Source organism: Scyliorhinus canicula, chromosome 4 (assembly GCF_902713615.1).
Source record: "Scyliorhinus canicula chromosome 4, sScyCan1.1, whole genome shotgun sequence".
Lineage (NCBI taxonomy): Eukaryota > Metazoa > Chordata > Chondrichthyes > Carcharhiniformes > Scyliorhinidae > Scyliorhinus > Scyliorhinus canicula.
The window spans coordinates 144,220,474-144,292,562 of NC_052149.1; the positions used below are offsets into that span (position 1 = coordinate 144,220,474).

Here is a 72,089-nt window from a genome sequence, read left to right on the forward strand (position 1 = left end):
CGGAGAATCGCTGTGGGGGCCACTGCCAACGGCCCCCGACCAGCGCAACATGATTCCCACCGAAAAACCCACCCCCGCCGAAAAACCGGCGCCAGAGAATCCGGCAGCTGGCGGCGGGGCGCGATTCACGCCGCCCCCCTGGCGATTCTCCAGCCCGGCGGGGACTCGGAGAATCCCGCCCTTTGTGTGCAGGTAAATGACCAGTGAGAGGTTTTGATGCAATTGCTTTGGGGAAAAATGTTGGTTAGCTGCTGTGAAGAATTTTAAGCAAATTAGTGAATAAAGTTGGAGGAACTCATTGTTTTATCTGTTTTTAAAAAGTTCCAATTGTTTTATTCTGTACGACTCATTAGTTTTTCTGTTGTTTTGGTGCTACTCATTTTCACTTGTGCTTTTTTTTAAGATGTGACTGACCCCTCTTTTGCCAACCAGTTTGTAATTTGTCAACCTGCCAGAACTGGATTGAATAACAGCTTATTTGCTTGCTAAAGAACAGACGCGTTTCTTTTTTTTTAGGTAAAAAGAACACCATGTTCGTGACAGTCTTGATCTTGTGCAGAAGGTAAGGGATTCCTGTTTCATCACCCAAAGGATGACAGCTTTGCCTTAAGCTGGCAACATTACTCCTTCTCTCAAGGAAGACAAGTGATCAGCAATCCCACATTACTCATCTGTCAAATAGCCCTCACAAGATAGCCACTGAGGCAGGAAGCACCTCTCATGTTTCACTGCACAGAGCAAGACAATGGGAACAAGCATATTAAAGGGTCCTTGCTCTACCTCTGACAGGTTAATAGGGTAACGTGAAGCTGTGACATCACTAAACTGATCTTGACAGGACGAGGAGAAGGGCACCCCTGAGCAGCTAGACATGGTCAAAACTAGCCAAGATTTTGTGCCTGGTTCCTTTCTTGTCCTGTACACTGGGCTATCAGGAAGTTAATGCTCCCTCACAGAGAACCCAGTGTTGGATTTCAGGCTGTTTCTTTTGCTTTTATGTTCCATGCAAAAAGCCCTAATTTAGATGATTGTCTTGCGTTGTTTGTTCCCAATGACTGAATAGGAGCCATCATATTAGAACTAAAAGATGTGACATTCTGAAAACTCCCTCCCAAAGGCATAGACACACACACACTCACACACACACACTCTCACTGTCTCACGCGCACAGACTCAAATGCACCCTCACACAGTTATATAGGCACAGACACACACGTACTCTCACACAGTCTCACACACACACCTACACACACACAGACTCACACACACTCTCACAGTCTCACACACGCACAGACAGATTCAGAGTCTCACACACACACAGACTCATGCACTCTCACGGTCTCACACACTCTCACAGTCTCACACGCACACCGACTCACACACGGACAGACACACACTCACACAGACTCACACGTATGCAGTCTCCCATATATACACTCTCACGTTCATACCCACATACAAGTGTGCGCACAAATGCACACAAAAGTGCAAATTCATATATGTGCACAAATAAATGCTCATGCATACTAACAGGAGCAAACATACATGGGCAAACTCATACATGCAAATACACACGTAAGTGCACAAATATGTGCAACTATAAAAACTGCATAAACAAACACGCATATGTGTATCCACATGCTCAGACATATACATGCATGCATACTCACAAACAGGAAAGAGGGCAGCTACCTCTGAGCAGTAAGTGGGAGAGCAGTTAAGGGAGTAAAACATGCTTGCATTTATGCACAGGGAGGTACATGTAGAGAAAGGTAATATAACAGGAAATCACACAGAACAATCAGAATTGTTCAGTACATCCACTGACCTTCCATATGATGCAATTTCTACCAGAACCGAGAACCAGCTAAGCTTGGCTTTGAAGATGCACAGAGAGTCAACACCTACCACACCTGCTGACAAAGTATTCCAAAAGCTCTCTGGGAAAACAGGAATTGTCTTACACACAATCTATTCCTACTTTTGTGCAATTTAAATTCACGTTTCCTTGTCCTCAATCTGTCAAATGGGAATATTCTGTCAATAGGTGCAATATTTTTATTATTTGAAAGACATGGATCACTTCTAAGTTCATGTTACTATACCATAAATAGACCTAGATGTTGAAGTTATTATTTTGTGTTTTCTTGTTTTTCTTCTGTAGCAGCTTCTGAGGTGTGCAAAACTAGGTAGGTTGTAGAATCTCAAACAAACTTTATAAATATTGAAGAAATGAGAGAAGTCTGTATAAAATACACATGTAAATAGTCACATTCAGATCATAGAACCCCAACAGTGCAGAAGGAGGCCATTCAGTCCGTACCGACTCTCTGAAAGGCCACCCTAGGGCCAGGCCCCCACCTTATCCCCATAACCTAGTAACCCCACCTAACCTTTTGGACATTAAGGGGCAATTTAGCGTGGCCAATCCACCTAACCTGCACATCTTTGGACTGTGGGAGGAAACTGGAGCACCTGGAGGAAACCCGCACGGACACAGGGAGAACACTCAAACCCCACGCAGATAGTCACGCGAGGTCAGAATTGGACCTGGGTCCCTGCTGCTGTGAGGCAACAGTGTTAATCACTGGGGGCCTCACGGTAGCATGGTGGTTAGCATCAATGCTTCACAGCTCCAGGGTTCCAGGTTCGATTCCCGCCTGGGTCACTGTCTGTGTGGAGTCTGCACGTCCTCCCCGTGTGTGCGTGGGTTTCCTCCGGGTGCTCCGGTTTCCTCCCACAGTCCAAAGATGTGCGGGTTAGGTGGATTGGCCATGCTAAATTGCCCGTAGTGTAAGGTTAATGGGGGGGATTGTTGGGTTACGGGTATACGGGTTACGTGGGTTTAAGTAGGGTGATCATTGCTCAGCACAACATCGAGGGCCGAAGGGCCTGTTCTGTGCTGTACTGTTCTATGTTCTATACTGTGTCACTGTGCCACTCTTATGTGCTGTTTAATACAATGTTTTGGAAATGGTGATTCTTAGGCTGGTAGCATAATTAATTGATGAAAATGAAACCCTCGCGTGTTCTTTTGTGAAATGTCTCGAGACATTTTAATATGTTAAAGATGCTATACAAATACAAGTTATTGTTGTTTTAGGGATTAGGAGTGGAGTTTCTAAAGTGAACTGAGCTGCAGAGTGTTGGAACCAACAATTCTACGGACACGTGCTTGTAGGATTAGAATAGCGGTTTTAATATACTCACAACAGAGCCAGCCGGTTAGCCATTGAACTTTCGGTGAACTGGCCGGCTGACCATGTGGCACTGATCTTTATACAGCAGCTCCAGGGGGAGGAGTCCTGGGCAGAACCAAGGGAGAAGCCCAGTACAATTCCCGAACATTCCCAGAGCTACTCCCCCTGGTGGTCAGGTAGTGCAACTGCACTTACAATATAGGCACATGTATATACAGATTATAATCCGGTGTGAATCACATTCACCATACAGAGCATCCATGATCTACTGGAGGGTAACTCATTGGTGGAATATGCTCGCGTGGCTTGAGTGAGGATGGGTGGTGGGGTGGGGTGGGGGGGGGGGAGTGGGAGTGGGGTGGTGGTGTGGTAATCCATCCCTGTATAATCTAACCACTTGCGTTTTTTCAAACATTGTACCTGTGTCTATAGCTTTGTGGTAGCATGCTCATCTCTTAATCGGATGTTTCTGGGTTCATAGCCTCACTCCAGCACAGACCTAAGCACTAATCTAGGCTGAAACTGCTGTGCAGTACTGAAGAAGTGCTGCGTTCCCAGTCGTGCTGAGGTTGACCTAGGAAACCGTAGTCCTGAATGCACCGTTGGACAGATGCAAAAGGACCCCAGGCCACTATTTTGAAGAAGAGGGAGAGCTATTCCCTGACATCCTGGATAATATTCACCCTGTAACTGACCTCAATAAAACACAAAACGTCCAATGAGATCAAACAGCCTGTCTGGTCATTATCATGTTACTGTCTGTCAAATCTTGCTGTGTATGAATTTGGTTGTTTGTCGCGTTCCCTATGTTACATTCGTGACTATGCTTCAAAACGGACTTCATTTATTCTTTTACACAAAACTTGAATATTCATTTACAGAACAAAAATCTACCCATGATTACTCAATAGGTGTCCCTTTTTGGAGCTCTGACCTTCATTTCTTCCTTGCACATATTGGCATGATACCCACAAGAGCCGCTGGAAAGCTATCAGGAATGGGGTGATGCAGGCTGTTTTACCCTGGAGCAAGAAAGGGAGGCGAGCGGAAAAGGTGGAAGAGAAAACATGATTTAGCTATTGACACGAGCCTTGAAATGAAAATCGCTTATTGTCACGAGTAGGCTTCAATGAAGTTACTGTGAAAAACCCCTAGTCGCCACATTCCGGCGCCTGTTCGGGGAGGCTGGTACGGAAATTGAACCGTGCTGCTGGCCTGCCTTGGTCTGCTTTAAAAGCCAGCGATTTAGCCCAGTGCGAGGGGCTTTGAACTCAGTAATCTGTAGAGTTTTCCATGGTCAGTTGTATATTGAGGGATGCTTTGAGACAAGCTGACCTACAGTATGCAGGCAGTGTCAAAGCTCTTTCAAAATGCAATCATAACAAGTGGTTGGCTCGCAAGAAATAAATGGAAGGAGAAGATTCAACTCCACCCAAATCCAAGCACTTACTCTGTGTGATAACTGCGTGTGACCATTTAATCCAGTTACAGTGGAGGTGCTTCAAATAATGCACTGCATATGTGACTAGCAGTGGCTCAGTTGATAGCCTTCTTGTTTCTCAGTAGGAGGACTGTGAGTTCAAGGTGCAGAGCAGAGGCTTGAACATATTAATTTATGCTGACACTGCGCTATATTGGTCAGTAACTTCCGGGCTCCCCAATGTCAGATTTGGGGGGTACCCCAAAGAGGTTCTGGGGGGTCCCTCTTGGAACTTCCCAGGTAAATATTTGCATGGCAATTGTCCAGAAGTGCTTTCTTCCCAGCACAGCACTACCTGAAAAAGTGATTTAAATTGCAAACTTTGGGTTATTCCACTGGAGTACTGGGTGGCACGGGAGCACAGTGGCTAGCACTGTTGCTTCACAGCTCCAGGGTCCCAGGTTCTATTTCCGGCTTGGGTCACTGTCTTTGCAGAGTTTCCACGTTCTCCCCATGTCTGCGTGGGTGTGGTAGTCACCACTGTTGTATTGTGATACTGCATACGAGGGTATTACGGTAAGGTCCCTGTACTACAGGTACGGGGGGTAGATCCCTGCCTGCTGGCTCCGCCCAGTAGGCGGAGTATAAATGTGTGGGCTCTCCGAACTGCAGCCATTTCAGCAGCAGCTGCGGGAGGCTCCACATCTCTGCATAATAAAGCTTTGATTACTCTCTACTCTCGTCTCGTCGTAATTGATAGTGCATCAGTGAGTTTCCTCCGGATGCTCCGATTTCCTCCTACAATCCAAAGATGTGCAGGTTAGGTGAATTGGCCTTAGTGTCCAAAAAGGTTAGGTGGGGTTACTGGATTACGGGGATAGTGTGGAAGTGTGGGATTAGGTAGGGTGTTCTTTCCAAGGGCTGTGCAGACTCAATGGGCCGAATGGCCTCCTTCTGCACTGCAAATTCTATGATCTATGAACCGGCTCCCGGGATCTACCAGCCTTACCAAGGAGACCCCAGCTGGGCACTGTTTAGAACTGATCCCCACAAACGGGGACCATGTGGGATGGCATTTGGTGGGTTTCTGAGGTGACCGGAGGCCTCGGTTGGCTGACACTCTGGCACTACAGGTGCCACCTGGGCACCTTGATGCTTCCAGCCTGGCACCCTGGCAGTGCTACCTGGGTGCCACACTGGCAGTGCTAGGATGCCCGCGGAACATTGCCAGGCTGGCAAGGACATTGCCAGAGTGCCAAGATGGCAGTGCCATGGTGCCAGGTGGCATTTTACATGCACTAGGCATCGGCTTCGGCAGTGCTTTGCCCATGTGAGGTGGGGTGCGGGTGCCTCGAGGTCCCCCCAACAGGTGAATAGGGGCATTGGGGGTGGGTACTGGGATCACATCGGGGGATCCAGAGGTCGGAATGGTGCTCTAATCTCTGCCAGCACTGAGGAGCTTCGCTCTCAGAGCTTCTCCATGCAGGAAATGCAGCTTTCAGTACTAATTCCACATATTATTACCTTTTTTGGCAAACTCCTTCCAAACTATGTCAGCGGAATTTTCCGTCGGTGATATCTTCTGTCCGCGGGTTTCCTGATGGCGTGGGGTGGCCATAATGGTAAACCCCATTGGCCGGCTGTGGCAAGGGAGAATCCTACTGGCAGCAGGGCGCGCAGTACGGGAAAACGCAGCTGGCAGACTAGAGAACCCCGCCCCAAATCTCCTTAACTCTCACCATTAAAGATTGACTTGCTCCTGTATCCTTTAATATCTAAACCTCCTTACCTACTCCACCTTGTGCAGCCGAGTAACCCTCACCCTCACTTCTGAAAACGTCTCTCCAAGGACTTTGTGAATAAATCTGTGAGCCACTGAGTGTGAACTTTTTTTAATATAAATTTAGTGTACCCAATCATTTTTCCAATTAAGGGGCAATTTAGCGTGGCCAATCCACCTAGCTTGCACGTTTTTGCAATTGTGGGGGCGAAACCCACGCAGACACGGGGAGAATGTGCAAACTCCACACGGACAGTGACCCAGAGCCGGGATCGAACCTGGGACCTCAGCGCCGTGAGGCGGTTGTGCTAACCACTAGGCCACCGTGCTGCCCTACTGAGTGTGAACTTAATTAATAAAAAGCATTTGACCTGTGTCTGGATTTTGCTTAATTGCAATTATAGAAGTGATGCACCATCAATTGGACCTGAGACGAAGATGTGATCCAAACAAAGGCTTTAATGCACAAGATGTGTGCCCGGCAGCAGACATACAGAAGAATGGCCGACTGCCGGGGGAAAACGGGTTCTTATATCCCACCTTGTAGGCGGAGCTACCTACATGACTTACCCGGGCCAATGGGCAGCGAGTCCTCTGCACCAATGGCAGCTCACTTCTAAGGTACCGTAATACCCCTAGTCACACTACCACAAGAAGTTAACGGGAAAGTAAGCTCAAAAACCTTTTTTATTTTTTAAAGAACTGTTTAACTGTTAACAAAGTTTGTATTCATACAGAAAATCCCTATATGTCAGTCAAATCACTCCTGGGGGTAAAATATCCCTTCCTCACAGTTTACAAATTGTTGCGGTTTCTTGTCTAGTTTCCTCATATAAATTGGGGGTCTGGTCCAGTAATGTAACAAAATTGGGAGCTCTTGCTGGGATTAATCAATATAATTCCTAGTTTGATTTAGGATTATTGAATTTAAAGACAGTGGCCGGGTTTCTCCGAAATCTCGGCCAGTGTTGACACCGATGTCAAAACAGGTGCAAACGGCGCCGGCATCAATGGGCCTCCAGGCCCAGTCATTCTCCCCTTCCTCGGGGCTAGCACGGTGCCGGAGTGCTGTGCTGGCCCCCGGGCAACACAGGCTCCCCCCGGAATGAGCGCGTCCGCCGATCGATTGCCCCTGATACGTTGAGGCTCCCCCCGGAGTCGGCTCCCCCCGTCCCCCCCACCAGGACAACCCCCACAGCCAGAACGCCAAGGTCCCGCCGGGTAGGACCACATGTGAACCATGCTGGCGGGACCCAGCGGAACTCGACGGGTCGGGGCTGCTTTCAATGGCCCCCGACCGGCGCCGTGGCAACCGCACCAGCGTGATTGCCGCCGATTCTCCTGTCACCGGAGAATCGGTGGCCCGGCGTTGGAGCGGCGCGGCGGGATTCACGTGCCCTCCCCTGGTGATTCTCTGACCCGGCGCGGGCTCGGAAATTCCTACCCAGTGAGTGTGAGGAACTGGTGCTTTCTGTCACGTGTTGCTTTCAGGCAGTTAAAATAGGGTGTGACTGAAATGGCTCTTTCAGTGGCTAAGAGTTTCCTGGGTGTGGGAGAGATCACTCTGGTTGATTTACAAAGGGTGGTTAAAACAAAGCTTTTGATTTGGCAGACAAGCTGCAGTTGACATGACCTGAAAAGGTGAGGAATATAAAGATAATTCACGCCATAGCTTAGCATTTAAATTTGCCAGAGGCACCGTCTGAATCATTAGAATTGGCTAGGATCCGGTTACAAATGAAACAGTTGCAAAATAATTTCAAAAATAGAGACAACCTGAATTGGAATTAAAAGAAAAAGAAAGACAAAGGGTGGAAAAGGAAAATGAGAGAGTGGCATTGCCAGATGCAAAAGAAAGAGAGAGATAGGAAATGATCAGAGAAATGAATAAGGAGAGAAACTTTGTTCTAACAAAATAGAAATGAAGGAGAGGGAACTGGAAAGGTAAAGGGAAATTGGGAGACTCCCATTTAAGAGGGCAGTGAAGTGTTTCAGATACCTGGGGGTGCAGGTGGCCAGGAGTTGGGGGACTCTTCATAAGCTTAATTTTACCAGGCTGGTGGAGCAGATGGAGGAGGAATTTAAAAAGCGGGACATGGCACCGCTATCGTTGGCGGGTAGAGTGCAGTCCGTCAAAATGACCGTTCTCCCGAGGTTCTTGTTCCTTTTTCAGTGTTTGCCCATCTTTATCCCTAGGGCCTTTTTTAGAAGGGTGACTAGTAGCATCATGAGCTTTGTTTGGGCGCATGGGACCCCGAGGGTGAAGAGGGTCTTCTTGGAGCGGGGTAGAGATGGGGGGGGGGGGCTGGCGTTACCCAATCTCTCGGGGTATTATTGGGCGGCCAATGTGTCGATGGTGCGCAAGTGGATAATGGAGGGGGAGGGGGCAGCATGGAAACGGATGGAGAGGGCGTCCTGTGGAGATACAACCCTCGGGGCCCTGGTAACGGCGCCGTGGCCGCTCCCTCCTACGAGGTATACCACGAGTCCGGTGGTGGCGGCTACCCTCAAGATTTGGGGGCAGTGGAGGCGACATAAGGGAGAAGTGGGGGGCTCGATGGAGGCTCCGTTAAGGGGGAACCATAGGTTCGTCCCGGGGAACATTGATGGAGGATTTCAGGGTTGGCACAGAGCGGGCATCAGACAGCTGAGGGACCTGTTTATTGATGGGAGGTTTGCGAGCCTGGGGGAGTTGGAGGAGAAATTTGGGCTCCCCCGGGGAACATGTTCAGGTATCTGCAGGTAAAGGCATTTGCTAGGCGGCAGGTGGAGGGATTCCCTTCGCTTCCCGCGAGGGGGGTGAGCGACAGGGTGCTTTCGGGGGTTTGGGTCGGAGAGGGGAAGATATCTGATATCTACAAGGTTATGCAGGAGGCGGAGGAGGCGTCAGTAGAGGAGCTGAAAGCTAAGTGGGAGGGGGAACAGATCGAAGACGGGACATGGGCTGATGCCCTGGAGAGGGTTAATTCTTCCTCCTCATGTGCGCGGCTTAGCCTCATCCAATTCAAGGTGCTGCACTGGGCCCACATGACTGGGACGAGGATGAGTAGGTTCTTTGGGGGTGAAGACAGGTGTGTCAGGTGCTCGGGGAGTCCAGCGAACCATGCCCATATGTTCTGGGCATGCCCGGCACTGGAGGAGTTCTGGAAGGGGGTGGCGAGGACGGTGTCGAGGGTGGTGGGATCCAGGGTCAAGCCAGGATGGGGACTCGCGATTTTTGGGGTTGGGGTGGAGCCGGGAGTGCAGGAGGCGAAAGAGGCCGGTGTGCTGGCCTTTGCGTCCCTAGTAGCCCGGCGAAGGATCTTGCTACAATGGAAGGATGCGAGGCCCCCAAGCGTGGAGACCTGGATCAATGACATGGCGGGTTTCATTAAACTAGAGAAGGTCAAATTCGCCCTGAGAGGGTCGGTACAAGGGTTCTTTAGGCGGTGGCAACCTTTTCTCGACTTTCTGGCTCAACGATAGGGTACAGGGACAGTAGCAGCAGCAACCCGGGGGGGAGGGGGGGAAGGGGGAGGGACAAGGGGGGGGGGCGGACAATGACTATGTTTGTTTATTTAATTTTAATTTATTTTTAAGTTCTTTTGTTGTTCATTGGGGTTGGGGGGGGGGTGGGGGGATGTGATACATACGGTATGGGGGTGTTACAGTTATTATGGGTTATTTTGTTGCATTTCATTGTTTGTTGTTATGTTTTATGTTTTCTGTTAAAAAATTCCAATAAAAATTATATTTAAAAAAAAAAGGAAAGGTAAAGGGAAAAACAACGTAAAATGTTGGTGTTAAAAGCAGACAGTAAGGAAAGTCGAGAGGAAGGAGTAACCATTCCTAGTCAAAAGCCTAGTGGGGATATGTTTCAATAAATTGAAGCACTGCCAAGGTTTGATGAAAAAGATGCGGAATCCTTTTTAATCTCATTTGAGAAAGTGGCTAAACAATTGAATTAGCCAAAGACTAAATGGGTAGTGTTGGATCACACAGTGTTAGTAGGTAGAGCTAGTGAAGTGTTTGCACCACTATCAGAGGAGGTATCTAGGGATTATGACCATATGAGAAAAGCCATTTTAAGAGCATATGAACCAGTGCCAAAAGCCTACAAATAGATGATTAGAAATCTAAGGAAAGAACCGGGTCCGAAGTATATAGAATTTGAAAGAATCAAACAAAACTATTTTGATAGGTGGATAAGAGCATTAAAAATAAGCCAATTGTATGAAGCTCTTAGGGAAATGGTTATTTTGGAGGAATGTAAACATTCACTTCCTGCAGTATTAAAAATTCATGTGGAAGAGCAAAGGATTAAAACTGCTAGACTGGCAGCAGAAATGGCAGAAGATTTTGAATTAGTTTATAAATCAGGGTCTGGTTTTTGACATCAATTCCAGTCTGGGAAGGATAGAAACTGTGGAAATGAGAAATCCACAGGTGGTCAAGGCAAAAGTGGTATAGTTGGAAATATTAAGGACAGTTTGCTTCAGGTTAAAAAGGAAAATTATGTTAATAAGATAGTAAAACTTAAATGTTTTCATTGTAATAAACTTGGACACAAAGTTGCAGTGTTGGTTGCTTAAGAAAAGTACTTGGAAGACAGATTTGTCAGAACAAGATAAACCAGTGGGGTTTATTAAAGTGGCAAAGGAAACCATGGTTGCAAATGAAGAGGTGCAAAAGAGTATACAACCTGTTCAGAGGTTGATTGATAAGCAGGTGCCAGATATTTTAAAAGATTTTTTTTGCGAGGGTAAGATTTACTTGTGTGTACAAGATGGAGTAGGTAAGGCAGTTGAGATCTTAAAGGATACAGGAGCAAGTCAATCTTTAAAGGTGAGATTTAAGGAAATATGTAGTTTGCAATGAGTAGTGCCAAAAAGGTAATAATATGTGGAATCAGTAGTGAAAGGTGTAGTGTGACATGATGTAAGGTAAGGTGTCAGAGTCAGGTGAATAGTGGTGAAGTCGTTTTAAAATAGAGAAATTAGTATTTTCAGGGGTACAGTTTTTCCTGGGTAATGATATAGCTGGATCTCAGGTGGGAGTGATGCCTACTGTAGTTGAAAATCCGATGGAAAGTCAACCAACTGAGGTGTTGCAAGAAACATATCCAGGGGTATGTCCAGATTGTGTGGTCACAAGATCACAAGGCTACAGGTTGAGACAGGAGTAAGAGAAATCAAGGAGTAAAGATAGGGAGGCTGAGGTTCAGGAATCTGAAACAATCTTTGATCAGATTGTTGATAAAGAACAAGAGCAGGAGGTGAATGAAGCGGATACCTTTACTTTCGGGATGTTTGTTGAATTTCAACAGAAGGATTCAGAGATAAAGCAGTTGTATCAGAAAGCATATACAGAAGTTGAATCTGCATGTATACCAGAGTGTTATTACATTAGAAATTATGTGTTAAGAGGAAATGGAGGCCTTTACATATTTAGGCAGATGAGAAGTGGGCAGAAATTCATCAAATGGTATTACCAGTGGGTTATAGAGAGGAGATTTTGCGGGTAGCTCATAAGGTTCCAGTTGGGGGTCATTTAGGAATAAGGGAAACGCAAGCAAAAATACAAAAACATTTTAATTGACCCGGATTGCATAAGGATGTAGTTGAATTTTGCTCAGATAATAGGAAAACCTCAGGTGGTAATCAAAACATCACGCTTAATATCCATTCCAGCATTTGAGGAACCATTTACTAGGAACCCTTTCCTAAAATGAAAAGCGGGAATCCATAGTTGTTGACCATAATGGACGTGTCAATAGATTTTGGAGCTATTCCATAATGAAATATGACAGCTGAGAGGAGTTAACTAAATTTTTTTTTACCAGATACGGAATACCAAAAGAAATCCAATTTTATGTTTAAGTCATTCAGGGAAGTTATGGATAGTTCAGGAGTAAAACAATTTAAATCCACTGGGTATGATCCAGAATCGCAGAGAGTTTAGAAAGGTGTTATCAAACTTTAAAGACCATGCTGAGGGCCTATAGACAGGATTATCCTGAGGAATAGGATAAAGGAATCCCATTTGTATTATTTGCAATTAGGGATGCACCTATTGAATCAACAAAATTCAGACCATTCAAATTGCTTTTTGGTCATGAGGTAACAGGACCACTTAAATTGATCAAGGGGAAATTGGTGAGTCAGCATTCTGAATCTACGGGTGCGATTCAGCGCCTCATCGCGCCCAACCTGATGTCGGGACGAGGCCGTTGAATCTCGTGAGAGGCCTCTCGTGAGATTTGTCATGTTCAAAGCATTTTGCGAAATTCGACGGAATCTCGTCAGGTGATGCATTCTGGAACTCGCCCTCATTGGATGTGACCCAGATATCCACACAAACATGGACAAGTTGTAATGGCACCTGGGGGTGTTATCTTCCCAGCTATTAGAGACCCCTGGGTGGTTGGAGACAGGGCCAGGATGGCACTCTGGCGACCAGACTGTGCACTCAGGCACCCTGGTCGGGGCACTGCCAGGGTGCCAGGCTTGTTGTGCCAGGGTGCCTGGGTGCCAGGTTGGCACTGCCAAAAATCAAGCCTGGGGGTGCCTTACCAGGAGGTGAGGGTGAGGGAGCGTTCCCAGTGACCTCCCCAAGATTGAGAGGGTAGCTGAAAAACCGGGGTTGGGGGAAAGATCAGGGCAGCCTCCCAAAACGGTGCCATGATCTGCATGGAGCATTTCCTGCTAGCGCGCCTTATCTCGGCAGCAGGAAATTACTGTCATTGCGGCCTCAGCAGAAAGGAACCTCTCGAGGTCAAAAGAAACGGAAAAGTGACATTGAATAGCGGGGTATTTCTCAGCGCTGCAGCCGGACATAGAATTCTTTCAGTTGAATTGCGCCCTATGTTGTTTGACTGTGTGTCAATCTTTAGGGAGAGATAAACCGGAGCTGGTGAGTTGGCTAGGAAACATTTAAAATTGTCACACCATGTGATGAGAAAAGAGGTGGATAAGAAATCAAAAATCCATAGTTTTGTTCGTGGTAGTATGTTAACTGTTAATTGAAAAGCTGTTTTTGTCTTCTTGGGTGTTAATGGGGGTAATCCTGTGTTGCTAATGAAGTTTGTTTTAACACAAAAAATCCCTATATGTCAGTGGAATCACTCCTGGGGCGAAATATCCTTTCCTCACAATTTACAAATTGAGAAATTGATGTGGTTTCTCGTATGGTTTCCTCATATAAATTTGGGGTCCGGTCCAGTACCATAACATAACTCAGGTCCATAAAATCAGATTACCAGGTCATCTGTCTTATTGCTGTCCATAAATTGACTGTTGTGTTTATTAACATTAGAACAGTGGCCGCTGTTGATAAATTGCCCCTTAGCATCAAACAGATTAGGTGGGTTTGTGGGTTACGGGGATAGGGTGGAGGCGTGGGATTAGGTGGGGTGCTCTTCCCAAGGGCCGGTGCAGACTCGATGGGCCGAATGGCCGCCTTCTGCATTGTAAATTCTATGATAGTCTATGATCGCGCTTGATTCTTAAATACTTAAATCATGTCATCAAGTTGCTACAGAATTAAAAGGTATTCTTTCCTAAATGTTAACGCATCAATAAAATGTCAGAAATGGAATTTCACACACACAAACTGAAAATCTGTGCGCCACTATTGTATCTTGTGATTTTTGAAACTCAGATCTCTATTGATACACTTGTTCCATCAAGCCAGTGCTTCAACTAGAGGGAGCAGGGGAGGAGGAGGTTCTAAAATAGCTGTCTCCTCCGAATGTAATAATCAAATATGAAGCCTAACTGGGCCTACCCAGAGGGAATAAGGTGCCTCTCAGAAATCTGGTTAATGAATGAGTGCAACTTCAGAAACTGGGGGCATTTTACTATGTTAAAGGTGCTATATAAATGCAGATTTTGTTGTTTAAAGGTGCATCCTTTAAACCTTTTTCTGTTAAAAGGAAACAAAGCAAACTAACATTTGCAAAAAAATTTATTGGCAAATAAAACAAAATATTAACTTAAATAGAATAAATTAGAATTAAATTCCTCTAATACATAGACATTTTTGTTATAAAAAGTGCAACAGATCCCACGAATTGACACAATCCAATGATTTTTCAGAAATAAATAAATATCAAATGGTACATTTGCAATGATCTCATGATCAGTGTGAACTGAGCACTTCAGTCATTTGGTTGCTTTTCCTTAATTTGGCAAAGCCTCACTTGTTACCATGGCAACATATTGATAGACCAAAACTTTTAAGAACACTTCATAAACTGGAATTCCATACAAAAACCCCTTCCGACAAAAGAAAATCCCTTGAGGTGCCACCATTTTGGATGTGCGGGATTCTCCATTGAAATGGAAGCGCAAACCTGGGTAATTGCCCCTGTTACCCAGGTAACCATGATAAGCTTGTCTGCTTGATTAGAGTTTGGCCAAAGGTGAGCAAGGGCTAAAGTAGCAAAGCTGCATCTCCACTGCCATTAGCTGTGTGAATTTACCCTTTCCTTATGTGCATCCACTCTCAGGTGAACCCTTTGATGCGACACAGAATCCCACTCAATTCCTATGCCTGGCATGCTTTGCCTATTCACGACAACTGCACATTATGAGGGTCAGTGAAATCGGACGTTTTTGAGAGGATTGAAGCTCCAGTCGAACATATGCTTAAACAAAGCTCAAGGAGCATGTTAGGTCAACCACTTTCAAAATATCATGGCAATTGTGCAAGTATGTCAAGTATGTTATTTAATAAATAGAACATTGACATTACACAGCAGCAATGTGTGCATTCATTTTCATGAAATATGTTTTGGGAAATGGGCTGATATTTATAACCCCCCCCCTTCTGCAAGAAGGTGGAGGCGGCCTTTTACTTGAACTGTTTATTGAGGTTTGTTCGAATGGAATGGCTTGTTAGGCCACCTCAGAGGGTAGTTAAGAATCAACCACATTGGTCTTAGACTGGAGTCATATAGAGGTCAGTTGGGCAAGGGTTGCAGGCCTGGTTCCCCTCTGAATCTGCTCGTTTCTACAATATTTTACTGATGCTAGCATCTTATTTCAGGTTTTCTTTTAAACCAAAATCAAACTCTAAAAGATCCACAGTGGGATTTGAACTCAGTTATTAATTATTAATCACTCCTCTAATCACTAGACTACCATCCTGTTGTGCAATATAGGCATTACAGGACATTAAAAATCGCAGGTTGTTCAATGATTAAATCAATGCTGAAAAATGATCTTAATAAAATAGCTCATAGATAATTAAATAATTACTCAGTGTTCCTGATTGGAATCTGCTTGATAAAGGGTTAGTGAATGTCCTTTATTTTATACTTCTTAGTGAAGAGCCACAATATTTCTTACAACTTGTCTTAAACCGGGATTGAAATCTGCCTCACTCTTTGGGCGGATTTTTAACTCCTTCAGGCACATTCGCTCACAGAATTAAAATTGGGCCCAATGATTTAAGTTTTTTCACACTTCTGCCATGCCAATCAATACTTTTCCTCAATCATCAATGACTAACCTGGAATAGAATTGCCATGGACGTGTGTGGTAGCATGCTCCTTTAAGGGGCCGCGTTCCCAGAGGGCCATGTGACCTGATCGGCCAATTGGGTTGGACCACGCAAATCTTTGGGGGCTGAGTGCGGATTTCCCAGTTATTTTGGAGTTTGGAGTCTTAGAAACATGGTCGCCTTTTATCTCACTCTCTGTAAATAGTTATTAACTTTAATAAACCGTTATTCGTTGATCAACTTGGTGGCCGTCCATATGTTAGGATATAACAGTGGGCATCACTGCCAAGCCTGATCCAGCCTTCCCCTGACACCCACATGCACACTCTCCAGTGTGCATAGTGAGTAGAAGTGGAAATCCAGGCCAATTTCCTTCCCTCCCTTTTTCCCCTCCCACCAGCCAAATATGCTTGTACTAACTGGAGCAATTCTGCTCCACACACAACAGTGTAGCAGGACAAAAATATCTTAAATTATTAAATATACGTGTCATTACAAAACAAATTTACTCTGAATAAATTAGGAAGTACATAATAAAATAATTAAATAAAGAATAGACTCTGATATAATTCATTTTGGCAAGGTAGATGTGGACAGGCCTCTAGCTTATTTGAAGACTGTGCTTGAGGGTAGTGTTGAGTCTCACTGTAGCACATCAGACAGGAATGCACCCAGACATCAACGGCCTCAATATCTTCCTGAATGCTTTGTTCTGTGAACAGATCAATAGACGAGGTTGTTAGCAAAAGTATGAATGTCTCACATGTTGATAGTGCTGAGAAACTGAACAAGATTTGTAGACTACCTATTATCATCAGCGAGCACTTAGATTTCATAGAATTTACAGTGCAGAAGGAGGCCTTTCAGGCAAATCAAGTCTGCACCAGCTCTTGGAAATGGCATCCTACCTAAACACACACCTCCGCCCTATCTCCATAACCCAGTAAACCCATCAAATCTTTTTGGGATACTCAGAGGCAATTTATCATGGTCAATCCTCCTAACCTGCACATCTTTGGATTGTGGGAGGAAACCGGAGCGCCCGGAGGAAACCCACGCAGACACTGGGAGAACATACAGACAGTATCCCCAAGCCGGGAATCGAACCTGGGACCCTGGAGCTGTGAAGCAACAGTGCTAACCACTGTGCTACCATGCCGCCCACTTCAACAACAGGTATTGAATTGTAAGGCACACAGTCGACTTCCGCTTGTGACCGTGAGTGATTGGTCACATAAAGGGCTGTTCCTGTTCAAAGTCACAGAAAAGGGTTCTTTTTACCCAGAGCCAGGTGGAATTTTGATGAAAAGGCGTAGGTGAATGTTAGAGGAATAGTTTACCCCTGGATTGGTATGTCTTCTGATCATCGGACCCGGCAGAAAACAGTGAGAGGTTTGGCTGGAAAGTTGAAACAGTCTGGTGCTGCAGCAACAGCCTCTTCCAGCATGCAGGCGGGGGAGTGTATACAGGAGGTGGAGGAAAGTGGGGCTGGTCAAGGTGAGGGATTTGTATTTGGAGGAAGGGTTTGCCAGTCTGGAGGAGCTAAGGGAGAGGGTAGAGCTGCCGAGGGGTAGTGAGTTCAGGTATCCACAGGTTAGGGACTTTGCACGAAAGGTCTGGAAGGGGTTCCCTACATTGCCGGGATACACCTAGAATTGGGGATATATATAAGTGGCTGGGGGAGCAGGGAGGCAAGCGGGTGGTGAAGATCAAGGAGAAATGGGAAGCAGAGTTGGGAATGGAGATCAATTGGGGAATATGGAGTGATGCACTGTGCAGGGTAAACAGGACCTCCTCTTGTGCAAGGATGAGCCTGATATAGTTTAAGGTGGTGCACAGGGTGCATATGACTCGGGCGAGAATGAGTGGGTTCTTTCAGGGGTAGCAGATGAGTGTGTGAGGTGTGGGTGGGGGCCAGTGAATCATGTGCACATGTTTTGGGGTTGTGAAAAATTGGGCAGATTCTGGGCAGGAGTGTTTGTGGTCTTAGCCAGGATAGTGGAGGAGGCAGTGGACCCGGACCATTTGGCGGCGATATTTGGGGTTTCAGAGAAGCCGGAGCTCATGGAGAGGAGGAAGGCCGATGTCTTGGCCTTCGCCTCTCTGATTGCACGACGACGAATTTTGCTGGAGTGGTGGTTGGCATTGCCATCGGGGGTAGCGGCATGGTTGGGTGACATGTATGACTTACTGTGGTTAGAGAAGATAAAGTATGAGTTAAGGGGCTCAGCAGGGGAGTTTGAGAAAAGGTGGGGGATGTTTGTGACCATGTTTGAGGAGCTGTTCATCGCAGGGGGGGTGGAGGTGCGGTGGGTGATGGGGAGGGGGGTGAAAAAGGAGAAAAATCTGTACAAACTGTTTAGTTGATTGTTGGGAAGAATGTTTCCCGGGGTGTTTATTTGCTGTAACCTGCTTTGATACAAGTTTGAATAAAACGCGTTTAAAAAAAAAGTAAGGCACACAGTCTCTGCTTCAACCTCAGAGAAAAAAAGTAGAAGGCAGTTTCTGAGGAAGTGTAACACATCCAAAATATTCGTCCAAAACATGCCACATATGAACGAGATGCAGTAATATGCCACTTGGCCCCTTGAGCCTGCTTTGCCATTCAATATGATTGTGGCTGATCTGACTGTAACATCAAATCCACATTCCCATCTACCCCCGATAATCTTTCAGCCCTTTGCTTGGCAAGATTCTCTCTAGCTCTGCCTTAAAAATATTCAAAGGCTCTGCTTCCACTGCCTTTTGAGGAAGAGAGTTCCAAAGACTTAACACCCTCAAGAAAAAAATTGTCCACATCTCTGTCTGTGGTGGCACAGTGGTTAGCACTGCTGGCGTCAGGGACCCGGGTTTGATTCCAGCCTTGGGTGACTGTCGGTGTGGGTTTCCACCAGGTGCCCCGGATTCATCCCAAAGTCCAGAGATGTGCAGGGTTAGGTGGGTTGGCCAAGACCAATGTGCACGGTTATGGGGATAGGGTGGGGGAGTGGACCTAGGTGGGTTGCTCCTTTGAAGGGTCTGTGCACACCTGATGGGCTGAATGGCCTTTCAGTACTGTAGGGAGTCCATGAAAACAAAATGGATGAATTCTTATTTTTAAACAGTGGCCTCTAGTTCCAGATTCTCCCACAAGAGGAAACATCCTCTCTCACATCAACCCTGTCAAGTCTCCTCAGGATCTTGTATGTTCCAATCACGTCGCCTCTCACTCTTCTAAACTCCAGTGGATACATACCTAGTCTGTCTAACCTTCACACATAAGACAACTCACCCATTCCAGGCATTCCTGGTAAACCTTCTCTGAACTGCTTCCAACACATTTACATCCTTCCTTAAATAAGGTGTCCAATACTGTGCACAGTACTCCAGATGTGGTCTCACCATTGCTCAGTATAATTGAAGCATAACCTCCCTACTTTTGTATGAGCATAAGGAATAGGTGATTCAACCTTGAGATACTGCTCCAGCATTCAGTTAGTCTGTTGCTGATCTGTATTTGAAGGCCATCTGCCTACTTTGCTTTTGTAACTCTTAGGGCTGCGTTTTTTGGTTCCTCAGCTGCTTCTTTCCCAGCGGTGCACTGCTTGAAAGCGTGGGATTCTATAAACCCGCTGCTTGTCAATGGGATTTCCCACTGAAGACGGGAAATCCATGGGGCTGGGTCGCGTTTCTGGCAGGAAAAGTGAATCGCTCTGGCTGGAGAATTCCGGCTTTAATATCCTTGCCTACACAAAAACTAGCAATCCTAGGCATAAATTTTCCATTGACTCTGAGCCTCAACAGCTTTTTACGCAAGTTCTCTGCCCATTTTGTGAAAAGGTGCTTTCTCACATCATAATTTGATGGTTTCCCTCTTCTGGGCTTCCCAGTAGGCAAAATGGGCTCTCTCAATCCGCTTAATCATTAAATGGTGCCGCGCATCAGATAGCTGCTGCACCATGGGAAGTGAGAAGGTCCAGTTAGATGGACGTCCCTTGGCAAGAGTTTAACAACTCGTAGAGCTTGTAAAGTTAATCTTTAAAGATTCCCCTCCTGACCTTCACTTACGTTTGGTAATTTTTGCAACTGGGCTCGCTCCAAGTGGAGGTGAAGAACAGCTCCTTCACACGGACACATATCCTTCGGATGTTATGAAACTGCTTTTTGGTGACTGAAAACACAATATTGGAATTTTCGGTGTAGTAGTTGATGCTCTGATGGGATTTCTGCCGATGGTTGATCTTACGGATGGCTCTTACGGATGACTGCAACAAACATAGAAAAAAAAAATCAATGTCAGTTACTTTCCATGAAAAGAGGATGACACCGCATTATTTAGCATCAAGTCGCTATGGACATGATGAAGGCCTGATCTGAGAGTCCAGTGTAAGCATTAACCTAAGAGGTTCACTTGTTTCAAACAGGTTTTGCTTTTCCTCTTTACAGGTTCATATCCTTCTCTCCTGTCAAATGACAAAAGTAGAGGGTTTGTTTTAACTTCCTTTGATGACATTTATCTTCATCAAGGTGTTGGTGCTAAGAAAGGGGCATTTTATGGGCACTGGGTAACAGTGTGGCGACCCCCTGGGCTGGTTACAGCTGCGAGAGTCAGAGCTTCCTGGAACCCTACTGCACAGAAGGAGGCCATTTGGCCCATCGTGTATTTGCCAACTCTTTGAAAGGGAGAACCAATTATTTCCACTCCCTGCTGTTTCCCCACAAACTTAACGTCTTTTCTTCTCAAAGACCATAAAATCCAGGAGCTGATGTAGGCCACTCAGCTCATTGAGTCTGCTCCACCATTCAATGAGATCATGATCTGATATGATAATCCTCAACTCCACTTTTCCATCTGATCCCCAAAACCATTGATTCCTTTACTGATTAAAAATCTGTCTCTCTCAGTTTTGAACATACTTAGAAACCCAGCCTCAACAGCTCTCTGTGAGAAAGAATTCCACAGGTTCACTATCCTCATAGAGATAAAATTCCTCCTCATGTCTCGTTATCCAACTCGCTTTCCAAAGTTACTATTGAATCTGCCTCCATTACCCTATTGGCCAGCATACTCCAGATCATAACAGCTTGCTGCGTAGCCTCCTAACTTCAGCTTTTTCAGGGAGACAATTTAAGGTTTCCACTTTGGTGGAAAATGTCCTAAGTTCCGGACATTTACTCTGTTTACTCTGTTTCTCTCTCTGCTTAATGCTGCTAGACCTGCTGAGTATTTCCAGCAATTTGTTTTTAATTGTGACTTCACTCATAAATGGCTTAGTTCTAACTTTAAGATTATGTCCTCTCCCCACATTACTTGATCCCCTCATGAAAGGAAATAGTTTCCCTGTTACTACTCTATCGGATTTTTTAAAAAGCCATTTTGATATCACCTTGTAAATGTCTCGCTGTATAAATCACACTCCAGTCACTGAGGTTCTTAACACTGGCACAGGAAAGCTCAGAACTCGAGATTACAATCCCTCCCTCAGTCCTGCTCCCCCTCTTGTTTCAGATGACGGGGAAGCCTGTTGCAGTGAAATTCAGGAATTTCTATCTGAGAGGCAGTTCTGTATTTTGCGGTTTGAGAACGCCAACTGCTGGTATGTGTGTGTGTGTGTGTGTGTGTATATATTGCCACCTACTGATCCTATTATGTATTACACATTCGATAAAAATATTCAACCAAGTCTAGCTGTTTCACAGAAAGCAAAGAAAGAATTGCAATTATATCATGTGTTTTAAAACCTCAGGATTCCGTAAAGTGCTTCCCATCCGGTGAAGTACAGTTCCGATTAGGTGTCGTTACTGTTGGTACTACAGAGAATGTGGGCAGCCGATTTACACACAGCAAGATTCCACCATAAGCATATTGACCAGATCATCTGCTTTTTCATCGATGATTCAATTATAGATTTTGACCCAAGACACTGAGGGAACTATTCTTTTATATCTCAGCTTGAACTTTTTCTCTCCGCTTAATAAAAGTACTGTAGCCGACCTCAGCTTGGGGCAAACATATAGGATGTGTACCTCAGAACTTCAGAAAGAATGGAATAAAAAAGGCCACAAGGTCTACTGACCCCTCTACCTCCACAAACTATTCACAATCTGCCTTGCGAAATATGCTTGGCAAACATTGAACCATGGAGAGCAGAGGGCAGCAATCACAGAAGTAACCGAGCAATATTCATCTATATCAAGTTCCACCATTGAGGCTTGAACACATAATCCAGGCCGACAATGGGAGTGCTGCACTGTTGGAGGTACCGTTTTTTGGATGAAACATTTAACCTGTGGCCTGTCTGACCTCTCATGAGGATGTAAAAGATCCCACGGCACAATTTCAAAGGTGGGCTTGTGACCAATCGTCCTCCATCCACAATCGCTTAAAAACAGATGATTTAGGGCGGCACGGTGGCGCAGTGGTTAGCACTGCTGCCTCCCGGCGCCGAGGTTCCAGGTTCGATCCTGGCCTTGGGTAACTGTCCATGTGGAGTTTGCACATTCTCCCCGTGTCTACGTGGATCTCACTCCCACAACTCAAAAAGATGTGCAGCGTAGGTGGATCGGCCATGTTAAAATTGCCCCTTAATTAGAAAAAAAATAACTGGATACTCTTAATTTATTTTTAAAAACAGACAATTTGGTCATTATCTCTATTATTTGTGAAATCTTGCTGTGCACAAATTTCCTGCTGTGCTCCCCTACAGTGATTGCACTTCAAGACTACTAAATTGGTCAAGAGGCACATTAGTGTGCCCTGGGATGCTTTAGAAATACAAGTTATTTCTTTGGTTTCAGGTGACAGGACACCGTGTTTTACACCTCGCAATGCCTCTGTAGAGCAACTTTCAACGAACGATCGATATTCCAAAATGTACCTCAACTGATGTGTCCTTGCTCCTGGTGTGTCTCCTTTCTCTCTTCTTTCCGGAGGTCAGTTCAACACTGACCTGGGACAGCAGTGGGAAGTAGGAGTGGGGACTATTCCAGGAATCCGGATACTGCCAGTTGACTTGCACCTCAGGTAACCTCAGAGTAGCCATTAGTTCCTTCGGGGCAGCGGGTTTTACTGAAAGGAAGCAGGAGATGGTATGAGAATGGCATGAGGGCACTTTCCCAGCCTAGACCCAAAGACCAGGTCCACAACCTTTCTGGTGGCCTTTCCATGAATTAAAATAAATGCATTGACTCAGGGCTTCACTTCATTCCAAGTAAATTGTAGCCATCGCCTTTTTTGCAACTTTCCCTATCCTTCCTCCTGCTCATTTAGCTATTCCTAATGGGTGGAATCTTCCAGTTCCACTAGCAGCAGGAATCGAGGCGGGCAAATTTGATGGGAAACAAAAAAACAGTTTCCCGATGTCAGAATTCTGCTCCAGGATCATGAAAGACAGGTGAAGTTTCCTGACGAACAATATCAGAAATTCATTTGCATTCATCAGCATAACATGCAAGCTCATTAAAAGACCACCTCGCTGGAATTAAGGGTAGAGCGGAGGCTGGATCTGGGAGGTAGGCTAAGTGGGGAATGGAGTGAGGCTGTCGAGGTACCCTTTAAATGTGGCGCCGGAATGTCAAGCCCATGAGGTAACAGCAGGAAGAGCAACTTCCTGCCTGCTCCCACCATGATATTCATGGTGCTCCATATGGATACATAAAGACATCACAATGTCACACGTATTCATTCATCTCACCCTCCCAGCGGGAATCACTTCCATGCCTGTCACCGATGTGGAAGATTCCATCCAAACATGTTAGATTTGACCAGGCAAGGTCTTTGGCCATGGGTGGGGGCATCTGCTATCACATGCCATCATATACCATCTGCACTTCCCAAAGGGGCCCCTTCCCCACTCCGAACCCATCCAACATCCATCATGAATGGACAGTCTGAATATGTTTCCCTCTCCATTGTCAATGGAATGAAGAGCTTATCGTATGAGGAACTGGGTCTGTACTCGTTGTAGTTTAGATGGATGAGGGGGGATTTTATTGAAAATTACAGGATACTGCGAGGCCTGGATAGAGTGGATGTGGAGGGGGTGTTTCCACTTGTAAGAAAAACTAACACCAGAGGACACAATCTCAGACTAAAGGGACGATCCTTTAAAACAGAGATGAGGAGGAATGTTTTCAGCCAGAGGGTGGTGAATCTGTGGAACTCTTTTCCGCAGACGGCTGTGGAGGCCAAATCACTGAGTGTCTTTAAGACAGAGATAGATAGGTTCTTGATTAATAAGGAGATCAGGGGTTACGGGGAGAAGGCAGGAGAATGAGGATGAGAAAAATATCAGCCATGATTGAATGGCGGAGCAGACTCAATTGGCCAAGTGGCCTAATTCTACTCCTATGTCTTATGGTCTTATGGTCAATGTTGAAGTGAAAGAAGTGGGGAATGCACAAGAGGCTTCAATCAGAAGAAGGCAAATATCTCGGAGGGTTGTAGGGCTAGAGGAGGTTACAGAGATAAGAAGCAGTGAGGCCATGAAGGGATTTGAGCTCACGGATGAGAATTTAATATTCAAGGACTAGGCCTTCTGCTTCATGTGGGTCAGCAGTAAGTTGAGTAACAATTTGTTGCACCCTATCATCCAGGAGTTAAAGATTATTGTGTCATTTTGGTTTCAAGGTAAAAGTCAGAGGCAGTATCACATATCATACCTAGATCCAATAGAAAGATCAAATAATGACTGTAATGTTAGCTTTACTGAGCTTAGATTAGTCCACTTTAACTTTCAAGAGGTAAATCTTGTTTCCACATGTATACTTACAAATATCTCTGATGTAAAAATGTTTGGTGTGCTTTTCATATCGTTTGCTTGTAGCTGCCTCCACAGTGATGGTGATTTGCCTCAGCTCTTCAGCATAGGGGGAGAAGGTCTGGTCTGTGCAGGTTGCTTGGACAGTGCACTCTGAGCTTGTGCATGGTGTCAATACACAGTCCTTGGTGTCTCCGTTCCAACCACTGTAACACAACAGGAAAAATAATTGAATACTTAAACTCGCACAGTACACAGGGCGGAAAATAGAGTGTGCGTGGGCTGCATCTCCCTCAGAGGAACGAATGGAGTGGCAAATGCGGAGGCAGTGGCATAGTGATATTGTCACTGGACCCAGAGTAATGCTTTATGGACCCAAGTTCAAATCCCACCACGGCAGGTGGTGAAATTTGAATTCAACAAAATCTGGAATTAAAAGTCTATTGATGACCATGAAACCATTGTCGATTGTGGTAAAACCCCATCTGGTTCACTAATGTTCTATGTTCTTTAGGGAAGAAATCTGCCATCCTTACTTACATGTGACTCCAGATCCACAGCAATGTGGTTGACTCTTAAGTGCCCCCTCAAGGGCAATTAGGGATGGGCAATAAATTTGGGCCCAGCCTGCGACCCCACGTCCCATGAATGAATAAACAAAAGTAGCGTTGCACTGGTGCAGAAGGGTGCTCTCAATTAAGGTTGGGCAGGGACATATTTTTGGGCAGAGAACAGGATGACCATGCATCGAGACATGATGAATTCTTTTGCAATCAATTATCGGAATATGGGCATCACTAGCAAAGTCACTGCCCCGAAAAGTTGGTGGTGGGCCTTTTAGACCAAGTGAATAGCAGTTCTGACGCAACTGAGAGGTTTGCTAGCCCACATCCAAGTGGCAACTGAGGGTTGACCATGTTAGCTTCCAACTGGAGCCACTAATGGGCCCAGACCAGGTAAGGAGAGAGCAGGTTTTTTTTTTCTACAGGATGTGTAAACCAGCTGCAGGGTGTGTAATTGTGAAAATGGACGCCTGAAATCCGACACCAACCATCTTTCAGCATTAACAACCTTCAGCCTGATCAGTGTAAAACTCAGACAGAAAGGTGGAGGATCCAGTGCCACAGTTTGGGTTGAAAAGTCTGATCACCATTTGCCTTGCCCTGATGATTTTCATAATGACGAGTTGTCATGGTTCAACTTCAAGTGGTAACCGTAAGGGGACAGCCAACCTTTCCAGTTTGAATCAACCTTTCCCAGATTCAGACATGCTGGGTCACAATGAGTGTTGTCTACGCTCATTAAAATGTATAGGAGCTTTATGGCACAATGCGTTGGACGAAGGCCTTTTGCCTCTTGGAGCTGGGTTCAAAATCCAGCCCAGATAGGTAGAATGAAAATTGCATGGTTTCACACTTCCAACATGCTTGTGGCCAGAAAAGCCAGTAATCTGGACGGAGACCAAAGCGGTCTGAATGTGAGTGCCCATTGTTTGTGTCTACGCAAAGGAATCTCTCGACATTGCAAACAGGTTTCCCAGACATGGGGAAGGGAACAAAATAACTTTTCTGATCTTTTATTTTTTGAGTGTTTCAAAACAAAAACTTCCCTCATTAAAACCTGCTCATATTTACCATTTCTATCATTTCATTTTTATGGCCACATTCAAAATTAAATAGGTTCCCTGACAGCAGATTATTGATAAGCACAGTGGAGATAGATGATGGTTCAATGGATTGAAATGTACATTTTCAGACTCAGCAAAGGAATATATGGAGTGGATTCAGCATTGCATTGACCCTGATTGTCAATGCTACTTTATATCCACGGACACCCATCTAAAATGGCCATAGCCTAAAGAGATTGGGAAGGTGATGGAACCATCAATTCACCAGACACGTGTTTCCGATGTGAATCTAGGCTTTAATCGACTTACTTCAGAGCCAGCCTGTTACCTGTCGATGAACTCGTAGTGAACTCAGGCTGACTCTGGACAAGAGTATTTATACAGCTGCACTAGGGGGAGGAGTCGTGGGCAGAGCCAAGGGTGGAGCCCAGTACAAGTTCCTGAGTGCTCCCAGCGCTACTCCCCCAGTGGTAGAATAGCGCTACTGCGCTTACAGTGTGAATTAACATATATACATCTATATTACATTCACCACAGAAGGCTTTGAGCGTAACCTGATATTGGCCAAGTGAGTACACCAAGTCACATGCCTTTTTGAGTATCATCCAGGCTGCCTCCAGAAAGGAAGCCCAACTATACCCTCCCCCTCTGGTGCCAGTGCAGTATGTGGCGGCCACATTGAGGACTCCGATGAAAATACATGACTGGACTTGATGGTTTGCTCTCCTGTCAGATTAGACTTGGCGGAATCCATACGGGAACGGTTCTACTCACCCTCACCGACATGAAAATCGCTCCTGCTTGCGAGCATGAACAAAATGAAAGGACCGGCTATTTCTTCACCTGAAACCACTATTACTGAACAACGGATACATTGAAATGGGCTTACTTACTCACGATGGAAGCTTGCTGAGAAAATGGCTTTTTCTCTCTCTGTCCAGAAGCAGGTGAAGGTGCCACCAAATCTCTCCGCTTGGCACGTGATGTATTTTCGATTTGTTTCTGTTTGTAGGTCGTGAAAAAAAGATCACAACATTTTGTTGGAGTTCAATTGCTACAGTTAACAAATAATTATCACTGCTGTAGCATTAATGAATTATCATTAAACAGGGGCTGGTTTAGCACAGTGGGCTAAACAGCTGGCCTGTAATGCAGAACAATGCCAGCAGCGGGGGTTCAATTCCTGTACCAGCCTCCCCGAACAGGTGTCGGAATGTGGCGACTAGGGGCTTTTCACAGTAACTTCATTGAAGCCCATTTGTGACAATTAGCGATTATTATTAACTACCTGGAAGGTTGAAGGCAAAATGGAGGGATCCTGGCCTTTTATTGTTTGGCCAAGTCCTCTGCATTGGATGGATATTCAAGATATATTTTATGCAGGTTTATGTACCAGAGTGGTATCAGTGAAAATTGCAGTCCCCAGCTCCCTGTGCCCAAACTGGCAAGACCTACATCAGGGACACCCCCTCTCAAATATTCTGGTTTTGCCAGCTCCTGCTTCATTTGAGGCACCCCTGCACATGAAGCTCTCGCCCAGAGGCATACAGAGTGAATTGTGCAGTCTTACCCAGAGTGTGGTGTGCAACCAATAAGGTGTCTCCCGCTCCACCAGTCCTTTTTGTAAAGATACTTTGCCCTTGTGGAACTCTTACCTTTGAGTATTTTATCAGTCTGTCTCTCCACATCTATTAGTATGTAGTAGTGTTTTAGTATCGCTCCCGTGCTGTTCATGTGACAGCTATAGTTGCCCGCGTCTGGGCGATCTGTCACTTCCACGTTGAGTTTGTTGGAATGGGCATTCTTGCTGAGTGGCACACCGTCGAGCCGCCAGTGGATGCCAGCCCACTGCTGATCAGAGGAGGCCTCACAGTTGAGTTCTACCAATTGATTGGTCTTGTTTACAATACTGTCTGTGAAAATACAAAGATAGGTTTTTTTAAAGCTATGAAAAAGCCCTGAAGGCCATTACATGTTAAACCAAAGGTTAGGCGAAATTTTACACCAACTCTGACATGGTGGGATTTCTATATAAGAAAATTGTTTTGTTGGGCGGTACTGTGGCTCAGTGGTTAGCACTATTGCTTCACGATGTCAAGAACCGGGGTTCGATCCCAGTTCACTGTCCGTGTGAAGTTTGAACGTTCTCCCCGTGTCTGTGTGGATCTCACCCCACAACCCAAAGATGTGCAGACTAGGTGTATTGGCCATGCTAAATTGCCCCTTAATTGGAAAACAAATTATTGACTGCTCTAAATTTATCTTAAAAAATGAAAATTCCTTTGTATAATATCTTATGATCGCAGATCAACATAAGTTCTCCCTCCATGGTTTGTGTTTCTTTCTGCCACCGTTAATTTGTTCTGCTTTTTCTCTCTCCTTGTTTGTGTTTCTTGACCCCCTCTCTCTCTATCCTCGATCCAGTATGTGCGTGTGTGTGTGGCTTTCTCTGCCTCCCCCAGCTACTCTCTCAGGGACTCATGGAGGTTCCAGACTATTTCTGTTGTCCATGATGTTGTCACCCCTCCCCACCCCACCTGACAATGAGGCAGTGTATTCCGAATAATGCAGAGACCAGCGAGGCTCAGATAATGCTGCCTGGTTACAAACCACAACAACCAGAGAGGATGGTTCTTTTCCCAAATTGCCAGTAACAACACCCAGGAGACCAACTGTCTGTTCCTACTCCGGAAAAGTTTTTGCAGGATGCGTTTGGAAAAAGGGACACAGTTTCTGCTAATATTGGTGATGCACTATCAATTACGCAAAGATGAGAGTAGGATGTAATTGAGGCTTTATTACACTGAGATGTGTGGCCTCCTACAGCAGCTGACGAAATGGCTGCTGTACAAGGAGCATACATATTTATACTCCGCCTACTGGGCGGAGCCAGCAGGCAGGGATCTACCCCCGTACCTGTAGTACAGAGGCCTTACCTTAAAGCACCTATATATATAATATATACATCAGTGGTGACTACCACAATTGGTACCCATTATTTATCTAAAGATATAGTTGTCAATGTGCATGCAACAGACCCAGGGCTTGGGGCAAGAAATCACTCCTTTGCAATACAGATTCACATTAATAACTTACATTTCTCTTCAAATGCCATCCGCACCGTAACAGTCAAGGATAGGAAGTACAAAGAAAGGAACAAACGGCCAATCATCTGTCAGAGAAGGAACGAGACAAAATTATAAGCTTGCTCACACAGGGAAATATCCTAGCTGAGTTTCCAGAGAGACAGTCAGTGAGTTAAAAACTGCATTCTTCCTTGATTGAGACTTGACCATCTAATTTGTTTCGGTTAGATATGATTAAATGCGTTCCACGCAGTAATGAAAATAAAGATGCAAAGAAAGAAAAGAACTTGCATTTATATAGTGCCTTTCATGATGTAAGGATGTCCCCAACTACTTTACAGCAGTGATGGGTAACCTAGGCTAGTGAGTAGGCCACATGAGTGGCCCTTCTTCATCTCAGTGGGCCGTAGAATTGAAATCAGGCTTGCTCACTATCCATGACTCCATGAATGCGATTAAATACATTTAATACATGCTAAATATTTCTTAACGAGTTCTGGAACATGCTTAATCATTTAAATATTAATAGAACTATCATCAACATCAGATCACAGAAACAGAAGAAATATTTACACTTTGGACCCAGAGAGAACGCAGGGCTCTCACAGTTAATGTTGTGGGCAATCAGCACGCACCTCACCTCACTTGCCCTTAATGTACATGTGTATCACTTCAGTCACACTGGTAGGAGAAAAGCTACGTGGACGAAAATCAGCGGAATGTGGGCCCAGGCTGCCGATTGCCCACCACTGCTTTAAAGCCATTGAAGAATTTTTCAACGGTTGTCATTATTGTAATGTAAGAAAGGCAGCAGTTAATTACGCACAGAAAGCTCGCACAAACAGCCATTTTATAATGATTTGGTCATCTGTTTTAGTGATTTGGTTTGGGGATAATTAACAGCTATGACACCCGGAAGAGGAATTTCCTCTGCTTGCCCCTCAACTCGTGACTTTGGCCTGGCCTTGGCACCTCGCTTCGCTGTTGCTGGCTGGCCTGCACTTCTCAGTCCTGGCTGAGCCTAGTTGCTCCTCGCCTGCTCCCCTCACTGCTCGATGGCTGCCGACCAGCTTGTTCACCTTGCCTCGTGGCTTTTGCCCAGCTCCTCGCAACTCGTCTCACTGTTTCTGACTGGCCTGCCCTCAGCCCTGGGTCGGGAACCTGCTGGCTGCACCATTTTTGCAAAAGTAAAACACGATCTTCTGCCTCTGCCTCTCTCCCTCCTCACCCAGTCATCACTCATTTCTCATGCACTCGCTAAGGGGATTCAATCAGCCAGAGTCTGATGTCACTCTGCATTGTCTGCTGATAAGCTCATTTTTGAGCCGATCAGCAAATGTTGAGTTATCAGGCTCTGATTGGTGCCCACAGACACCGGCCGGCATGGGGCCCCAACATTAGTCAGGGCCCTGTGCCGAGGCATGGTGCGCTTCATTATAAATCCACCTGTGGTGCAGACTCATGCATAATTGATTATATCACATCCTAGTGCCTCTACCTGTACATAAAACTGCACACAGCAAAAACACATGGGTGTTAAAACTGTGTGCAGCACACCGTCAAAGGCTTAAATAAAAAGAGAACATGTGAGAAGGACTCGACAGGTCTGGCAGCAGCTGTGGAGAGAGTAACAGAATTAACTTGTAGAGTCCATTGAGTCCTGAAATGTTATGTGTGTTATCTCTCTCCGCAGATGCTGCCAGACATGCTGACTTTATCCAACATTTCATTTCAGATTTCCTGCAGCCACAAAGGTTTGCTTTCATCACATTGTATCGGGCTGAACTTTGCTGGCAATTTCTTCTCTAGGTTAACAGGCTGCTTATATCAGAGGCTTCTCATTTTAGGGCAATGGCTCTGAAATGAGTGCATAATAAAATCTTACACCCCTGGAGGAGGCCCATGGGCCAAGCATGCTTGTGCTGACTCTCTTTGAAAGAATTCCTATCTGCTTAGTCATACTCCACTGTTTTGTTCTTGTAGCTTTGCAATTCTTTCCATTTCACTTGAATGCACAGTTCCCTTTTTGAAAGATACTCCTGAATATGCTTCTGCTCCACTATCAGCCAGTGCCTTCCAAATCATAACCTAACTGTATACATAAAAACATCTCTCCCCGTATTGTAACTTAGGGCGGCACGGTGGCACAGTGGTTAGCACTGCTGCCTTACAGTGCCAGGGACCCGGGTTCAATTCCAACCTTGGGTGACTGTTTGTGTGGAGTTTGCACTTTTTCCTACTGTCTGCTTGGGTTTGCTCCTGATGCTCCGGTTTCCTCCCGCAGTCCAAAGATGTGCAGGGTAAGTGGATTGGCCATTCTAAATTGGCACTCAGTGTGTCCAAAGGTCAGGTGGTATTATGGGGTTACAGGGCCAAGGTAGGGTGCTCTTTCAGAGGGTCGGTGTGGACTTGATGGGCAAATGGTCTCCTTCTGCACTGTAGGAATGCAATGATTTATCTCTCCTTCACACCAGTGTGGAAATTTCTCTCTTTGCCACTCATTTTAAAAACCTAAAATATCAAGTGGAGCTGACATTCCCCAAGAATACATGGTATCAATCTGAGACCGATATGTTTTTCTGAAATACCTCTGCCTCTCGAGCAAGAAAAAAACCCCTTTAAATTGCACCTCTTTTGCTGGCACGGAAATGGTTTTGCATCAAACTGTGTAAAGTAATTTGAGCTCGTTCAGCAAATGCCTAGTTGGGCAAAAAGTGCAGGATTGCCTCCCCAATCCATAGTGTTACAATCACACATTCGCTGCACAGCGTAATGAGGCCAGTGTTATGCTGGGCAGGTATCCCACACTGTGCAGGTGAGTAGGAACAGCCAAGCAGGTATTGCTTCAAAACTGGCAGCTGCATTTCAATAAAATTGCAGGTAACATAATTGCTGTGTTATAATTTTCACAGCTGGTGGCCCACAATGTCGAAATTCACGCCATGCTACAAAATTACAAGTGAAAATGGGCCAGTAGAATTTGTCTTTTTCTGGATAGTCAGATCCTTTAGTTAAGGATACAAAACTTTATAACAAAAACAAAATTCATTATTGCCGTTGCACTTGACGGACGAGCAATGGTGATGTCAGGGTCATTATTTTTGTGGCGAGGATGTTGGTGATTAATCCAGCGCACAGATATAACGTATCATTAGCATTCAGAGGAACATTTTCTATCTTTCAGACATCCTCAGCGCATGATTAACCATTTCATCTGGCAGAATATACTCAAATCATGCAAAACCTGGTTTGAATTCAAGATTGTGAGTTCAGGGCTGGGAGATGTTATAAGGAGGCCCCCTCTGGGATCAGACTGTCCTCTTGTCTCTAAAAGAATTCCTGAAGATGCCCAATTCTCTGCCAGAGGGAACCATTCCTGCCTTGGCCCCATCCAACTGTTGTCCGATTTCAGGTGGGTCCCGTGGCACTGTTCGAAGAAACTCAAGGAGTTCATTCCTCTATCCTGGCCAACTTTCCTCTCACGACCAACAACATAGGAGCAGATGAACTGGTCATTCACCATTTTGCTGTCTGTGGGTCACTGCTAATTTTACATCTACATACACATTGACAATCAGTGTCCTTCATTCAGACAAGCTGTGTGTTTAGACACAAGAAGATATTTGAATCACTCTGCAGGAATTTCTCTAAAATGCTCAAGCTCCACCGCAAAACATTGCAATACAGTATGCACCCCTTCATAAGATTAAGAAGGGAAATAACTATCATTTCTATAGCTACCTTTGCCCAGTGACCCCAGGATATCCTAAACTGCTTCATCATTGCCAATGAAGGATTTTTCAACCAGAGTCACTGTTGCAATGCAAGGAATTCCACAACCAATTTGTGCAATTTGAGAATGACCAGAAAATGTACTTTATTCATGTTGGCTGTGGAATGAATATTGGATCTGGACACCATGGAGAACTCCCATGGGGGTGACATGGTGGCACAGTGGTTAGCACTGCGGCCTATGGCACTGAGGACCCGGGTTCAATCCTGGCCCCGGGTCACTGCCTGTGTAGAGTTTGCACATTCTCCCACAACCCAAAGATGTGCAGGTTAGGTGGATTAGCCACACTCGCTAAATTGCCCCTTAATTGGAAAAAATAATTGGGCACTCTAAATTTATTTGAAAAAAAGAACTCCCTGTGCCCCTTTGAAATAATGCCACATGATCTTTTACATTCACCTAGGAAGATAGACTTGGCCTTGGTTTTCTCATCTCATCTTATCTTTGGGTTGGGTCTCCAAAGATAACCTGATTCAGAGCGACATGGTGGCACTACTGCCTCAGAGCACTGAGAACCCAGGTTCGATCCCAACCCCGGATCACTGCCCACGTGAAGTTTGCACATGTTCCTTGTGTCTGCATGGGTCTAACCCCCACGTCCCAAGATATGCAGGGTAGTTGGATTTTGTTTTAATAAATTTAAAGTACCCAATTCATTTTTTCCAATTAAGGGGCAATTTAGTGTGGCCAATCCACCTACCCTGCACATCTTTTGGGTTGTGGGGGCGAAACCCAAGCAAACATAGGGGGAATGTGCACACTCCTCACAGAGAGTAACCCAGAGCCAGGATGGAACCTGGGACCTCGGCGACGTGCGGCAGCAGCAATAACCACTGTGCCACCGTGCTGCCCACCAGGGTAGTTGGATTGGTCATGCTAAATTGCCCCATAATTGGCATTTTTTTCTAAAAATTAAAAGAAAAAAAATGTTTAAAAAGACCTGATTCAGAGACAGGAATGCTGCCAACTGGGTCGCAGCTAACACCCATTGCTTTGTGATTATTCCAAGATACTTGTGGGCATTATTATCCTGTGGCTGTGAGTCTGAGAGCTGTTTAGAGCTTTCTGGGTGTAGCAGACTGTAGCTATACTGCCAGTTTAACATTGGTCAATGATCAGGAAGGTTTTGTCTCTGACATCCAAACCACAGATTGTTACTAAACAAATCCAAAATCGTTACCCATCATACCATAGCACAAAGAACTTGGAGTCACAGAATTTACAGTGCAGAAGGAGGCCATTCGGCCGATCGAGTCTGCACCGGCCTTTGGAAAGAGCACCCTGCCTAAGCCCTATCGCTGTAACCCAGTAACCCCACCCAACCATTTTGGGCACAAAGGGCAATTTATCATGGCCAATCCACCTAACCTGAATATCTTTGGACTGTGGGAGGAAACCGGAGCACCCAGAGGAAACCCACACAGACACGGAGAGAACGTGTAGACTCTGCACAGTGACCCAAGCCGGGAATCGAACTTGGGACGCTGGAGCTGTGAGAAATACTCAAGTTCTGTATGACCAGATAACTATTTGTCACAATTTAAAGGGAATCAATATTTACCATGATAGGTTGAGATGAGAGAAGGTGGGAAAAGGAGACTTCAGTAGAGCATAAACGCTGGCTTGTACTAGCAGGGCCGAATGGCCTGTCTCTGTGCCTGTACATCCTACAGAATCCCATCGACGAGTTGTTGCCCCGCCACCCCTTTACAAAATCACAATAAATAGTTACAGTGCAGAAGACCATTCGGCCCATCCCGCCTGCACCAGCTCTCCAAAAGAGCACTCTAAGTGTCATGCCCCTTGCAGCGCCCCCCCCCCCCCCCAAAACCCCTGCAACTTTGTTTTGTTTTTAAAGTAAATGAGAAAGAACATTACAATTAAAAAGGAAACAGGAACGTACGTTTTCCTCCGCGTTCTAACCTCACTCATATTCTGAGCAGACCGGCAGGGAAGAAATTTCCCGCCCCGTAAAATAATGCAGATGCTGGAAATCTGAAATAAAAACAGAAAATGCTGAGTAAACTCAGCAGGTCCGGCAGCATCGGTGGAGAGAGACTGTTCGTGTATAAACGTTAACTCTGTCTCTCTTCACAGGTGCTGCCCGACCTGCTGAGTTTACCCAGCATTTTCTGTTTATAGTTCTGATTTGCTAGGAGAGGAGAGAACATTTTGACAAGGCAGAGAAAGTATGCTCATTCCGTGATTTGTCACGTTGTATGTCGTTTCCTAGCTTAACACGCAAGCCAGCATCACTCCAGAATCCATGTTTATGTTCTGGTCTATTACATCTGGGCTCCGGATTCACCGCAATTTCAACCGTGGATTTGCTGGATTCTCTGGACAGGGTCTCCAGGGGGGAGGGCTCCATTTTTGGACCATCCTTTCCACCTCTCCCCCTCAGCCCTGACACCCCGCCTCGCTTACGAACAAAACGCACATATTTAAAACATCGCCTTACCTTGGAGGAAAACCTTTGCTGATCATCACTCCCTTTGATGTGAGCCTGCCCTTTTATACGAGGGACAGAGGCTTTCCCTGTTATGTAAATGAGTCAGGGATTCCTTGAGGGGGTTACCGCGCAAGCAAGTCAACAGGAATTTTAGATACTCTTTTGTTTTAGCACCCACAGTGTCAATGTTTTTTCTCTCTCTCTCAAAAGTTAACAATTCTCACACCAAACTTCTGCAAAGAGGTGGTCAGAGCGTTTGGCAGCGTGAAAAGCGAAATAAGGAGTCATTGGAAATCGCTTAGCAATTCGTAATAAGTTAAACAATAATTGATTGTAAATGAAACTCTTAAATTTCGTTGTCTTGACAAGTGAATCGCTGACTACAGTTCGTGTGTCAATTAATTTGCACACAAGCGGCTCAATAAAGCGACTCGGCAACTTCCAAAGGGGCACTTGGAGAGAATGTTGCCCTCTGCTTAAAACGCTCAGACCCCAGAAATGAATCATGCTGTTAAATATATATATATTTATTAAAGCAACGGAATAATTTGGCAGATTAGAATATTTCAGATTAGAAATTGTCCTTAAATATCCCCGAGAGAAATGATGTGCAAGTTTTTTTTTCAACAAACATGCTAATCCTTTGCAACCAAGGTAACTAAAATAGTTAAAACATAGTTAGTAATCTGTGAGTATTCCCAATATATCATTTCAAATTCACTTCAAATCAATTAACATGAAAATGAGTTCAATTAGCATGAAAACAAATCAAATTGAAAATCACAGACATATATAATCCGAAAGCACACACAAATATTTCGATTGCAAAGGTTTCTGCCAATAAGCATATTTACCTTTTCTAAAGAAAAAATAATTCGACCTCTATACCGTTCGTTAGCTGTTTACTTTTGATCCACACATCAGCTCCTAAAGTTTTTGAAAGCTAGCCCTAAATGCTTTGAATTCTACACAAAAGATTTCTATTCCCAAATTAATAAATGTATTATTTAGCCGCGTGTCGTTAATTCAATAGCAATGAGTAATTTAGCATTTAAACCTGGATATGCAAAATCCGCTCATTAAGAGGGACAGAATCTGAGGACAAGCTTCCGGAGGTATCTTTACCTTGCTGTCTGGCTGTCCAACTGTCTCTATCTTCTCACCTGTGATGCGATGTGCTAGCTAAAGCTCATTGTTTATATTAGGTTGGGACTGGAGGGGGCGGGTGCAGGAACTGAAAATGGAAAATGAATGAATCCTGCTCCCCACAAATTCGAAATAGGCGTGCGAAAGCATCCGAGGCATTTTTTAAAAAATGGAAATGTATCCCAGAGAAGTGACTCCACTTGTTATTTTCCCGGGGGTTCCCCTCCCTCCTTTGTGTGTATGTGTATATGTGTGGATGTGCGTGTTGTCAGACGCTCATCAAGCCCCTCATGGACCACCGCACCTCTCCTTTCGCCAAGAACCTCGTTAAAAGAAAATATGTCATTCCCTGTGCGTTGGTGGGGAGCGAGGGTTTCACAACACAAGTCTCGTCCCGTGGGCGGTGCCTTTCTTTCCATATCCCCCCGCCACGGTCTTTGCAGTTTTCGTGTCGGTTTAGCACTTGCCAATTTCCCTGTTTGTGTATTATTGTTGGTCGAGAGCAGAAACTAAATGAAATTGCAAAGTTTATTAGAAACTTACATGAAACAAGATTCCAGCGTTCCCCCGACCCTACTCTCCCCCCACCCTCCCCACTAAGGTGGGCGGAAGCAATTGGACACAGACAACACAACTAAACCGTCTCTCAAATTCTCTTTTCTTTGAAAAATGGAACCCCTCACATATTGGTTTTGGGGGTTAATGGGAGGTTTTTTTTTTGTCTGCCAGCCTCGATGATAACCTGTAACCAAGCGGCAGATATCAGCAATATTCAGAGTGCGAGTTTATCGGGTCAACTTCTCCTTTTCAGTTATTGGAGTTAAAACACATTGCCGCCCTCTCTCTCCTCCCCATGTGTAAATGCGTGTGTGTGTGTGTAAAATGCCACATCGGATAATCCCACAAAAAGGAAACGTTCTCTTCTTCCATGATAATCGCGGCGTTGTTTCCCATAACGTTACCCTGATCTCACGGGAAATTCACATCCCAGGGACAGATCTTCCCACTTCCCCTGTGTGTGTGTCTCTCTCTCCGCTCACTGTAACGTCAGACCTTGCTGTCAGCGCGGCCCTGTTCCTCTCACTTTCAGTTTCTGACTCTTGTGTGTAAACACCAGGCGCTGGATTTTATGTGAGGTAAAAGGGACTGCCCCTATAATAACCCGCCCGGCCTGAAAGCAGCCCCTTGGCCTTGTCGGCTGCATTGTCTGATAGTTCCTGATAGGAATGTTTGCAGTGTCACGTCGCTCTCCATGTCACACCTCAGCTAAAACCCGCTTGGCAATGTCGATAGGGTGTGTGAAATCGGAGTTTTGCTGTTATTGAGCTTCTTAGAGAGTTTGCAAGTTATGGCCCACAACATTCTATACCATCTATGGGCAGAATTGTCTGTTGCGGTGCAAAGGAGGCCATTCGGCCCGTCTGCCCTGGCTCTCCAAATGAGCATCATGAATTCGTGCCAGTCCCCACCTCCCCCCCCCCCCCCCCCCCACATTGTTCCTATTCAAATAATCGTCCTCTTGAATGCCTCCATTGAACCTTCCTCCAGCGGACTTCCAGGCTGTGCATTCCAGACCCCAACCACTTGCCTTGTGAAAATGTGTTTTTTTCCCCTCACATCGCATTTGCTCCTTTTACAAATCACTTTAAATCTGTGCCCTCTCGTTCTTGATCCTTATACCAGTGAGAACACTTTCTCCCTATCTGCTCCTGATTTTGAACATCTTTATCAAATCTCCTCTTGGCCTGTTGCCCTCCGAGGAGAACAGTCCCAACCTCTCCAATCTATCCTCATGAAGTTTCTCATCCTCGGAACCGTTCTTGTAACCCTCTTCTGCATTCATTCCAATGCTTTCACATACTTCCTATAGTGTGGTGCCCAAACTGTACACAATACTCCTGGGGGGGGGGGGGGGGGGGGCGAGACCAGTGATAGTATTTCTTTATTCTTTTATGGGATGTGGGTGCCACTAGAATGGCCTGCATTTGTGTCCCATCCCTAATTTCCCTTGAACTGAAAGCAGTTAAGAGTTAACCATGTTGCTGTGGGCCTGGAGTCACATGTAGGTCAGACCGGGTAAGGTTGGCAGATTTCCTTCCCGGAAGCAGCATCAGTGAACTAGGTGGGTTTTTCTTTTACGAGTGGATGATGGCTGTCATGCTCACCATTATTGAGACCAGCTTTATAGTCCAGGTGCTGTGGTGGCATTTGAACCCATGTCCCCAGAGTATTAAGGCTGGGCCTTTGGATTACTCGCCCAGTGACATCAACATGACACCGCCCATCTCCCCATTGTGTTGAAAAAAATATAGGTGGAGGGATCTAACCCCGGCCACCATCAACAACAAGATACCATTTAGATAGTTATTTCTGAGCAGTTATCGGAGAAAATCACGTCACCCGCCATATGAGGAGATATTAATGGAATCGTACAGACTGTGTTAACACTTTTGAAGAGCGTAGAACATACAGTGCAGAAGGAGGCCATTCGCCCCATCGAGTCTGCACCGACCTACTTAAGCCCTATCCCCATAACCCAATAGCCCCTCCTACCCTTTTTGGTTACTAAGGGCAATTTATCATGGCCAATCCATCTAACCTGCACGTCTTTGGACTGTGGGAGGAAACCAAAGCACCCGGAGGAAACCCACGCAGACATGGGGAGAACGTGCAGACTCCGCACAGATAGTGACCCAGCGGGGAATCGAACCTGGCACCCTGGCGCTGTGAAGCCACAGTGCTATCCACTTGCGCTACCGTGATGCCCTTTCCAATTTACTCCCATGGTCCACCTTTCCCTTATAATCCTGAACATTCCTGCTCTTCTAATCCCTCCCAATTAAGTTTGGGAAGTTCTAACCACACCCACATGTTTTGGGCCTGTCCCAAACTTGTTTGGTTCTGGACAGACTTCTCCGAGGCAATGTCCAAAGTTGTGGAGGTGAGGGTGGAGCTGTGCCCAAAAGTGGCAATCTTCAGGGAATCAGAAAAGCCAGAGCTACACATGGGGAAGAGGGACGATGCCTTAGTTTTCACTTCCCTAATCGCACGCTAGAGAATCCTGCTCGGCTGGCGATCAGCAGCTCCACCCACAGCTGCAGGCTGGCTGGCGGAGCTGGCAGAATTTCTCCACTTGGAAAAGATCAAATACATCATCTGAGGGACGGAGGAAGGCTTCGTCAAAGCATGGGGGCAATTCGTCGGCCTGTTCCAAGACCTGTTCGCAGCCAACAGTAACTAGAAAGAAAAAATATGAATTAGAAGAAGGCTGACAGGGATACACAACTCTGGGAGAGATGGGGAGGAAGCGAGGAGGGCACCTAGAGGGAAATGAGGGGAACACCACAGATAGAGGGGGGAGAGGATGGAAGCACCCCCCCCCCCACCCCACCCCCACCCTCCCCCCCTCCTAACCACAAGGCAGACACAGCAGAAAACATAAAGGAAAGAAGGGGGAGAAGGGGGAGTGATGAAGTGAGGGCAGAGTACACCCTGAACAAATAGGGAGGATACCCAGGGGAGGGGGGGGGGGGGGGGGGGGGAGAAGGATGATGCAACAAGACAGAAGGTAACAAGATGCTGATAAAAGAACCCCATGTACTGTACATATTAAACATAAAATGCAACTGCATGTAAAATCAAAAATGCTAATATAAATATATTTTAAAAAACCTATGGGAAGTTCTAATGTTATATGATTCCAGAACCCTTTAAGCCAATGCATTCCACATATTAACAATCCACTGTGAGAAATTACTCCTCCTCATTTCCCCTTTTGTTCATTTACCAATTATTTTAAATCCATAAAGCCCACTCTTAACTTTGGCTGAGGCCAACATCCCAGCTTATGTATGAACATATGAAATAAGAGCAGAAGAAGGCCATTCAGCCCGTTGCGCCTGTGCAATAAGATCAGGGCTGATCTGTTAGTGTTTCAAATTCCACATTCCCACCTATTCCCGATGACCTTAGATTCCCTTGCCTAATAAGAATCTATCTAGGCAAGGGAATAAAAGGCTATTGGGAAAGGCGTCTCCTTTGTCCACATCACTGATATCCACTGTATCTAATATCATCACGATCAACCTCTTCTATGCCCTTCCCAAAGCGCCTTGAAATTGTTTGTAAAACGGGATGCTCGAACTGTGCACAATACTCATTCTAAGGCTTAAACAGTGATTTGTAAAAGTTTAACATGATTGCTCTTGTATTGAATGCCCCGAATTGCAAAAGCTTTTCAACTATCGCCTTGGACCATTCAATGATTTGTGACTATGTACCCCGAGGTCCCTCTACTCTTTCATTCTCCTCAACGTAGTATCATTTAGATTATATTGCCTCTCTGTGTTGTTCCTCCTGCAGCACATCATTTCACACTGACAATGTCTGTCTCCATATGGTACAAGACCTTGACAATATCCAAGTTCGGGCTGAAAAGTGCCAAGAAAATTTGCACCACATAAGTGCCAGGCAATGACCATCTCCAACAAGAGAGGACCTAATCATCGCCCCTTGATATTCAATGACATTACCATAGCTGAATCCCTCACTCTCAACATTCTGGAGGTTACCATTGATCAGAAACTGATCTGGACGAGCCATATAAATACTGTGGCTATAAGAGCAGGTCAGAGTCTGGGAAATTTGCCGTGAGTAGCTCACCTTCTTCCTCTTTAAAACCTGTCCATCATCTACAAGGCACAAGTCAGGAGCGTGATGGAATATTTTCCACTTACCTGGTTGAGTGCAGCTCCAACTAACTGAAGAAGCTCAACACTATCCGGGACAAAGTGGCCCACTTGATCCACCACCTTCAAAAGTCACATCCTTCACCACTGACGCACAGTGGCAGCAGAATGTATCACCTACACAAGATGCACTGCAGTAACTCATCAAGGTTCCATTGACAACACCTTCAAAGCCTGCACCCTCTACTACCTAGGACAAGGGCAGTAGATACATGGAACGTCACCATCTGCAAATTTGCCTCCATGCCAAACACCATCTTGACTTGGAACTCACTCTCGCTGGAACTCATTTCCTAACAGCACAGTGGGTGTACCTATACCACATCGACTACAGCAGTTCAAGAGGGCAGCTCACCACCACCTTCTCAAGAGCAGTTAGATAAATAAAAGCAAAATATTGTGAATGCTGGAAATCTGAAATAAAACAGAAAATGCTGGATAAACTCAGCAAATCTGACAGCATCTGTGGAGAGAGAAACAGGATTAATCTTTTGGGTGCAAATGACCCTTCTTCAGAACCTTTCACTGTAGAGCAATTAGGGGTGGGAACAAATGTCAGCCGAGCCAGCGATATCCATATTCTGCATGAATTTTGAAAAATTCTGCAGGTAAATTGCATCTGCTGTGTCTGTTTCATTAGCCTTTATGAGACTTCCTAAAGTCCGCTGCTATGCATTCACTACTTGCCAAGTAGCCAAGTTTTGTATCAGCTGCAAACTTTGAAATTGTGCCTGCTAAACCCAAGTCCAGAAGAGCAATGACCCTCAATACCAACTCTGAGAGACAATGGGCTGGATTCTCCAATTTTGCGGCTATGTACGGAGGTAGCGTCTGGTCTTACAACCAAAATGTTGGCACCCCCCCCCCCCCCCCCCCCACACCGATGCTCTGCCCAGTGGGGGCTAGCAGCCGAACCACGTAAAGCCCTAGGCTTTACCTGCAGATACAGACGCAGAATGGCCAGGTCTATGGCTGCGTATGTGCACGGTGGCGGCCTGTGGCAGCTGTGCCATACAAGAGGCCTGCCAGATAGAGCCCCCTGTAACCCCCTTCACCACCCCCGGACCACTCCCCAGCAGTCCCTCCAGCCCCCGCCGAAGCCCCTCCTGCCAGCAGAATGGTTCCCTCCCCCCTCCCCCCCCCCAACTGTGGTGGCACTGGACACAGTCCGCAACCACCATGCCAGGTTCACGAACGTTGAGAGGACACGTGCCCCACGCTGTCGGGAAGTTGGCCCATCGGGGGCGGAGCATCGGGGAACGGCCTCAGGTGATATCCTGATGCCGTCCCAAATGCGTGCGGCGTACTCCTTGAGTCTGCTGTTTTTCAGGAGGCGGAGTTTCTGAAAAATGGCACCGCCCCCGATTTCGGCATAAAAACGGATTTTCTGGCCGATCGCCGAACACAATTTCAGCGTCGGCAATCGGAGAATCACGCCCCACATTCCATATTTCTCTCCAATCAGAAAACACGTGCAGTCAGATTCTCCATTCCTGAGACTAGGTATTGATGCTGGGGCAGGATTAATGGAGTTCTACGACAGCAAAACTGGCATCGCACCTGGTACAATTCACCGACCATTGAGGGGCTAGCACCAGAGTCACGTGGAACACGAGTGAGTCCAATGGAAAGCGGTGTCGGATTCACCGGAGTCGGGATTGGCAATCGAGAGGCTGACAACATGCAGCTGCATATGAGCACTTAATTCCCCACACACATTCATTCCAGCCAACAGGAACCCATTGATGGGTTAGCTGAGACCCGAGGGTATCTAAGAAGAGTGGCCTGGGGGGGCATCTATATGACCCGTGGCCATAAGTTCACAGTCGGCCATCTGGAAATAGAAGGCATGATATCCAGCAGTGAAGCAAAAGAAGTTGAGCATGGTGGAGAGGCCAGAATTGGAGGAGTGCAGTGGTCATAAGCAATGCATGGCTGAGGAAGTTACAGAGATGGGTAAAACTGAGGCCTTGTTGGGGTTAGGAAGCAATAATAAGCTCCTTTTTGGAAATTTAGTGAATGTGGATGAATAGAAGTTTCAGACTTATCTGAGATGCTCTTTGCGGTTGAATGGCCCATCAAGGTTTACTACCTAATCTCACATGTGAGGATAGACACTTGGGTGATTACCAAAGGATCTCAATGGAATTATAGAAACTGGAGATCAGAGCCCTCAACCCCACATGGTTGTGTGAATACTGAATACGCTGCCCATATTAACCTAAATGCAAAGTCAACTGAACTGGTTAGTTAACGTAATAACATTAGGAACAGGAGGAGGCCATTCAGCCCCTAAGGTCAGCTCTGCCTTTCATTTAGATCATGGCTGGCCTGCACCACAACTGCATTTTCCTACTTTGTTCCATGCCCTTTACCCTTGTACCTAACATAAATCAACCAGCCTCCATTTCGAAAGCTCCTCAGCATCCACAGAGCCTTCCAAATTTCTATTATGCAGAAAAGTGCATCCTGACTTTCTTCCTGATGGGCCTAATTTCAAGGTACATGGAAAGTAAGAGGGTGACAATAGATATCTGAATTTACAAATGTACAGAAAATGACAGACATGAACTTACCACAAATATGATGCATTGTGTAGCTCATATTCCACTTGGGAAAAAAAAGGAAAAGGTTTTAATTTGTGCCCCACTTTTCATGACTGCTGGTTGGCTCACAGCCAATGATCTGCTACTGACGTGTAGTCACTGTTGTAATGTGGGATATGCAGCAGCCATTTTGTGCACAGTAAGCTCCCACAAGCAACAACATGATAATAACCAGGTAATCTGATTTTGCAACGCTGATTGAGAGATAGATATTGACTAGGGCACCGGGGGGAAACTCCCCTGCTCTCCTTATAAATACTGCCCATCAGCCCATGGGATCTTTTACATCCACCCGTGCAGGCAGATGGGGTCTCAGTTTAATATCTCATCTGAAAGACTGCATCTCTCTCAAAGTTGCCACCCAGGATGATAGGATTGTTAAGAGGGCGTATGGTGTGTTGGCTTTCATTAACAGGGAGATTGAGTTTAAGAGCCGTGAGGTTTTGCTGCAGCTTTATAAAACTCTAGTTAGATCACACTTGGAATATTGTGTCCAGGCCTCATTATAGGAAGGATGTGGATGCTTTGGAGAGGGTACAGAGGAGATTTACCAGGATGCTGCCTGGACTGGAGGGCATGTCTTATGAAGAAAGGTTGAGGGAGGGAGCTAGGGCTTTTCTCACTGGAGCGAAGAAGGCAGAGAGGTGACTTGATAGAGGTGTACAAGGTGATGAGAGGCATGGATAGAGTGGATAGCCAGAGACTTTTCGCCAGGGTGGAAATGGCTGTCACGAGGGGACATAATTTTAAGGTGATTGGAGGAAGGTACAGGGGAGATGTCAGAGGTAGGTTCTTTACACAGAGAGTGGTGGGTGTGTGGAATGCACTGCCAGCAGAAATGGTGGAGTCAGAGTCATTAGGGACATTTAAGCTATTCTTGGACAGGCACATGGACAGCAGTAAATTGAAGAGGTGTAGGTTAGGTTGATCTTAGATTAGGATAAATGGTCGGCACAACATCGTGGGCCAAAGGGCCGGTACTGTGCTGTACTGTTCTGTGTTCTGTCAGCCTAAATTCTAGTGTCAGCCTAAATTCTGGTGCCAATGTGGGACTTGAACTTGTGACTCAAAGTTAAGAATGCTACCAACCGATCCACACCAAGCTTCACCATGCCGTGTAATCTCCTGGAGGTCAGCCATGATTACACAAGAAATCAAGAAATAGGAGTGGGATAGATCACATGATCCATCGAGCCTGCTCCACAGTTTAATATAATCATGGCTGATCTTGTGCTTTAACTCTCCACCACAGCACGGTGGCACACTGGTTAGCACTGCTGCCTCACAGCGTCAGGGGCCCGGGTTCAATTCCGGCCCTGGAGACTGTCTGCCTGGAGTTTGCATGTTCTCCTAGTATCTGTGTGGGTTGCTCCGGTGTCCTCCTGCAGTCCAAAGATGGGCAGGTTAACTGGGGTTACGGGGATAGGGCGGGGAAGTGGGCCCAGGTAGGCTGCTCTTTTGGAGAGTTGGTGCAGACTCAATGGGACGAATAGCCTCCTTCTGTATTGGAAGGTTTCTATGGTATTTCTCTTTCCCCACCTGCTTCCCACATCCCTCGGTCCACTGAGAGACCAAAATATTTATCTACACCAACTTTAAATATATTCAACGATGGAACATCCATAACACTGGGGTTGGGAATTCCAAAGATTCACAACCCATTGATTGTACTGAATGGTGAAGCAGGCTCGAAGGGTCTTATCATTCACTCCTGCTCTTATTTTGTGTGGGGAGGTGAAAATCAGAGAAAAAAAACCAGACCAATTGGGAAAAAAAATTCCTCTCAGATTTCTTTCGGTGATAAGAATGAATCCAGGAGGCCACTCAGGCCCTGATTGATTCATATCATGCAGCATCTACCTTTTGAATGAAGTGGCATCCGACCCAGCTGGAAAGAGGTGTAGTTCTTATTTGAAGGAATTCAGTCAATGAATGTCCATTAACATGGCTGGCACCCTGGGCAGGATTCTCCGTTCTCCGAGGCCGATTTCATAATCTCCGATTCCGGGCAGAGAATCCCTTTTGACAATGGAATCGGGGGCGGCATCTGTTTTCAGTTGTTCCGTCCCCTCCAAAACGGCATCATCGAGGAACATGCCGCACGCCGTTGGGACGGCCTCAGGACGTAACCTTAAGGCCCTCCCCCGACGCTCCGCCCCTGATGATCCAAGTTCCCGACTGCGCGGTTGACTTGTGGTCTCAGCGGTCGGGAACCCGGCGTGGCAGCTGCGGACTGTGTCCAGCGGCGCTAACAGTGGGGCAGGAGCTGTACTGCTGGCCGGAGAGCTTCGGCAAGGGCTGGGGGGACTGGTGGGGGGGGTGGGGGGGGGGGGGGGGGGGGGGTGGTGGCCTGGGGGTGGCGAGGGGGTGTTCAGGGGGCCACATTCTGGCAGGTCGGGTCCGGGCACAGCCGCCGCCATGTTGTACGGCGCAACAGCTGCAGGTCATCGGCATGCGCATGTGCGGCCATGGACGTGGCAATTCTCTCGATTTATATCGGGAAGGCCATGTGTTTTACGTGGTAGTCCCTCACCGGTCAGAGGATTAGTGTTGGGGCCTCGCCAACTTTTCTCACATAAAACGGATCCTCTGGATATAGCCCCAAAATTGGAGAATCCAGCTCCATTTCCCATTCAAAGAGCATGTCCGTGAAGCGGTTAGAAAGCAGTTTAAAATAATGAAGAAAGGGCTGCAATGGACAATGGTACAGGGAAAGGAGGGGAATGGAGAGTTCACGATGGGGGAACTCAAGCCATGGCTAACAAGAAGGTCGGGAATTGGGATGAAGACGATAATAATGGAGCAGGTTTTAGTGGGCCGAATGTTCTGTTCGGGATCCTATGCCAGAACGAATAGCCTTCACATAAATAAAAATGGAAAAGAAGAGTTTATAACTTTTTCACCTTGATCGTCATTTTCTCATACCCCCCCCACCACCACCACCCCGAGCGCTATACTGACAGGAGTGCCAATTTACGGATGAGACATGAAACTGAAACCCCCATCTTCCCCCTCAATTAGACGCAAAACATTCCCAGGGCATTAATTCAAAGCAAAGCAGGAGAATCCATCCTGGTATTCCGACTGACATTTATCCTATAACTGACATCACCATGAACAGATTACCTGGTCATTATCACTTTGCTGTGTGTGGGAGCTTGCTATGTACAATTTGGCTGCTGCATTGCTTACATTGCAATAGTGTCCACACTTCAAAAGCATTTCATTGGCTGTAAAACATTGTGGGGCACCCTGAGGTAGTGAAAGGTGCTATATAAAGGCAGACATTATCTTGTCACACCATCATCTTTCGGCAAGCATCAGGTGGTAATTGGGATATTAGGTGTCTTTTTTACCCAATTTCTGGGCGCTGCACGTGACACTTGATGTCCTGTCTAAATGCCGGCTCAGGTTCAGTTTGTTAGAGGTTACAGTTGCTGCTGTCAAGGGCGAATATGGGGAAGGAAGCAATGGCCCATGTGGAAGGAAGTGGTGGCCTCAGAGAGGAACGTCTTTAGTGAATCTGACCATCAATTAGGATTGTGCCAGGCATTCCTGGTTCTGGCGCTGATACAATTTCTGTCACCGGTTACAGGCCACGTTGTTTAGAAAGAAGGTCCTTACCACGATTTTATGATCCATACAAGGCCAGATAAGGTTGGCAGGTTTGCGGACATGATGAACTAGATAGATTTTATAACACTACTTGGGAGTGTTTTAATGATGTAGTTGTCTTTCAAATGGTATTGGCTAATTGCATGATAATTCAAAAGGTTGAAGTTAATTCACTCAACTGCTCGTCTGCACTGGAGGTGAAAACAATATATGATGGAGTGGACATACTGTGTTTAAATGCATAACTACCCTGTGTCAGGATGTGTCAAGCTTTGAGTTCTTAATCATTTGGGCTGCCAAGAGATGGCACCAAGCAGAAGCAAGAAAATATCCAATCAGAGGTAAGGCTATGATTGTGCAATCTCCAGCAAATGAGTCCAGTGGTCCACAAGTGGAGGCACAAGTGGACTGAGGGTTTTACTGATAATTATTGGTAGACGTACTCAAAACCTATAGAATATAATAGGATGATAAAAATGTGGTGTCATGGCACATAGGTAATAAAAGCTCGGATGAAGTATCTTTAAAGTGTCACTACTGTAATGTGCAAAAGCCAACATTCATGGCCTCAGCCATAATGGCGAACACCATCTGCTTCATCAGGGCGAGGAAATGCAGCTGTCCCCCTCTAGTAATGTGCTGTCGTCTCAGATTGAGTGGCACCATATCCTGCAAGAGAGAGGGAAAGTGTATCAGAGTGTGTTGCGCAATACGTTTAGGCAATGTGCCTATCACAGTTGAATAGCTGGCAGTGTGTGCAAGCTGCGGGGTGCTTGTGTGGAGGGTCAGGTGAGGTTATGGATGCTGCATCTGAGTCGTGTTTGATGGAGTCTTGATACGTGGGTGATGGGGAGTACTGAACTGAGCATTGTGTGAGGCTAATAGTTCATTTGTAAGGATGCATTTGTGAGGATTCATCACTGACCCTGCCAACTCGCATGAGGTCATTCAGTTTCTTGCGGCACTGCATCCAAGTCCTCAGAGCTTCACTGCTGAAACTGACTGCAGCAGTTATCTGTTTTCCCTCTGCTCACTTGGTTGTCCTGATCCCCTGAAGGAAGAGGATGTCTCTCCTCCTGTCCACCTCCTGCATGAATATGTGAAATGAAAAATGAAAATCGCTTACTGTCACAAGGCGGCTTCAAATGAAGTTACTGTGAAAAGCCCCTAGTCGCCACAGTCTGGCGCCTGTTTGGGGAGGCTGGTACGGGAATTGAACGGTGCTGCTGGCCTGCCTTGGTCTGCTTTAAAAACCAGGTCTTTAGCCCAGGGTGCTAAACCAGTTGTGACACCCTGGGCTAGTGCATGGTCAATTCCAGCCCCACTTGACCAGGAGTCGCAACACAATTGAATTAACCAATAATTCTTAAAAACATACCCAAAGTATGTATCTTGGCTGCCCAATAATTACAGTCACCAAGTTTATAGATTTAAACACAATTACTTATTTATAACAAGGACTATAGTGAAATATGCAGCAAATACAACTGGTTAACTATAATCTAATTCTTAATCCCCCACTTTTACTTGCCCCACCATTTCCACATATATACAAGACAGACAAACACAGAAGGGAGGAGAGGGGTGTAAAAAGTTATAAGTGAAAGTAAAATGAGTCTTTGTTCAGACGGTTGTCTTTAAGCCCACCTTTCTTCAAAGTAAGCTTTCAGATCCAGGTCTCTGTTTACAGCCTGTAATGGTTTCATGGTAAATTCATTCATTCAGGTTCTCTGTAGGTTCAGAAGTGCATTAACTCACAGCCTTTCTGGAGAGAGAAAGAGAGAAACAGGTCCTGTCCCCGAGTGTCCAGGATTCAAACTGAGCTCCTTGAATCTTTGAAAATCAGTCCACTCAGACAGTATCCAATCATCACCTGTTACCGGGCACAATATGGCCTTTTGACCAATTCACTGGCCACCAACCAATCAATCAAACCGAGTCCCACCCCATCTCTCCGGTACTGAAAAATCTGGGTCGAGCTATCCAAAGCTAGCAGCACCATATACTATGTTGCACCTTATTGAATTCCTCATTCTCTCTGCTGTATCTTAAAGATACATGTCCATTAAACATCCATGGATCAAAAATGATAACGGCAAAAGTAAAGAAAGGGGAAATAAGGGAATCATCAGGAAGGACCCTGAGAAAGACCTACAGCAGCGTAACCATAGAGCACATTCGCTGGTCTTGTGTCAATCCAGCACTCTCTGTACTGATAAACACCTTCCCAGGAAACTAACAATTTTAGTTGCACCTTTTGCAACTAAAATGCACCTTGCCTTTATGAGGTGCAGTCTTTAAGTGGAGGAGACTAACTTTAAGAGATACAAGCTTCACACAGAGCTTCACCCTTAGTAAGGTGTGCTGCGACTCATCAATGCGTATAGCACTTGGCTGCAGGCCAATATCATTTCCAGGATATGAGCGTCACAGGCCTCTGGATTACTAGTGCAGTGGTATTAATTACATAACCATCTTCCCCTAATCTGCAGGCAGCACCAAGTTTGTGTTTTGTCAGCATTGCAGTGTGCGGACACCAGCTTCACACAAAACATCAATCACCGTGCCCGATTACTGGCTCTTTGCAATATTTCCCTCCATTACTACAGTAGTCCCCCGTTATAGCGCGGGTGTTGGGGCCCAAGACAGCCACCCGCGTTGCATCCGAGCCGCGGATATCCGCGGGTCTAAAAAAAAACTTACATCCATCACTTTTAGTGTTGCGCTTGTCGATGTTAAAGCGCGACATCGCCTGACCACCGACGGATGAAAAATCAGGGGGCAAAAACCCTGACTTCAACATAAAAAGGTTTGTGAGCGGTGTGAGTATAAACTCGGGTCATTTGGAATTAAGAAGCTCTGTTCCGGTTGGGAGTAAGGCAGGAAACAAAGCGACCGGTTTCCCGGTTGAAGGCAGACTGCCCCCTCCGAAAGTTAGAGTTCGAACTTTTGCAGCAAAAGACAGGCTCCGTTCTGCTCTACTTTTCCCTTTTTCGTTTTAAGAGTCTGAATCTCCCTGAGGGGCGGCAATAAACCCACGCGTGTGGCCTCTCTCTCTCCCTCTCCCGCCTGCTGCAGTGTGCTGTCAGAGCGGGTAAAACAAGGGCACATTCCTCTCCTTGCTGGATACGGAATCTTCAAACAACCTGCAGGCCGGCCCTGGCCTGGGGACAATGGGAAAAGGGACTGACATTCAGCACAGGGCATGGATGCTGCACTTTACCCCATCACTCTCTTTCGCCACCTTTCGCCACCTTTTTTGTGAAAAAAGTTGGGGTCCATAAGCACCCCCGCCGTATATCGCGAACCGCGGTATTGCGGGGCGCGGTATAACGGGGGACTACTGGACAATGCTTTCGAAAATGAATGACTTTGAGGTAATGGTAACTCCATTAGCTCACTACATCTTCTGGAGCAAGAATGTCTCAACGTGGTCTAACAAGGAATGAACAGCTAATCCTATTTCTGCTGGCGGAGGAATTGGGGATGCCATAAAATCGTCCTGTTTGCCCTCGGCTAGTGGCCCCCTGAACCTTTCACATCTGTCTGAACTAGCAAATGGGACTTGGATTTAGCCTCTGAAAACCACCTCTGGCAACAGAACAGAATTCACTCAGCACTGCACTGGAATGACCAGCAATGGTTCCACACTCAAGTCTCATGGGACTGAACCTCAATGGCTTTTCAACACATGTTAACAGTAATGGGAAGTGAGCCAAGAAGATAACTATTTACCTGGCAGAAAACAATGAGGGTATTTTGCAATGCCTCGTCATATCCATGCCGAGGAGATGATATAATTCATTCATCCTGTCACTTTGCAACATGTTAACTGGGTTAACGTTAAGGAAAACACAGATGAGATCATTGCTGTTCAGTCACACTGCACTGTTATGTAACAGAATTATTTCTGATTCGACACATCAAGCTGCCGTGATGTAAATCTACCGGAAGTCCTGAATGACAATGATGTTAGAAGTTCCATTCCTGAGAATCAGGGAGCTTACAGGCAAGTATACTGATGCTGGCTCTCCGAAATCACTGCCAATTACTCCCATTCCCCTATTCTTTCCCCATTCCACTGCAAACCTTTCTCTATTTTTAGAGATTCAATTCCTTTTAATATTGAATCTACCACCTTTTCTGCCAGAATATTGCAGATAATCACAGCTTGTTGACTTAACAGAATCCCTCTCCATTTCCTCCCTGACTTACTTGCCAATTATTCTCGATCTGACGCCTCTGGTTACTGGCTTCTTGCCAATGGAAACAGTAGGGAAGATCTGGGTGCACCGGTTAAAGAATGGGAAAGGTCAAAAATAGGGATTTGCGCTAGGCTCGATGGGCTGAATGGCCTCCTTCAGCACTCTGGGGATTCTATGGTTCTAAAGGACAATAACCTCAGCTTCTCCAGTCTATAGAGGTAACAACAATCCCTCATCACTAGAACGACTAAGTAAACCACAATAGCACTCTCCACCGAGAGTTTTTCCCATAGATCCCTCAGAGTTGCCACCCAGGTTGATAGGGTTGTTAAGAAGGCGTATGGTGTGTTGTCTTTCATTAACAGGGGGATTGAGTTTAAGAGCTGCGAAGTTTTGCTGCAGCTTTATAAAACCCTGGTTCGACCACACTTGGAATATTGTGTCCAGTGCCGGTCGCCTCATTATAGGAAGGATGTGGATGCTTTGGAGAGGGTGCAGAGGAGATTTACCAGGATGCTACCTGGACTAAAAGCAAATTACTGCAGATGCTGGAATCTGAAACGAAAGGGAAAATGCTGGAAAATCTCAGCAAGTTTGGCAGCATCTGTAGGGAGAGAAAAGAGCTAATGTGTTACCTGGACTGGAGGGCATGTCCTATGAAGGAAGGTTGAGGGAGCTAGGGCTTTTCTCACTGGAGCGAAGAAGAAACAGCAGTGACTTGATAGAGGTGTACAAGGTGATGAGAGGCATGGATAAAGTGGCTACCCAGAGACTTTTCCCCAGGGCGGAAATGTCTGTCACGAGGAGACATCATTTTAAGGTGATTGGAGGAAGGTATAGGGGAGATGTCAGGGGTAGGTTCTTTACACAGAGAGTGGTGGGTGTGTGGAATGCACTGCCAGCAGAAATGATGGAGTCAGAGTCATTAGGGATATTTAAGCGACTCTTGGACAGGCACATGGACAGCAGTAAATTGAAGGGGTGTAGGTTAGGTTGATCTAGAAAAGTCTCTGGGTAACCTAGGTTGATCTTAGGTTAGGATAAATGGTCGGCACAACATCGTGGGCCAAAGGGCCTGTTCTGTGCTGTACTGTTCTATGTTCTATAGTGCTGTGCCCGGATTTGAACATAACATACGGACCTAAGAACTAGGGGCAATTCAGCCCCTCGAGCCCACTCTGCCATTCAGTACAAACATGGCTGATCTCCTCGCGGCCTCAACTCCACTTTCCTGCCCATTTTCCATAGCCTTTCAACCTGCTATTAATTAATTAACCCAAACCCTAATGATCCAGCTGTGGTCAGATGAGTGTTTTATGTGGGTTTGGCTTCACCTCCTGTCTTTTGTACTGTCGGGTTCAACATTTATAGAAAGCCTGAGAACGGGTGCAGTGACCATGATGTAAGATCAACCAATGCCTGTCTAGTTCTGATGCAGTTAGCAAGTAACCTTCATCTGCCTACTAATTTAGGTTATGGCAGCAGGCAGACCTCAGCAGGGAGTGCCATGCAAGTTCATGCAAGGCTACCACCATTTAAAGCCACTCTGTACCTCCTGGAGGCAAGGTTCATCCTGGATGTAGCAGATACCGTAAATAGCTGAGGGCTAGTGGCTTACCTGATAGAAGAACATGGTTACACTGGGCACAGAGCAAGTTCCAAGCAAGTTCTAAGCATCCTTGGCATAACATTGGAGGCATTAGTGCAGGAGGTGAGCAGGAGGAGAGAGGCCCGCTGGCCAGAAGACCCTCCTGACTGATGCTGTGAAGACAGTGGGAGCAGGTAGCCATCACAGTCAATGCTAGCAAGTCTTACAAATATGGATGCAATGCCACAAGAAGTTCACAGCCCTAAAGTGATCAAGGTCAGTTCAATGCTGTATCCTTACAAATGACCCACCAGCTTCACACATCTCTCAGTTCACATCACCTTTACTCACCGACTAACATTCTCTCTCGACCATAACTCATACTTCACATTCGTAGCCTCACTTCACTCACACACATTTAGCATTGCTGCAAGCCTCACATCCACATCTCATAGTTTGCCCGTGCTGCCAGCTATTCAACCATGACAACCACATCATCCAAGTACATTGCACAACACTCACGGATGCCATTCACTCTCTCTCGCAGGACAAGGTGACATAGAACCAGAGGCAGCAGCACCTAACCATCAAGGTTCAGGCCATGTCCTCACTGCGATGGAGGATAGGGTACTGGCTATCATTGGAGTGGCTAAGACTGAGGCTGTGGCCAATAGCAGAGCTGAAACCACCACATGTAACACTATCTTCCTACTCAATCCACCTACCCACTTTCCTCTCGTCCCTCAATCTCTTCTGATTTTCATAAGCTGCATAACCACCCACATCCTGCATTCTTCCTCTGAACTCACCCTCATCCAACCCTTGTGCCTTTCTCCTTCCAGACACCCATGAGCTGCCACTTGGTGTGAGAGCATGAAATCAAAGAGGAAAAAGAGATGGACAATAATGAAACGGAATTAAACAACTTCACCCTTGCAACCACCAGCTCAGATACTGGCACTGCCTGTTCCTTAGAGGGTAGCAGTGCAATATCAGACAGGGCTCCAATTCCTGATCACTATCCAGTGACCTGTGCTGGACAGAGGGTGAAAACAAACTTGTGATGCCCCAATGGTTGAATAGCTGATCAAAATTTCCTCCAATCATTTCCACCATTTTCATTGCCCGTTCTGAACTCTTTTCCCTAATTACCAACTCCATTCCTCTCCCAGGAAACTATCTTAGATGAAGCCAGTTGGTTTGCAACTTTGGTGTCACATTTGATCCCGAGGTGAACTTTTTTTGTTACAAATTTAGAGTACCCAATTCTTTTTTTCCCCCCAATTAAAGGGCAATTTAGCATGGCCAATTCACCTACTCTGCACAACGTTTTGGATTGTGGCGGTGAGACCCATGTAGACATGGGGAGAATGTGCAAACTCCAAACGGACAGTGACCCGGGTCCGGGATCGAACACGGGTCCTCGGCGGCGTGTGGCGGCAGTGCTACCCACTGCTCCACCTTGCTGCCCTCCCCGAGATGAACTTTTGACCTCATATTCATGCTATCACATTTCCACCTATTTCTATCTCTGTAACAACGCCCAATGTCGCCCGTGCTTCAGCCCACCTGCTGTTGGAACCCTCATTCATACCTTTATTACCTTTAGACTAATCCAATATCTCCCCAAAAAACATGAGACCATCCAAAACTCGGCTGCTCATATCTTAACTCACAGTGATTGCTGGTCTCCTATTACCCCCTCACTCGCTGACATACATTGGCTCCCAGTCAAACATCACCTTGGTTTTAAAATGATGATTCTTGTCTTCAAGCCCCTCCAAAACCTCACCCCTCTGTATCTCTCCAGTCTCCTCCAGTCCCATAAACCTCCAAGATATCTGTACTCCTTTAACTGTAGCCTCTTCGCAACCTCAATCTTAATCACTCCAAAGTTTGTGGCTGTGCCTAGGCCCAAATCTCTGGAATATCCTTTCTTCACCTCCCCACCTCTTTTCCTTGCTTTCCTCCTTCAAGGCACTCCCTCGGTCTTTTCATCCAACCTAATAACTCCTTATAATGCATTGCTTTATATGCTGGCTAGCTTAGTTGGCTGGATGGCTGGTTCGTGATGGAGGTTCAATTCCTGCACAGGCTCAGGTTATTCATGAAGACCCCGCCTTCTCAACCTTGCCCCTTGCCTGACATGTGCTGACCCTCAGGTTAAACCACCATCAGTCAGCTCTCTCAAAAGAGGAAAGCAGCCTATGGTTTTCAGGGATTATGACGACTTTCATAATGCATGGGATGGTTTCTTTTTTAAAAACTCTATATTAATATAAGTTGATGATCGAGCTGCCTGGGCTGGTCTCCATGGAACATAAAAACATTTAAATCTAAGTGCCAACATCAGTCAGCAATGGAGGGGAAATATTACAGGAAGAGAGGAGAAAATAAGAATGAGCCAATGCCAAGTTATTGTAAGAATTTATTCAGTAGGTCTGACAAAGAGGTTCAGAGGCTTGTAAAATTGAACAGTGATGCATATTGGTAAAACATACCTATAGCCCAAAACATAGCCTGGGTTAGGAGCTAACTTCATGCTGTCTCCTTCTCGAGTCTTTCCATATAACAGTCTCCTGTCTACTGTCATGTGCCTCTCTATATTAAACTGTTCCCCAGATTTCTCACATTAACCCTTGCTATGCTGAACACCCTTCTATTAAACAAGTGATCCAAAGCAGAGTTTACACCTGTAATTCCCACCTCAATAGCTTTAATGTGGCTTCTTGCCAGAGAACAAGGGCTGAATGGAGGACAAGTTGTCCTAGACCTGTCACAAGGCAGATAGGAAAATGTGTCAAGTTCGAGCCTAGAACACAATCTCTCACTAACACACACACACACGTGCACATGTTCACAGTCATGCACTCCATGCAAAAAAAATCTTGGGCTGGGTTCTCCGCAGCCCGACGCCGTAATCGCGGCCGGCGCCGGAGCGGAGAATCCAGTTTGACGCCATAATCAGGCTTGACGCTGGTCCGGCGATTCTCCGGGCACCGAAAATCGTCGTCACCGTGGAGTTCGGCGAGTCGCTGGGGGCCCATTGCCAGAGGCCCGCTCAGCGATCCTCCGTTCCTGACCGGCTGAGTTCCCAACGACGTGGCACTAACCACCTATTGCTGGTTGGGATGGTCGGGGGCGGGCGGATCGGAGACCAGGGGGAGCTTTATAGGCAGCCAACAATTAAAGGTGCGTGGTTTGAGGCTCGGGCGCGCGGCCGATCGGGGGGGGGGGGGGGGGGGGGGGGGGGGGTTCTCTTTCCTCAGAGTGCCTCTGCGGTCCGGGTCTGCCATGGAGCACGGTGCAGTCGCTGGAGGTCGCCGCTGTGCACATGCCCGGCCTTTGACCCGGAGGTGCAGGGACCCGTATCTGCACCGAAAGCTGTGAGATTCACTCTGGGTCCTGCTAGCCCTCTGCATGGCGATGAATTCGTCAAACTTTTTTTCAAGGAATTTCGGGAGTTAAACTCCACTGTTTTTACGCCGGGGTGGGGGACATAGTCTCATTTTGGGAGAATCTAGCCCCTTGTATTATAGACTTTTAGTGGTTCCATGACATTTCTCAAAGTGCTTCAAATGACAAATGGTCTTTTATTTATCAGACTTTTTTGTGGCAAACATGAATCATTCTGCACCAGCAAAGTCCCACAAACCACAGTGAGGGAAATGTGTGATTAAATTTTATTTTCCCACTAGTCCATTGTGGTAGTGCCAGGGTGCCAGGGTGGTACTGATAAGGCTCAGGATCTGAGGGAGGTCATGAATGGAGAGATGAGGGGTTTTATGTAGGGTGGGGGGAGAGGGCTGAAGGGTGGGTATGGAGGAGACTCCGGAAGGTTGGAGAGTGAAGGGTGGGGGGTCATGAAAGGGGGGGCCCGAAAGGGGGTGTGGGAAGGCCTGAAAAAGGTGGCTCTCAACGGCCCTATAGCGCGGTGTCCTCACTGGGGGGGTGGGGGGGGGGGGGGGGGGGGGGGGTGTATCCCATGTGTGTGGGGGGTGACATTATCCATGGGTGTGGGAGACCCTCCAGGGCACTTAGAGATCGGGGCATTCTATCAGAATGGTGGCCTGATCTCTGAGGAGCTGATCCGGCCAGTAAGTTCAGCTTCCCAGTGATGAAAAAAATTCTATGGGCGCTCCCGGGATCTACCTGGCTCGCTACCTGTTGCCATGTGAATTCCACCCATTGTGGGTGGTATCACCTTTTAGCAAATCTGCATATTAAAGCGAGACAGCTAGTCTCACTTCAATATGCAGTTTCCCGAGGACCTGAGCCATTGGGATTTATCTCCTTTGCCTCGGAGACCTCGGGAGAACAGGTGGAATGGCACTTGTGTGGGTGACCCAGGGGATTGGAGGCCCCTCGGTGCACGCCCTTTGGGCTGGGTGGCACACTGGCATTGCCAGCCTGTCATGCTGGGGTGCCAGCCTGGCACTGTCAAAGAGCCCAGGTGGTGTTGCCAGCTGGCTGGGACACTGTGCGGGTGCCATGCTGGCATTTTGTGTGCAGTGGTGATCCAGCCCGGGTTACCCCGTGCGGGTGTTGGGGGGGTGGGGGTGGAAGGAGTGGGGTACCTCCTCCCAGGTGAAATGGAAAGAAAAACTCAATAAAATGATAACAATTGTGATGATAAATGTTCAGGAGCAAATGTATCTGGAAGCTAAAATGTTTTGGGGGTTAAACATGAAGAATATACTCTAATCTTCTTCCATCGGGCAGGAGATACAAAAGTCTGAGAACACGCACTAACAGATTCAAAAATAGCTTCTTCCCCGCTGTTACCAGACTCCTGAAAGACTCTCTTGTGGACTGATCTGACCTCTCCATACATATTCTCTGCTGAGTAGTACTACATTCTGTGTGTTCATTTTGCCTGTGCCTATATTTATGTCATGTATTTATGTATGTCCTATGTTTTTTTAATGTATGGAATGACCTGTCTGGACTGTATGCAGAACAATACTGTTCACTGTACTCAGTACACGTGACAATAAAATAAATCCAAATCCAAATCTAATCTCACAGGTGACTCCAGTGTTTTATTCTGTCTGATTCCTTCTCCATTGTGTGGCCAGCAGTTTGCCTGTACTGCTCTGATCAGGTGAATGAGCTGCTTTTTCACACTTTGTGCAATGTAAAGTTGTGTGACCATTGAATGAGAGCTGTAACTTAGTGCATTGCACAGCAAGCCTTTATATTGAATGCAAACTGGAAGCACCTCCTCTTTCGGTTGGGAACTCTATCACCTTCAGGACTCAACACAGAATTCAATAGTGTTAGACCATAACTTCTGTCCCCATTTTTTTTTGCTGGTTTGCAGATGTTTTTCTCTTTCCTTCTTAATCCCTCTCCTTGTGTTTAGATGGCAATCCTGCCATTCGCACCTCAGGTAAACACATCTTTCTTTACTTGAAATGAGCATTCCATTTGGCTTTTGGAATGTAATCTGCCCTGCCCTCCAGCCTATCGCAGACTTTCCCTTTTGTTCTTCCCTCACCTTCTCACTCTACTTAAAACCTATCGCATTTCTAACTCTTCCGTGTTCTGATCAAACAGTGTGCAACATTAACTGTGTTTTCCTTTCCATAGATACTGCCTGATCTGTTGAGTATTTCCAGCATTTTCATTTCAGATTCCCAGAATCTGCAGTATTTCACTTTAGCAGAAGCCAATGTATTGGCTTGCACTCTGTGAAATAATGAGTCAAAGCTACACAGCAGCAAAGGCACAAGGCATCTTGGAATCTTGGTGAAGAAAACTTCTTATTTGTTATTGCCATCTATTGGTTTCAATGGATCCCTACAATACAGAAGGAGGCCATTTGGGCCATCGAGTTCGTACTGACCCTCCAAAAGAGCACTGCAACTAAGCCCAGTCCCCATCGCCTTAACCCTTCCAAACGTTTAGACACTAAGGGCCAATTTATCGTGGCCATTCCACCTAACCTGCACATCTTTGGACTGTGGGAGGAAACTCACAGAGACATGACGAGAACATGCAAACTTGGCAAAGAATTTACCATCGGGGGTCGGAGAAGGGATTCTACTCAAGATGGAGACTATTTATCTCATTCTTCAAGAAGGTAGCAAGGGCGGCATGGTAGCACAGTGGTTAGCACTGTTGCTTAACACGCCAGGGTCCTAGGTTTGATTCGTGCTTGGGTCACTGACTGTGTGGAGTCTGCACGTTCTCCCTGTGTCTGCGTGGGTTTCCTCCGGGTGCTCCAGTTTCCTCCCAAAAGTCCTGAAAGATGTGCTTGTTAAGTGAACTGGACATTCTGAATTCTCCCTCTGTGTACCCGAACAGGCGCCGATGTGTGGCGACGAGGGGCTTTTCACAGAAACTTCATTGCAGTGTTAATGTAAGCCTAGTTGTGACACTAAAGATTATTATTATTATTGGTTGGTAATCGTCAGTGGGGAGGTTCTGATTTGCTTTGTAAATATAAAACGGGGCATACAGGGTGCGATGATGGGTCGGTTGTTTATTATGTGAATTGTATAATGTTTAATGAGTATCGTGTTTTATTTATCAAATGGAAAATGTCCTGAATAGAGATATAAAAAAAAATTACAATTTCATTTCCAAAACAATTTTTCTAACATCACTACGTACTTAATCTCAAAGAAAAGGTGAATAAGAGTCTGAAGAAAAGTCATACTTGACTCAAAAAACTGCCTCTGTTTCTCCACGGACACTGCCAGAGCTGCTGAGCTTTGCCAGCGCATTTTGTTTTTCATAGAATTTATAGAATTTATAGTGCAGAAGGAAGCCATTCAGCCCATCGAGTCTGCACCGGCTCTTGGAAAGAGCACCCTACCCAAGTCCGTACCTCCACCCTATCCCCATAACCCAGTAACCCCACCTAACACTAAGGGCAATTTGGACCCTAAGGGCAATTTAGCATGGCCAATCCACCTAACCTGCACATCTTTGGACTGTGGGAGGAAACCGGAGCACCCGGAGGAAACCCACGCACACACGGGGAGAACGTGCAGACTCCACACAGACGGTGACCCAAGCTGGGAATCGAACCTGGGACCCTGGAGCTGTGAAACATTTGTGCTAACCACTATGCTACGGTGCTGCCCACTTTTTCATTACGTCAAGCTACAGGTTTGCTCAGGGCACCAGTTTCCCAGGAAAAGATTTCTCAATGTTTCAGGAAAAGCCGCAATTCATCACCTTTTTTATAAAAATAATTTTTATTGAAATTTTTGAAAAATGTATAACAACAGAACAATAATAATAACAATAATAAACCCCCCCCCCCCGGACCCGTAACAAAGCATATAACGAACCCCCCCCCCACCCCCCCAAACCCGATGAACAACAAAATAAATTAAACATAAATTAAATTAACATAAACAATACCCCCCTGAACCCCCCCTTCCCCCCGGGGTTGCCGCTGCTGCTGACCTAGTTCCCTATCGTTGAGCCAGAAAGTCGAGGAAAGGCTGCCACCTCCTAAAGAACCCTTGTACTGACCCCCTCAGGGCGAATTTGACCCTCTCCAGCTTAATGAATCCCGCCATGTCATTGATCCAGGTCTCCACGCTTGGGGGTCTCGCATCTTTCCATTGCAACAAGATCCTCCGCCGGGTTACTAGGGACGCAAAGGCCAAAACATCGGCTTCTTTCGCCTCCTGCACTCCCGGCTCCACCCCAACCCCAAATATCGCGAGACCCCAGCCTGGCTTGACCCTGGACCCTACCACCCTCGACACCGTCCTCGCCACCCCCTGCCATAATTCACCCAGTGCCGGGCATGCCCAAAACATATGGGCATGGTTCGCTGGGTTCCCCGAACATCTAATGCACCTGTCCTCACCCCCAAATAACCTGCTCATCCTCGTCCCGGACATATGAGCCTGTGCAGTACCTTGAACTGGATGAGGCTAAGCCTCGCACATGAAGAGGAGGAGTTCACCCTCTCCAGGGCGTTCGCCCATGTCCCCTCCTCAATCTGCTCCCCCAGCTCCACTTCCCACTTAGCCTTCAGCTCCTCTACTGACGCCTCCTCCACCTCCTGCATCACCTGGTAGATGTCAGACACCTTCCCATCCCCGACCCACACCTCCGAAAGCACCCTATCCCTTACCCCTCACGGGGGCAGCAAAGGGAACCCCTCCACCTGCCGCCTAGCAAACGCCTTGACCTGAAGGTACCTGAACATATTCCCCGGGGGGAGCTCAAACTTCTCCTCCAGCTAACCCAGGCTCGCAAACCTCCCGTCAATGAACAGGTCTCCCAACTTCCTTATGCCCACCCTGTGCCACCCCAGGAACCCGCCATCAATGTTCCCTGGGACAAACCGGTGGTTCCCCCGCAGCGGGGCCTCCACCAAGCCCCCCACTTCCCCCCTGTGTCACCTCCACTGCCCCCAAATCTTGAGGGTAGCCGCCACCACCGGGCTCGTTGGAGGGAGCGGCAACGGCGCCGTTACCAGTGCCTTCAGGCTCGTGCCTCCACAGGACGCCATCTCCATCTGTTACCATGCTGCCCCCTCCCCATCCATTACCCACTTGCATATCATCGAGACATTAGCCGCCCAATACAGAGAGGTTGGGCAGCACCAGCCCCCCTCTATCCCTGCCCCGCTCCAAAAAGACCCTCCTTACCCTCGGAGTCCCATGCGCCCAAACAATCCCGTGATGCTGCTGTTCACCCTCCTAAAAAATGCCCTCGGAATAAGAATGGGGAGGCACTGGAACAAAAACAAAAACCTCGGGAGCACCGTCATTTTAACGGACTGTACTCTACCCGCCAACGACAGCAGCAGCATGTCCCACCTTTTAAACTCCTCCTCCATCTGCTCCACCAACCTAGTAAAATTAAGCTTATACAAAGTGCCCCAACTCCTAGCCACCTGAACCCCCAGGTACCTAAAACTCCTCATTGCCCTTTTTAGCGGGAGCCTACCAATCCCCTCCTCCTGATCTCCCGGGTGTACAACAAACAGCTCACTCTTGCCCAGGTTCAACTTGTAGCCCGAGAAACTCCCAAACTCAGCAAGAATCTCCATTACCTCCGGCATTCCCCCCACCGGGCCTGCTACATACAGCAACAAGTCATCTGCATAAAGTGACACTCGGTGCTCCTCCCCACCCCGCACCAGACCCCTCCACCTCCCCGACTCCCTTAGCGCCATGGCCAGAGGCTCAATTGCCAACGCAAAAAGCAAGGGGGACAGGGGGCACCCCTACCTCATCCCACGGTGGAGCCTGAAGTACTCGGACCTCCTCCCATTTGTCGCTACACTCACCATCGGGGCCTCGTACAGCAACCTCACCCATTTAATAAACCCCTCCCCAAACCCGAACCTCTCTAACACCTCCCACAAGTACCCCCCACTCATCCCTATCAAAGGCCTTCTCTGCATCTAATGCCACCACAATCTCCGCCTCTCCTACTGCCGCCAGCATCATTATCACATTTAGCAGCCTTCGCACGTTAGTGTTCAGTTGCCTCCCCTTCACAAAACCCGTCTGATCTTCATGTATCACCCCCGGCACACAGTCCTCTATTCTAGTGGCCAAGATCTTCGCCAGCACTTGGCGTCCACGTTCAACAGTGAAATTGGCCTATATGATCCACACTGCAAGGGGTCCTTATCTTGCTTCAGAATCAGAGAAATCAGCGCCCGTGACATCGTTGGGGGCAAAACTCCCCCCTCCCATGCCTCGTTAAAGGTCCGAACTCAGCAGGGGCCCAGCAGGTCTGCATAGTTTTTATTAAATTCAACCGGGAACTCATCCGGTCCCGGCGCCTTCCCCGACTGCATGTGGCCCAATCCTTCTAACCAGCTCCTCCACGCGATCGGCGCCGCCATTCCCTCCACCTGCTCCTCCTGCACCCTTGGAAATCGCAGCCTGTTCAAAAAGCTCTCCAACACCCCCCCCCCCCCCCCCCCCCCCCGCCGCCGCCATTCCCCCCACCGGCGCTCCGACCGGTACAGTTCCCTGTAGAAGTCCCTGAAGACCCCATTGACCTCTACCCCCTTCCGCACCACATTCTCACCCCATCCTTCAATCCACCAATCTCCCTAGCCACGTCCCGCTTGCGGAGCTGATGCGCCAGCATCCTGCTCGCCTTCTCTCCATATTCGTAGACTGCTCCCTGCGCCTTCCTCCACTGTGTCTCCGCCTTTCTGGTGGTCAGTAAATCAAACTTAGCCTGCAGGCTACGCCGCTCCCCCAGCAATCCCTCCTCTGGGGCCTCTGCATACCTCCTATCTACACTCAGCAGCTCCCCAACCAGTCTCTCCCTCTCCCTCCTCTCACCCCTCTCCCTATGGGCTCGGACGGAAATCAGCTCCCCACTAATCACTGCCTTCAGAGCCTCCCACACCATCCCCACCCGGACCTCCCGAGTATCATTGGCCTCGAGGTACCTCTCAATACATCCCCGGACCCTCCTACACACCTCCTCATCAGCCAACAACCCCACGTCCAGACGTCAAAGCGGGCGCTGGTCCCGCACCTTCCCCATCTCCAGATCCACCCAGTGCGGAGCATGGTCCGAAATCGCTATAGCCGAATATTCGGCATCCTCCACCCTCGGGACCAGCCCCCTACTCAGGACAAAAAAATCAATACGGGAATAAACCCTGTGCACGTGGGAGAAAAAAGAGTACTCCCGAGCCCTCGGCCTCCCAAACCTCCAGGGATCCACTCCCCCCATCTGGTCCATAAACCCACTCAACACCTTGGCCGCCGCTGGCCTCCTGCCCATCCTAGAACTAGAACGATCCAGTGGGGATCCAGCAACGTACTGAAGTCCCCCCCCATGATCAAGCCCCCCACCTCCAGGTCAGGAATGCGGCCCAACATACGCCTCATGAAACCAGCATCATCCCAATTTGGGGCATATACGTTTAACCAACACCACCCTCTCCCCCTGCAGATTACCGCTCACCATCACATATCTGCCGCCACTATCAGCCACAACCTCAGACGCCTCGAACGCCACCCTCTTCCCCACCAGGATCGCCACCCCCCGGTTCTTCGCGTCGAGCCCTGAATGGAAAACTTGCCCCACCCACCCCTTCCTCAGACGAACCTGGTCCGCCACCTTCAGGTGAGTTTCCTGAAGCATGGCCACGTCCGCCTTCAGCCCCTTCAGATGCGAAAACACACGGGCCCGCTTAACCGGCCCATTCAACCCCTTCACGTTCCATGTGATCAGCCGGATCAAGGGGCACCCCGCCCCCTTTCCCCAACGACTAGACATAGCCCATCGACTGCTCGCCCCTGGCCAGCACCCCCCACTCGGCCCATTTCCCACGGCATTAGAACCTCACCCTGACCCCCCCCCCCCGACCCGCACCAGCTCCTCCCTGGCCAATCCAGCAGCAACCCGGTATCCCCCCCCCCCCCCCCCCCCCAGGCTAGGAGCCCTCCTAGCTGCAACACTCCCTCCATAGTACTCCCGTGAGCCAGCTGACTTCTGCTGACCCCGGCAGCTCCCGCCCTAACTCCGACCCCTCCCGATATGGGGTCACCCCCCCTGCAGCAGCTCCTTGGCACCGCTCCAACGCGGGAAAACGGAACTGATATCCACGCCCCTTGCTTCCAGCTCCACCCCCCTCGTCCCGCAGTGCGGGAAACCAGAGGAAAGCCCGCGCTTTCACACTGCCCCACCCCACCCCCTCAACGCAGCTCCCAAATAGCAGCCCCAACCCATCCACCAACCCCGTACAAAAAAAACAGACCCCCAACACCCCCCTTAAAATACAAAACCATAACCAACACCATCCGAAAGCAGAAAAAAAAAACAGAATAGCCAGCATCTGCATAAACAATGATACAAAAAACCCCCACAATCCCCAATCCCTAGTTCGAGTCCAACTTTTCAGCCTGCACAAAGGCCCACGCCTTCTCCAGGGACTCAAAATAGTGATGCCGGTCCTTGTAGGTGACCCACAAGCACGCAGGCGGCAGCATGCCGAACTTCACCTGCTTTCCGTGGAGCACCGCCTTCGTCCGGTTGAACCCAGCCCTCCGCTTAGCCACCTCCGCACTCCAGTCCTGGTAGATGCGCACTACCGAATTCTCCCACTTGCTGCTCCTCACCTTCTTGGCCCATCGCAGCACATACTCCCGGTCACTGAAACGATGGAACCGCACCAGCTCCGCCCGCGGGGGTTCATTTGTCTTAGGCCTCCTGGCCAGTACTCTGTGGGCCCCCTCCAGCTCCAGGGGCAGATGGAAAGATCCTGCCCCCACCAGCGAGTTCAGCATCACGGCCACATAAGCCGGCAGGTCCGCCCCTCCAGCCCCTCCGCGAGGCCCAGGATCCGCAAGTTCTTCCTCCTTGACCGAAACTCCATCTCCTCAAAACGATCTTGCCACTTTTTGTGGAGCGCCTCGTGCATCTCCACCTTCCCCACGAGGGCCGAGACCTCACCCTCGCGCTCAGAGGCCTGCTGCTGCAACTCAAGGATCGCTGCACCCTGGGTTGTCTGGGTCTCCATCAGCTTACTTGTAGTAACCTTCAAAGAGTTCAGCAACTCCACTTTCAGCTCTGTAAAGTAGTGCAGAAGGGCCGCCTGCTGCTCCTCCGCCCACTGCCTCCACTCCTCGGGGGCTCCACTGGCCGCCATTTTGTCCACCTTCCCCCGCTTTTCCAGGGGAGCTGCTGCCGTTTTTTTCCTCGCCCCACTCCGGGTCCGCACCATAAATCCCGGGGGATATTACTCCAGACCCCTTCACACACCGGGAATCGTTGAATCAGCGCCGTTTGGGGCCCTTAAAAGAGCCCACAAGTCCTACGAAAGCGGGAGCTGCCGAACGTGCGGCTTAGCTCCACATTGCCGCCACCAGAAGTCCGCAATTCATCACCTTGACCAACAAGATTCGGAGGAAAAAATTGACTAAGATTCCCTCCCACCCACCATTGCCCTATAACTTCTGATGGTGTGCGATCCCCTGGTATTTGGCTTGCTCCCAGGTATCAAGTTATCACATAAAAGTTTCCCAGCCAGAAACTAAGGAGTTTCCATTATTTTCAATGGGAATCCACAGCCGGTCATGCTGGTCAGCAAGGCAACTAGGGGACATGGACTTTGAATGAATGAAAACACTTCCAGGCTCAAAATGCAGCAACGTTTTTTTCTCATGGAGAAGTTACATAAGACGGACCGGACACTTTGCTTTAGAAGCACGTCACTAATTCAGTGGTGCTTCAGTTTCAGTTTTCTCACACAGGAAGTTCCGTGGGACATGCTGGGATTATTTATCTAATTTGATTTCTGAGACGTTTATCCCAATAGGATCCAGCAAGGGGCTCTCTATCCACTGTGAGAGCAACCCTTTAGCTGACATGGGTCCACAACTGCAACAGTTGGCTGGCTGTTGGGTGTGAGAAATGTTAAAATGCCTTTTCTGTATTGTTGCAAAAGCGGGTGCTAGATTGAGGTTCTGGGCTCAACATGCCAAGGTGCCGTGTTATGGGAACACTCTTCTGCAACTCCGCCTTGTACAGATACCATGCCCTAAGAGGGCATTGGCGACCACATACTTCCATTCAATTGGTTCGTGATTATGCTTTGCAAAATATTGCAGTGGCTTGCCGCTGCCGTCTGCAGTCTGGCTGACCAGGAAACTCTCCCGTTCTTAGAGTCTGTCCCATTTAACTTTGTCTTGTCCTTCTTATGGCACAGCGAGAATCGCCACATCAGGAAAGAAATGTTGTTACGTGGTACCTTTCTTCACCTCAAGTTGTTCTAGAACACTGTACAAGTCAATGATGTCCTTTGCTATCATCGTTGTCATGTGGGGAAACATGGCCACACAGCCAGGTCCTGAAAAAAGTAGATCATGATCAGATCATCATATTTTAGGTGTTGGTTACGACCTCTTTATCCCCTGGAAGTAGGGGGGTCCCTCTTTGTTAATGGGGACAACACTAGGAACCCATCCTGCAACATTAACCATGTCCGACAGAGGATACATATATCAGGATTGTGGTTGGGGGACATAGATCCCGGCAGAAGTTCATTTTCCGGCCCTCCAGGTTTGTGCAGGCAGATGACAACCATTTTTCATACTGGCCAATAGATTGTCTTTCAAACGAATGTGCAACTTCCAGAGAGCGCCTAATATTAAACAAAATTATTTAAACTGAGAGAGACAGTCAAAGTGAGATAAGAAACAGTGGAGAACTTATTCAATTTTTTTGTTGGTGATATAATGTAATTATCCGCTTGGTGGAAACTTGGTAAGAAAGTTGCTGAGAGTCCAAATAAGTCACTGGCTAGGTATTCTCAAAAGTACAATAATGGTACAGGGGAGAAGTGGGGACTACATATTAATATTAATGTCAATGTAATGGGCCTTCCTGACCTTTAGAAAGAAAATTAGAACTTCTCTCACCCACCTGGGGAGATTAAAGACAAAGAGGAAGTCGATGGCTGCAAGGGGAAGTGAATTAACCCAGAGCGTTCCTGAGTTTGGGGCATGGTTTCTTCCCGAATGGCATCCCCAGTAACCGACCTGTCACCTTAAGCTGGTGTATGTCTCTTTGTTTTAAAAATAGAAAATGATGAAAGGCCGCAGCACAGAAGAGGAAGGTAAAACGGGCACACTTTGCTACTAATAAAAATCTGCCTTTCAGATAGCTGAGCCTCTTTGATCTCCATCTTCCACTCCGCCACTTTACTTTCCCTCTTGTGCCATTCTGCGCAGAACCAATTTTGACTACTGTCACCTGTATGAAACTGGGCAGGAATAGCGGGAGGGTAGTTAAAATAACAGGAGTCGCTTATCTCTACTGATTCTGCTTCCTACCAGCCACATCCCCATATCAACCTGCCGTTCTGAATACATGAAGGAGACACCTGGATGATGGAAATGGGTCTTACTTTAAATATGCAGATTATTTATATCCGACTTCGAGCTGTTTTCTAGCCAGGCGCCAGATCCGTAATTGTTTTTAAAATATATTTTTCCGCTTTCCTGGCGGGCATAAATGAAAATGAAAATCGCTTATTGTCACGAGTAGGCTTCAAATGAAGTTACTGTGAAAAGCCCCTAGTCGCCACATTCCGGCGCCTGTTCGGGGAGGCTGGTATGGGAACGAGCACTCTCCCCGGGTTCACTCTTGCACTGGACTACCCCGCTTTCTTATGGGATCTTGCTGTGTGCATCGTGGCTACCTACAAAACCACAGTGATTACGCTTCAAAAGATATGCAGCTACTGTGAAACACCTCAGGAAGTGCTGAGGGCTTTAACGGCAGTACATTGAATTCAAGTGTATGCTTTCGTATCGATGCCACCGCTGTCGTGATGCTAACTTTGTCATGAAAATTTGATGGATTGGTTCTTATACTAATTCCTGGGGCACCCCACTTAGAACCTTCACTTAGAACCTCCCTGCTCACGTGATGGCACTCAGCTGATAACACTTCTGCCTCTGAGTTAGAAGGTTGTTGGCTAACGGCCTATTTCAGAGACTTATCATCATAGAATCATCGAATTTACTGTGCAGAAAGAGGCCATTCGGTCCATCGAGTTGGCACCAGCTCTTGGAAAGAGTACCCCACTGAAGCCCACACTTCCAACCTATCCCCGTAACCCAGTAACCCCAGCTAACCTTTCTTTTTGGACACTAAGGTTAATTTATCATGGCTAATCCACCGAACCTGCACATTTTTGGACTGTGGGAGGAAACCCACGCAGACACGGGGAGAGCGTGCATACTCCGCACAGACAGTGACCCAGCTGGGAATCAAACCTGGGACACTGGAGCTGTGAAGCAACTGTGCTAACCACTGTGCTACCGTGCTACCCACTGACTTGAACACAACAAAGCTCAAGTAAGAATAACTGAGGTCCCAGCAGCCCCTGAAATGGATGTAAACAATCCCATGACACTAATTAAAGAAGAGCCGGGGAGCGTGATTAAGTGACCCTGTTAAGACCGGCGCGGATCTGGGCGCAACGGGCGAATTGCGCGAGAGCCCCAAATCGGGCGCGAAACTTTGCGTAAGTCACCCGACTTACTCCACCCGGCGCCATCTTTATCTCGCCCTCACTGGACAAGATCCAGATCTGGGGCGGGATTCTCCGACCCCCCGCCGGGTCGGAGAATCGCCGGGGGCCGGCGTCAATCCCACCCCCGCCGTGTCCAGAATTCTCCGCCACCAGAGATTTGGCGGGGGCGGGAAATGCGCCGCGCCGGCCGGCGCCCCCCCCCCCCCTCCTGGCGAAGTCCCGCCGCTGTCAAGCCTCTCCTGCAGGTGGTGCGGGCGGGCTCAGGGGTTTTGGAGGGGTGCGGGACGATCTGGCCCCGGGGGATGCCCCCACAGTGGCCTGGCCCACGATCGGGGCCCACCGATTGGCGGGCGGGCCTGTGCCGTGGGGGCACTCTTTTCCTTCTGCCTTCGCCATGGTCTTCACCATGCGCGCATGCGCGGGGATGACATCAGCAGCTGCTGACACTCTGGCGCATGCGCGGACTTCTGCTGGCCGGCGAAGTCCTTTCGGCCCCGGCTGGCGTGGCGCCAAAGGCTGTCCACGCCAGCTGGCGGAGCGCCAACCACTCTGGCATGGGCCTAGCCCCTCAATGTTAGGGCTTGGCCCCTCTCCGCACCTTTGGGGCGGACCGACGCCAGAGTGGTTCACGCCACTCCATCACGCCGGGACCACCCGCCCCGCCGGGTAGGGGAGAATCCCGGCCTTGATATTTAAATGAGCATAATTGCTCGTTAAGCTCGTTAGGTACTAGATTCACCTGCGCTAAGGGCTCACTCACTGCGCCTAGAAGACCTCACCAAGGCGCAGCTTAGTACTGGTCCATGCAAACATGGACCAGTCATAAAGGCACCTGGGGCGGTCTCCCAGGCTATTGGAGACATCTGTGTTTTGGAAACAGGGCAGGATGGCACCTGAATACTCCCACGGCACTTGGGTACCTTGGCACTGTCAGGGTGACAGGCTGGCAATGCCAGGGTTCCCACATGCCAGGTTGGTACTGCCAGGGATCAGGCCTGGGGTGAGCCTTGGCACGTAGGTGGGGATGAGTGGAGGTGGGGTTCCCAAGGGCCTCCCCAAGGTTGGGTGTGGGGGGGGGGGAGGAAGGGTCGAAAACACAGGCGGCCTGAACGGGGTGGGGGTGAGATTGGGCTGCTGGACAAAATGGCGCCCTGATCTATGAGGAGACTTTCAAGCTCGTCAGCAGTAAATCCCTCTAAATGTGGCTTTGGTGGGGAGAAAACCCCTATGCTAAAAGAAATGATAATGTGCTATTGGCTAGTGGGATGGTTCTCAGTGCTGCAGCCACCAAGAAATTCCCCACTAATCACACCATTCAATGGGCTTTAACTTTATCCTAAATTTCCATTTTGCCTTTAGCAGAATGGCCTGCTTGTGGAACATTGTCAAATGTTTCTTTTGACCTCTGGTTTGTTACAGTACCCTGGGCTAGTGCGCGGTGAATTCCAGTCCTACTAATCATGGAGTCACAACACAAGTGAATTAACCAATAATTCTTATAAAGTACTTGTTGTGGGATCTCTGTCGGTGGGATCCTCCGCTTCGCTGGCAGTGCACACATGCCAATGGGTTTCCTGACGGCATTGGATGTCCACAATGGGAATCCCAATTGGCTGGCTGTCGGAACAGAGGATCGCACTGCCGGTGGAGCCATACCACGCCGGAAAATGGGGCTGGCGGGATGGAGAATCCCACCCCTGAAGCCTTTGGCCCTTGGTTGCCCAATAATTACAGTCATTAGATTTGTGACTTTAAACATAATCACTGTATATTTTGAATAAGAACTATAATAAACAATGCAATAAATACTATTAACTAATTCTTCACACCCCACATTAACTTATGACCCAGCATTTATACACACACACAAGGCAGACAAACATAGAGGGGTGGATGGGGTAAAAATAATAATCAAAAGGAAAATGAGGGTGGGATTCTTTGTCCTCCCGCACCCGTTTTCTGGTGTGGTGTACCCCCATTGGCTGTGGGATTCTTCATCCCAGAGCCGGCCAATGGGGTTTCCCATTGTGGGCACCCCCACGCTATCAAAAAATCCACAGGTGTGAGTGCACTGCCGGTGAGACGGAGGACCCACCGGTGAAGAGTCCAGCCCAGGGCTTTTGTTTCAGATTATGATTTTTAGCAGATCTTCCTTCACTGCAAGCATGTAAGTTAAAGTCACTGTCCACAGCCTGTAATAGTCTCCTTTGTAGATTAATTCATCGAGGTTCTCTGTAACTTCATAAGTACAGTGGTCATAGCCTTTCTGGAGAGAGATAGCAACTTCTGGTCTTTGTTTGCAGCCTGTACTGGTTTTCCTGTAGATAGAATCATGCAGGTATTCTGCAGATTCATCAATGCAGTGCCCAGAGGCTTTCTGGAGAGAAACACGGACAACAGAGAGTGGGATCTTCTCTCTAAGCTGGCAGGAGTCAAACTGAAACTCCTTGGGACTCTGAAAAGCATTCCACTGGGATATGATCCAATTACCACCCGTTACCGCGCAGCATACAACCTTTTGGGCCCATTCATTGGCCATCAGCCAATCGATCAAACCAAGTTCCACCCCATCCCTCTTTCTCTTTGCACCAACAAGTCTGAA

The 72,089-nt window shown here is 47.3% G+C and overlaps 1 protein-coding gene across 1 annotated transcript; it reads right to left on the reverse strand.

Annotated features, from left to right (window-relative positions):
- Nucleotides 1-24,580: 24,580 nt before the first annotated feature.
- Nucleotides 24,581-50,443, reverse strand: LOC119964256 (interleukin-12 subunit beta-like). Its single transcript, XM_038793535.1, has 6 exons — nucleotides 50,398-50,443; nucleotides 39,877-39,962; nucleotides 29,345-29,420; nucleotides 27,904-28,161; nucleotides 27,142-27,250; nucleotides 24,581-24,827 (listed from the first exon to the last, which is right to left on the reverse strand). Exons 1-6 carry the CDS (start codon nucleotides 50,441-50,443, stop codon nucleotides 24,581-24,583), a joined length of 822 nt encoding a protein of 273 aa, XP_038649463.1.
- Between the last annotated feature and the right edge of the window lie 21,646 nt (nucleotides 50,444-72,089).

Bases quoted from the DNA above. Each gene is read 5' to 3' on its own strand.
- LOC119964256 (XM_038793535.1), bottom strand. From the start codon at position 50,443: ATGTCGCGCTTTAACATCGACAAGCGCAACACTAAAAGTGATGGAT. The intron at 27,251-27,903 runs GTAAGAGTTCCA...ACCTACAAACAG, and splicing joins GACTGATAAAATACTCAAAG to AAACAAATCGAAAATACATC. The intron at 24,828-27,141 runs GTAAGTAAGCCC...GTTGTGTTACAG, and splicing joins TCAGCAAGCTTCCATCGTGA to TGGTTGGAACGGAGACACCA.